Below are 68,774 nucleotides of genomic sequence, written 5' to 3' on the forward strand. Positions count from 1 at the left end.
GTACTTACACACAATGAAAGGCAAAAACAACTGCCCCCAAGGAGCTCATGGTGTAATGGGGCGCGCGCGCACACACACACGGTACAAACGAGAGAGGCAGTATATGACAGTAGGAAGGATGTGGGGTTGAGAGTCAGAGGACCTGGGCTTCGGGTGTTTGATAAGGACAGAAGGGAAGGGACGCCATGGCCCTGCGGAGTTGCAGGAAGGCGGCTTTAGGTCCAACAGCAAGGAAAACTTCCTGCCTGTATGAGGGCACCAGAATGACCCGCAAGGACGGAATGGACACGTGCATTCCCTTCTCATGCCCTCAGTTTCTCCCACATGCGGGTCAGCCCTTGTTACCCTTCACCCACTGGACTATGGCTTGCCAACCTTCCTTCTCTTCTTACTGGAACCCATTCCCCACACTGCTGCCAAACCAATATTCCAAAAATACAAATCTCCACCGTACTAAAAGCCATCTCCAATTGCATCTAATTTCCTTGGCTTGGCATTGAAGGCCCTCCACAATCTGGCCCACCTACCTTCCCAGGCTTATTTGGATTACTCTCCTTACCTACCCTCCAGTCCATTCAAGCCAGCCTGACAGAGGCCCCCTGAGTGTGGCCACCCACCTCCTGATTTCCTGTCTTTGCGCACATGGAGCTCCATGTCTGGCATGCATTTCCTTCTGACCTCTGTCTCATTCCCAGCTTCCTTCAAAATTCAGACTCAGGGGGGCCCTTCCTGTATGAGACCTTTCCTGATTCCCTCCATCATTAGCGCTCCCTCCCTCTTGGAATTTTTTGTGTTGTCTTTCTGTCATTTTTCAGTTCTGTCTGACTCTCATGACCCCATTTGGAGTTTTCTTGGTAGAGACACTGCAGTGGTTGCCATTTCCTTCTCCAGCTCATTTTACAGATGAGGAAACTGAGGCAAACAGGGTGAACTGACTTGCCCAGGGTCACACAGCTAGTGAGTGTCTGAATCAGGATTCAAATTCGGATTTTTCTGACCTCAAATCCAACATTCCACTTTTCTTGATCTTAGCCTGTGGGTTAGACTTGTTGCTACCAGAAATAATAGCTAAAATTTATTCAACACTTTGAGGTTGGCAGAATACTTTACCTATATCACCTCATAGGATCCTCACAGCAGCTATGTAAGATAAGTAAGATAAGATTAAGCAACTTGCCCAGGGTCACAGAACTAGAGACCCTGGTATCTGAGGCAAGATTTGAACTCAGGTCTTCCTTTCTCCAAGTCCAGCGCTCTATCAGTTGGGTAACCCTATAGGATAAACCCCTTGCTGCCCCAAAGTCAGCTGATGGTGGGCCAGTCTCCCACCTCCCCAGCCCAAGCCAGGCTCACCTTCCAAGGATACACCACATCCTTGGAGCAGCCGGTACGATTGCAGCCAAGCAGGCGGTGCAGGGCATGGGCCACAGTGTAGACGGCCGAGTAGACATTGTAGGCCACGCGATCCCCGGACAGGGTGAGGATGGTACTGTAGGACTTGGTGGTGTTCAGGCAGCTGTCACATTCCTGGTTGCAGGTGGGCTCTGAGGTGTTCTTGTTCACCAGGGGCCTCTGGATGTGAGTCCTGATCCTGAAGTCGCTGAAGCCAGGGATGGGGATGCTCTGGGTGGTGATGCCCAGAAAGGTGCCTGCTTGCTGGATACGGGAGATGCTGTGGATGACAGGGTCGATGGACCAGGACTCCGAGGCAATCCACACGGTGCCCGTGAGGTTCTGACAGATGACCTCCTCAAAGAAGTCGAAGAGGGCCAGGTCCAGGGACATCACAGCCACCACTTTGGCTGTACTTTTCTTGATCTTATCCACTATGACCTCTATTCTTTTCTTCTCCTGGGGCATTATGGTCCGGTTGCCTGTTGGGACAGGGAGGGATTCCTGAAAGGCAATACAGATATCCCGTCCCTCCAGCTTCTCGTTGAACAGTTGGCTGTTCTCCCGGCCGTAGTCATCGCTGCTCGCGATGACAATGACCCAGTTCCAGCTGAAGTAGTTTATGAGCTGAATCATGGCCTCGACCTGATGCTCTCCGCTGGAGATGGTGCGGAATAAAGCTGGGAACCGACTAGTGTCCCGAAAGTCATCACTGATGGCGCTGTAGCTGATCTGGTAGGGGTAGAGAAGAGCCGCTGTCATCATCACTGGTATTAGTAGTAAAAGCAACAGGGACACATGGGACTTAGGAGGAAACATGGCGGCTGCCCAGTCCAACCCTCCCATTTTACAGAGAAAGAAATAGAGACCAGGAGATGTTAAGTAACTGAGGAAGAAAACCTAGATGGTTCAACCCACTTCAACCCTCTGATTTGACAGAAAAGGAGACTGAGGCTCAGAAAGGTTAATCTAGAACCAACAAGGGTCTGAGGCTGGATTTGAAGTCAGGTCTTCCTGAGTCCAGGTCCAATGCACCAGGTAGGAAGAATGACTCACCTGTGGAAGGAGGAAGAGGGAAAGGAGGTTGCTGACAGTGGTGACAGATTCGGAGGTGTCAGGGCCAATGACAGCTACCACACGGGGCTCATAGCTGCTGTAGTCTTGCTGGATGGGTAGATTGAAGTTCTCCTTGGCCAGGAAGTAGAGGATCGGCTGGATATTGTTGGTGACATAACACACATCCACTATCTCGTAGCCCAGCAACAACCCTGGCAGCAGGCTGCTGTCATTGTTAATCTCCTCCACGGCAAAGCGCATAGCTTGCATCAGATTGTAGCCCAGCACCTTCACATCATAGCTGAGGGAAGGTGCACCAAGGAAGGGGCAGGGAGACAGAGAGACAGACACAGAGAGAGGGACAGAGAGAAACAGAAGGAGAGGGGGAAGAGAGGGAGACAGACAGAGGGACAAAGGGGGGAGGGAGGGATAGTAAGGGGAGATGGATCAACCCCACTCTTACTTTCTGTCGTAAAACTAATATCCCACCCACAGCACCAGCTGCTCTGGGGAATTCTGGCGTCTTTATCAAATCATACTCACCACTAAGATCCCCATCCTTATCTTCTTTATCCCCATCCCCATCCTCACCTCCACCATCCCCATCCTATCCCTTTCCCCACTTCCACATCGCACTGAATTCCACTTTTCCTTTCACCATCACCCCCATCCCCATCCTCACTTCCACCATCCCCATCCTATCCCTTTCCCCACTTCCACATCGCACTGAATTCCACTTTTCCTTTCACCATCACCCCCATCCCCATCCTCACTTCCACCATCCCCATCCTATCCCTTTCCCCACTTCCACATCTCACTGAATTCCACTTTTCCTTTCACCATCACCCCCATCCCCATCCTCACCTCCACCATCCCCATCCTATCCCTTTCCCCACTTCCACATCGCACTGAATTCCACTTTTCCTTTCACCATCACCCCCATCCCCATCCTCACCTCCACCATCCCCATCCTATCCCTTTCCCCACTTCCACATCACACTGAATTCCACTTTTCCTTTCACCATCATCCCCATCCCCATCCTCACTTCCACCATCCCCATCCTCACCTCCACCATCCCCATCCTATCCCTTTCCCCACTTCCGCATCGCACTGAATTCCACTTTTCCTTTCACCATCACCCCCATCCCCATCCTCACTTCCACCATCCCCATCCTCACCTCCACCATCCCCATCCTCACTTCCACCATTCCCATCCTATCCCTTTCCCCACTTCCGCATGGCACTGAATTCCACTTTTCCTTTCACCATCATCCCCATCCCCATCCTCACTTCCACCATTCCCATCCTATCCCTTTCCCCACTTCCACATCGCACTGAATTCCACTTTTCCTTTCACCATCATCCCCATCCCCATCCTCACTTCCACCATCCCCATCCTATCCCTTTCCCCACTTCCACATCGCACTGAATTCCACTTTTCCTTTCACCATCACCCCCATCCCCATCCTCACTTCCACCATCCCCATCCTCACCTCCACCAGCCCCATCCTCACTTCCACCATTCCCATCCTATCCCTTTCCCCACTTCCGCATGGCACTGAATTCCACTTTTCCTTTCACCATCATCCCCATCCCCATCCTCACTTCCACCATTCCCATCCTATCCCTTTCCCCACTTCCGCATCGCACTGAATTCCACTTTTCCTTTCACCATCACCCCCATCCCCATCCTCACTTCCACCATCCCCATCCTCACCTCCACCATCCCCATCCTCACTTCCACCATTCCCATCCTATCCCTTTCCCCACTTCCACATCGCACTGAATTCCACTTTTCCTTTCACCATCATCCCCATCCCCATCCTCACTTCCACCATCCCCATCCTCATCTCCACCATCCCCATCCTCACCTCCACCATCCCCATCCTCACCTCCACCATCCCCATCCTATCCCTTTCCCTACTTCCACATCGCACTGAATTCCACTTTTCCTTTCACCATCACCCCCATCCCCATCCTCACCTCCACCATCCCCATCCTATCCCTTTCCCCACTTCCGCATCGCACTGAATTCCACTTTTCCTTTCACCATCACCCCCATCCCCATCCTCTCTTTCACAATGCCCATTTTCACCATCCTCACTCTCCCCACTTCAGGCCCTACTTTTCCCCATTTCATCACCCTCAATGCTGTAATGATCCTCACTTTCACTACTCCCCATCACAATTCTACCACCACTATCCCTATTATTACCATCACCACCATTGCCACTTTCACCACAGTCACTCCCCATCACCAGGACTCCCCAAATGAATACTCTCCACCAGCCTCATTCCCATCACCCCTCTTCTGATGCTCCCAATGGCCATCCCCACCACTGTCATCTTCAATTCTATCTGTCTCCCCATTATGAACTTACTCTTTGCACTGGGGCACCTGCAGGTAATTGAGATGAGCTGTGCCCCTGACATTGGCATGGAGGGTGAACAATCCCCCCAGGAGGTAATCCCCAGCCAGATGGAAATCAGAATTCTGCTGGACCTCCACTGGCACCAACAGCAGGAGCAGGAGCATCCAGGAGAAAATGGTCCCCATGGTTCTGTCCTGTTGTTCCTTGCCACCTTCTGCACCTGAAGGAGTCCAGGTGCCTCTGACTGGGATCTGCCCCATCCTCTCTTTATTTGTACAGCCTCTAAGAAGCCCATTTACATAGAGTCATGGAGAAAAGAGAATAAGCGGGTGGGACCTGGATAAGAAATGGGAGCTAGTCTGAGATGGGGAATTGGGGAATCTCCCAAGACCTGGAGTCATGGATTTGATTGTGCTGAGGACTAGCTGTCAGTGCCAGAGAGAGAGGGGAAATATAGTCTTGGTTTTGCACGTGTGTGTGTGTGTGTGTGTGTGTGTGTGTGTGTGTGTATTTCTGGGAGAGGTGAAGGACACAATAGAATGAATTGTGACTGGGCTCTGTTTGAATGTCTGAGATAGGAGGGACCTTAGAATACAGATTGTCAGAGGTAGGAGGGTCCTTAGAATGGAGAATGTCAGAATTAGGACAGTCCTTGGCACACAGAATGTCAGAGCTTAGTGGGCCATTGGAGCACAGAATGTCAGAGCTGGCAGGGCCCTTAGAACAAAGAATTTCAGAAGTGAGAGGATTATAGAACTTAGAGTGTCAGGACTGGAAGGGCCCTTAGAACAGAAGCAGTAATAGCTAGCTAGGGTCTTAGCCCAACTTCCTCATTGACAGAAGAAGACACTAAAGCTTGGGGATGGCAGGTGATTTTCCCAAGGTTTCCAGACTCAGCCTACTTGTCTTGGGAAAGAATGTCCTCACTGAGAATGGAATTGTACACCTTCAGATTCTAAGTCTCCCCTGAATGAGCCCCAGTTACAAAAGAAAGCAGTTTGGAAATAGCCAAAGGGGAGATTTTAACTTCTCTTTTCCTCCTGCCTATTAAAGCATAAAGCTCCCTGAAAAGGGACACAGACACTGATCTAACCATTCTGGAGAGCAATTTGGAACTATGCCCAAAGAGCTATAAAACTGCATACCCTTTGATCCAGCAATACCCCTACAACGTCTATATCTCAAAGACCTCCAAAAAGGGGAAAGGACCTATTTGTATAAAAAAGTTCATAGGAGGGAAGTTCATTAGGAGGGAAGCAGAAAATTGGGAGAAAATCTTTGCAACTAGTATCTCTGATAAAGGCCTCATTTCTAAAATATACAGGGAACTGAGCCAAATATATAGGAATACAAGCCATTCCCCAATTGAGAAATGGTCAAAGGATATGAACAGGCAGTTTTCAGAGGAAGAAATTAAAGCTATCTATAGGCATATGAAAAAATGCTCTGGATCACTACTGATTAGAGAAATGCAAATCAAAACAACTCTTAGATACCACATCTCTCCTGTCAGATTGGCTAAAATGACAAAACAGGAAAATGATAAATGCTGGAAAGGATGTGGGGAAATTGGAACATTGTTGCATTGCTGGTGGAGTTGTGAGCTGATCCAGCCATTTTGGAGAGCAGTTTGGAACTATGTCCAAAGGGCTATAGATATGTTCATACCCTTCGACCCAGCAATACCACTTCTAGGGTTATATCCCAAAGAAATCACACAAGCGGGAGAAGGACCCATATGTACAAAAATATTTATAGCAGCTCTTTTTGTGGTAGCCAAGAATTGGAAATCAAAGGGGTGCCCATCAATTGAGGAATGGCTGAACAAGCTGTGGTATATGAAGGTGATGGAATACTATTGTGCCATAAGAAATGGGGATGATGCAGACTTCGTAACAACCTGGAAAAACCTACACAACATAATGCTGAGTGAGCGGAGCAGAGCCAGGAGAACGTTGTGCACAGCCACAGATATATGGATTCTGTAAGGACCAACCCTGACATACTGTGCTCTTCTCAGCAACCTAAGGGGCAAGGACAACTCCAGGGGACTCACGATGGAGAATGCTATCTTCATCCAGAGAAAGAACTGTGAAGTTTGAATACAGATCGAGGCGCACTACATGCTCGCCTTTTTTTGCTTCTCTTTTGTTTTTGTTTTTGGGTTGTTTTGGGTTTTTTTTTGGTTCTGTTTCTTCTTTCTCATGATTCATTCCATTGGTCAAAATTCTTCTCCACAACTTGACTAGTGCATAAATTAATTCAATGCGAAGTTATACATGACAGTTATATGAGATTCAATGCCGTCTTGGGGAGGGAGGGGAGAAAATCTGGAACTCAAAACTATGTAGAACCATGTGTGGTAAACTAAAAATAAATAAATAAATTTAAAAATTTAAAAAAAAAAAGTTCATAGCACCTCTTTGTGTGGTGGCCAAGAATTGGAAACTGAGGGGATGCCCATCAACTGGGGAGTGGCTGAACAAGTTGTGGTATATGAATGTAATGGAATGTTATTGTGCTATAAGAAATGATGAGCAGGATGCTCTCAGAAAAACCTGGAAAGACTTACATGAACTGATGCAGAGTGAAGTGAGCAGAACCAGGAGAATGTTGTACAAAGTCTCAGCAATATTGTTCAATGAAGAACTTATGAATGACTCAGCTACTCTCAGCAATACAATGATCCAAGACAATCCCAAAGGACTAATGATGAAACATACTATCTGCTTCCAGAGAAAGAAATGATATTGATTGAATATAGACTGAAGCATGCTATTTTTCACTTTCTTTCTTTCTTTTTTTCTTTTATTCGAGTCTTCTTATAAAAAAGGACTAATACAGAAATGTTTTATATAATTGCACATGTATAAACTTACCATCTGGGGGGAGGAGGAGGAAGGAATAGAATTTGGAACTCAAAACTTTAAATAAAAATGTTTTTAAAAGTTGGGGGAAAAAAGAAAGGAAGGAAGCAAGAAAGGAAGAAAGAAAGGAAGGAAGGAAGCAAGAAAGGAAGAAAGAAAGAAAGAAAGAAAGAAAGAAAGAAAGAAAGAAAGAAAGAAAGAAAGAAAGAAAGAAAGGAAGGAAGGAAGGAAGGAAGGAAGATACAAGGCCCATGTCCTAGCTGTCTGTACATCCCCAGCACCCAGAAGAAGTCCTGCTAGGAACCCAAGAAGTGTTTGTTCACTGGAATTGAGATCTCTGAGTTGGTCACCCTGTGATGTCAGCATTTCAAAATGCCTGCTTGATTGTCTTCAAACCCTGATTACCTTAATCCAGCCTCCCACAACTTCCTCTCCAACCTCAAAAACCCCCGAGGAAGAACGTGGGGCTGGTATGGGAGGGGGTGGGGTTCGAGGTGGGGCAGTGACTTTGCTAAGAGGTGATTGCAGCTCTCTGTCCCACTGATCATGTAACAGGAGGTGTCATGATTATCCTTTTGGGTGGGGCTGGGGTCTGCTGCCCCAGTTAGAATGAAAGTTTCTGGAGGTCAGGAACCACAGGATCACAGATATGAAGCTGGCTGAGACCTGAGAAGTCACTCTCTTCATATCACAGACTCAGGCAACATGACAATGTCACTTAGCTAGTAAGTGGCCTCCGAAGTCTGTTTCGACCCTGCATCTACGACCCTAAAGTGCAACGTAGGATTTCAAACCCAGCCCTTCAGGGAGCTACTGTCAATTCTAAAAGAAAATTTCTAAAAGAAAAACCTTAGAATTTAAAAAGCCTTGAAAGCCTTAGAGTTTAAAGCCTTAGAAAAACCCAGCTTCCTCCTTGTAATAAACAAGACTTGCCACAAGATGGCGCCCATAACGCCAGCCTGGGCACAATGGCCCAACACAGACTCATAGCCACGGCAGAGATGGAAGGGATCTTTAGAAATCTTTTGAGTCCAATGGCCTCATTTTACAGATGGGTAAACTGAGGCCCAGCAAGGAGAAGTGAATTGCCCAAGGCCACACAGGTGAACTGGGTCTCAAACCCTTCCAAGAAGGCAAAAGGCTTGTCAGTGCTGAACCTTAGAACATAGGGTGCTAAAATTTTAGAAATCAGCACAGTTTTCAGTTTTACAGATAATAAGTGTTAATTGGTTTAGGTGCTATGAGACTTTAGGGAAAGGGAGAGATTCCTGCATCCTGGGATGATCAGGGAAGGTTTCCTGTAGTAGGAAGGACCAAAGTTGCCTCTAGAGGAATGATAGGATTATTATTCCAACAGGTGATCACAGGACTGGAGGAGGGTACTAGGAAAACTCAGGTCAAAAAGGGTGGTGGGCTGTCCTGGCTAGGCATTAACCAGAGAGGGGCGGCTGGCATTTTGAAAAGAGTCAGGAGACCTGGGTTTGAATCCTGACTCTGCCACCTCTGAGCTGCAGGAGATTTAACCACTTTCCCTACCTTTTCTGAGGCTCACCTTTTCTTGAGACAGTTGGACCAAATGGTCTCCAAATGGTCCCTTCCGATCAATCAGTAAGTCAATTGACAAATATTTGCCCGGGAATACAAGTATCGTACAAAGAACGAAACAATCCCTACCCGAAATGAGACTGCATTCTTCCAGCTCTGAAATCCTGTGATTAATATACTATCTAGCCCATGATTAGAATAGATATACAAGGGTGGGGAACCTGCAGCCTTGAGGCCACATGTGGCCCTCCAGATCCTCAAGTGTGGCCCTTTGACTGAATCCAAACTTCACAGAACAAATCCCTTTAATAAAAGGATTGGTTCTGTAAACCAGTCAAAAGGCTGCACTTGAGGACCTAGAGGGTCACATTTGGCCTCAAGGCTGTAGGTTCCCCACCCCTGGTAGCAGCTCACAGAGGGATATCTAGGTTTTCTCACTTGTATTTAGTTTGACTTCGTTTTGTTTTTAATTTTAATGAAGGTGTTGTGGAAGAGGGCTACCCACAAGGCCTGCTTCAGAAATGCTCCTGAGAACTGCCTTTGAAAAGTTACCAAACACTTTCCTTCCCCAAACCCTCTGCCCCCTGTCCTGACCTGGATAGCCAATCCACCTCACTGGGCAGGCTGTCGCACCTGGAAGCCTCTGTTGTCAGGTTGCCAGGCAACAGAAAGGCAATTACCCTATGCAAAGTGATGGGGAGGGAGAAAGGGGGTGGGGTGCCGAGCCAGGGAAATTCGGGGGTTTGAAAAAGCCAAACCATTTGCCTGGAGATTTGTTTGCCAAGATGCTAACGGGAAAGACCTTTTTTTTTCCCCCTGTTTATTTTAAGCAAAAGGAAATTTGGGCTGAAGTAGGAAGATAGTAGCCATGGCCACATAAAAAGGAGATGGGAACCATTGGAAAAGACTCTGATGTTGGGAAAGATTGAAGGCAAATGGAGAAGGGAAGGGCAGAGGATGAGATGGATGGAGAGTGTGATGGAGACAATGAACATGAACTTGGACAGAATTTGGGAGACAGCAGGGGGACAGAATTGCCGTGGGGTCCAGAGGGGGTGGGGTCACAAAGAGTCAGACATGGCTAATCAACCCAACAACAACAAAAAAGCCACCTTCAAAGTCAAAGTCAGACTGGGGGACTGCAGAATGGGTAGAAGGGAGGAAGGGGGTCCCAGCTCCCGCCTCCTACCACCCCTAACATCATCTTCATTTTATGTAGAACTGGAAGGGACCCCTTCGAGATTATCTAGAACATCCACAGCTCCACAAAGCCTTGAAGGACAGGAGGAGCATAGACCTTCATTGGAGTCCTAGATCTCACCAGCTGGGAGTTGGGAGGGAGCCCAGAGGCCATATGGTCTAACTCAGACTTGAACAGGACTCCCCCTCTATAACACAGAAGAGAAGACTTCCAATGTTGGGCACAGAGCTCACTCCTAAAAACAGCCCATCCCCCTTTGAGGGAGTTCAAATCTTTGAGGCAGTTTTCCTCACCCTGATCCCAAATCTGTTCCTACCATTCGATCCATTGTGATTCTGGGACCAAGCAGAAAGAGTACAGAGGTGGGGGATGGGAGATGGGAGATGGAGGATGGAAGATGGGGGATGGGAGAAGGAGGATGGGGGATGGGAGATGGAGCATCTTGTACAAGAAACAGCAAGAAGGTCAGTGTCCCTACATTGTAGAGGGTTCAGAGGAAATTCAAACATAAGAATACTGCAAATATAGGAAATGGTCAGATTGTGGAGACTTTCAATGCAAATAGAACAATTCCTATTTTATCCTGGAGGTAACAGGGAGCCACTGGAGTTTACTAAGCAATGGAGGTGGCCTGATCAGACTTGAGCCTTAGGAAAATCACTTTGGCAGCAGCGGAGGATGAACTGGAGGGGGGAGAAACTTGAGGCTAGGACACCCGAGAGGAATTGTCTCCTTCCTCATCCTCATTTCTGCCTCCCAGCTTCCCTGGTTCCCTTCAAGTCCCAGTCTCACCTCCTATAGAAAGCCTTTCCCAATCCCCATTAATTCTAGCACCTTCCCTCTACTGATTATCTCCCATTTATCCCAGATATAGTTGTCTGTAGGTGGTCTCCCTCATTAGATTGTAAGCACCTTGAGGGTGCTTTGGCCTTTCTTTGTCTCCCCAGTGCTTAGCACAGGGCCTGGTATACAGTAGGCACTTAATAAATGCTCATTGATCCATTGATTTCCCACATCCCCAAAGATCTCTCCTGAGCCTTAAGTCTGCACAAAATCCATCTGATCCAAGGCCCCTCTGGTACCTTCTTTATTCATTCTCCTTTCATCTCTCCAGAGGCCACTCAGTGTGGTTAACCATTCACTAGTGATTGGCCCAGATCTCCCTTCCATGACTGATGCAAGAGTCCATTAGAATATAAGAATAAATTTTGGGGGGGCAGGGTTCTCTGTACAGGGGAAGATTTGAGTTTTATGGGGGGGAAACCATATCAATAAAAATCTCGCTTTTTAAGAACATAAGAATAAGCCCAAATGAGGGTAGGGACTTTCATTGCTGTCTTTTTATGCCCAGAATCTACTTGACAGCAATGTGGAGTTAATTGCATCAAGTTCACGTGAATCTTGTAACCTTTGCATCACAAATGATGGAAATCATATCGAAGATGTTATTTGTTAATATTCCAATTAAATAAAATGTTGTTGAAAATTTCATTCATTTCATTTCTCGAAAATATGCATTTTTGCCTATGTGTCCAGACTTTAGGAACACCCAGTAATGCAACGCCTTACACAATGTGGTTCTTAAGAAACATTTGTTAAATTAAATAGGATTGGATTCAAAAGAGAGGCCAGATTTAGGAAGTGAACAGCAGGTTGAGAACAGAGCTCTGAGATGAGGAAATGGGTTTCTAGACTGAGGCTTAAAATTCTAACAAGAAAAATTCCTGACCAGAGGCTAAGGGCACTTAACAAGGGCTGATAAGATAACATTTGCCTACAATGTTATAAATCTAATCAAGCAAATGTAAAATAGAAAGAAAAGAGGAAGGGAGAAATGAGCCCTTGTATGTCCAACAAAAGGCAGCTAGGTGGCGCAGTGGGTAGAGCACTGGGCCTGGAGTCAGGAAGACTCATATTCATGAGTTCAAATCCAGCCTCAGACATTTCCTAGCTGTATGACCCTGGGCAAGTCACTTCACCCTGTTTGCCTCAGTTTCCTCATCTGTAAAATGAGCTGGAGAAGGAAATGGTAAACCATTCCAGTATCTCCACCAAGAAAACCCCAGTCGACTAAACATATCCAACAAGAACAGCTGAAACATTCAGAGAAATTCATAAGAGGCAAAATCTAAGAAAGGATCCAGGATTCCCCATGGCCTTAACTGTCTATGCACAATTCACAAAGCATGATAACAAGTTAAATGAATCCTAGAATCAGAGCTACATTTTATAGATGAGGAAACTGAGACCCAGAGAGGGAAAGTGTCAGAGCTGACATTGGAACCCAGTTCCAGTGACTCCCTCTCCACTGTAACAAGCCACCATTTATGAACATCCTCTTCGCCGTATCATCTTCCTCTTCCTGATATTCCAGTGACAGTATTGTTTCTTTCTGTTGGACTCGCTCATGTGACACACCACGCGGGTACAGTAGGTCCAGTTTGCCTAGATGTCTCTTGAGCTCTTCTTGTGGAAAAGATGGAGGGACATGGGCTAGATGGGAAGGGAGTGCATTTAGTAGACACAGAAGCGGTTGAATGACCAGGCCTCAAGAGCAGCTGTTAATGGTTCCATGTCAACTTGGAAGATCTCCAATGGAATGTTTGGCCCTGGGCCACTTAACATTTTTATCAATGATTTGGGGGCTGGGGGGAAAGCATGGATGGCCTACTTATCGAATTTGCAGCATAGGAAAGAAATCTGGGACACAAAGCTGGAAAGAATAGCTAATGCATTAGACGACAGAATTAGTATTTAAAGATATCTTAACAGGCTAGAACAATGGTGTCACACTGAAATAGAAATGAGGGCCATTGAACCATACAGAAGGACCCATGCAGGCCACATGCTGACTTAGAAAACCACACATTTATGGATTTCTTTTTTTTAATTAATACATCAATATAAAATCTGATACGAACTACATTTTAATCTGGTGAGGGCCTCACTCAGGGGATATTGTGGGCTGCAGGCAGCCAGCCCTGGGCCAGATATTGGGTCAAATTGAATAAAATGAAAATCAATTAGAGACAAAAGGTTTTGCACAAGGGTTTTTAAAATGAATTTCATAAGTACAAAATGGAAAAGGAAAAGGTATGGTTAGGACACTTTTTTTCTCTGAAAAAATTAACTTTTAGTGAACTGTACCTTCAGTCTCAGTGTGATGTGACAATCTCAATCTGCATGAAAGCGGACACAATATTTAAAAATAAGCCATGATGGTTTCATGGTAGGGCAGCTACAGTGGGAGCGCCATAGCGGATAGAGAGCCAGGCCTGGAGTCAGGGAAACTCATCTTCCTGAGTCCAAATCTGGCCTCAGAAATTCCCTGTGTGACCCTAGGTAAGTCACTTCAGCCTGTTTGCCTCAGTTTCCCCATCTGTAAAATGAGCTGAAGAAGGAAATGGCAAACTGCTCCAGTATCTCTGCCAAGAAAACCCCACATGGGGTCATGAAGGGTCGGACACGACTGGAAAGACTGAACAATAATGGCAGCTCTACTTCAGTCGGACCACATCTGGAATGTTGTATTCAGGACTGGGCACCATATTGTGGAGCTCAGAGAGTGCCCCGGAAGGGCAAGCAGCGGGTGAAGGGCCTGGAGGAGGAGTGGATGTCTAGCCTGGAAAAGAAAAGGCTCAACAGGAACATGGAGCCTGGAAAGTTTGTTATGCCGAAGACATTAAACTTGTTCTACTTGGCCCCATCTTGGCTCAGATCTAGGAGTAATAGATGGAAGTTATACGGGGACAGATATAAGAAAGGCAGTGCCGTACAGGGGAAAGAGCATCTGATCTAGAGTCCAAAGGCCTGAGTGCAAATCCTCCCTCTGATGCTTGCTATCTGCATGACCTTAAGCAAGTCACTTAACCCTTCCCTTGACCTCAGTTTCCTCACCTGTAAAATGAAAGTCTTGGTGTTCTTCAAGATTCCCAAAATGGGAAAGGCTGGGGGATAGTGAGTTCCCTGTTACTCTTAATGTTCAAATAGAAGCTGGACCAACCTCTCCTCAGCGGTGCCACAAAAGGATTTTGTGTCTTGCTCATCTGTTATACTGGACCAGAGGTGTCAAACACAAAGCTGCCTGAACAAAATAAAAATGGAAATATTTAACAAAATAAATAATCAAGTAAAGATAATATTATTACAGTTTAAAACTAAGGCAATATGCTACCCCCAGGGATCCTTATGTATAGGTTAGCAGACTTTATTTCTGTTTTGAGTTTGACACTGGTACCAGATGATCTCTCTCTTTCTGCTCCAACATCCTGTGTTCTAAGGTTCCTCCCCAGCTCTGACATCCTGTGTTCCAAGGCTGACTCTAAAGTAGCCAGTCTGGGGAAGTAGAAGGATGCTCACACTCTCGACAAAAATAGAGAACTTAGCTTTGGAAGAAGGGTGGGTTTGGGGGGAAAGATGATGAGTTTGGTTTTGGACAGGTTGAGTTCAAGATGCCTATGGGATATCTGGTCTGAAATGTCTACTAGGCTGCTCATGTTGAGTGACTAGAGCTCAGAAGAGAGGCCAGGGCTGGAGACAGAGATCTAGGGAGTCATCCTCACAGCGCTGATGGTTGAACTCATGGCAGCTGATGAAATTGTTAAATGAGAAGATGGAGGGAAAAGGGGAGACTCAGAACAGAGATTTAGGGGAGTCCCAGAGTTAGGGGCAGGATCTGTATGAATCTAGCAAAGAAGAATGAGGAGAGGTCAGACAAGTAAGGGGAGACTCTGGAGAGACTAGTGCCATGAAAACCCAGAGAGGGAATGTTATCTAGGACATACCATATTGGTATCCAGATTCGGGGCGGGGGGGGGGGTGGCGGGATCACTTGTGTCAAATGATGCTAAAAGGTTGGGAAGGATGACATTGAGAAAAGATTATCAGATTTGGCAATTAAAAGATCATTGAAAACTTTGGAGAAAGTTGTTTCAGACAGGTGATGAGGACAGAAGCCAGAGTGCAAGGGTTTGAAGAGTAAATGGAAGGAGAGAAACTTGAATTGAGAAGCATAGACAGATTTTTCTAGGAGTTTGGCTGATAAAAGGAGGAGAGACATAAAGCATTAGCATGAAGAGATGGTAGGGTCAATTTAAGATAAGTTTTAAGCATGAGACCTGATTGCATTTGCAGGGAATTTGCTGAGGTTGATAATTAGAGGAAGACCTCATCAACTCCCACAGGTTTAATTGTCATCTCCATGCAGATCAATATATCCAGCCCTAACTTCTCTCCTGAGCCGCAGGACCACCATCACCAACTGCCTCTTAGACATATCAGATTGGGTGACCTTCTTGGCATCTCAAATTCAGCACATTCAAAACAGAACTCATCCTCTTCCCCACCTCGACCCTACCACCAACCCCTGCCTTTTTCAAACTTCCCTATTACTATCAAAGACACCACAATCTCATAGTCCCCCAGCTTCACCAAATCTCATTTCTATCTCTAGTCTACATCCTTTTCTCCATTCATACAGCCACTTAACCGGACAATTGCAGTGGTGCTCTCATTGGTCTCTATATCTTATCTCTTCCCTACTCCTTATACATCCTCCACATAGCTAAGATAAAGACCTCATCAGTTCCCATAAGTTTAATTATTGTCCAAAGTGATTTTGTCTAAAGCACAGATCTATCACCCATATTCACAAACACTACTAACCTCTAGAATAAAATATGAACTTTTTCATTCAGCCCCTAAAGCCTTTCACAATCTGATCCCTTCCTTTGTATTTATAGAATGAGTGTAAATAGCAATTATTTCTGTTCTGGCCAGGAACCCTGAGGGTCTTTCCCTCCTAGACTATTTTTTTTTTGAGTAGGCAAACTAGGCCATCTTTTTTCCCTCACCTAGCCTTAAATCACTGAATGGCTGTTGCCTCAGACAAACTAAGACCTAGGAAAGACCTTAGCTTAAAAAGGCCAAGATCTCCCACTGTATCGGGGGGGGGGGGGGGGGGTCATCTTCAGTCATCCTGACCTATGTCTTGCCACTGGACTCAGATGACTCTAGAGGAGAGCCTGAGGTTGGTGACTTCGCACAGCTCTGCCTCACTTAAATCCAATTCACTTACAGGTCAAGACATCACCCTCCTGATGTCATTGGTCCTCTTTGAAAATGAAGGATGAACAACAATCTGTGTCTCCATGTACACAACAATCTAGCTACCCTGGTCTACTAGCTGTTCCTCACAGGACACTCCCATCTTCTGCCTTCGAGCCTTGGGCCCCAGGTCTGAAATAAACATTCTCCTTGTGCGCCTCTGCTCCTTCCAATCTCTGGTTTTCCTTTAAAGATCAGATCAAGTGATCCCTTCTGTAGGAGGCCCTTCCTGATCCCCCAGTTGCAAATGTCTTCCCATCCAAGATCTGTCTGTGTCTGCTTTGCATGCGTTGTGTATATGCCTATATACAAACACATCATATACTCTGTTAGAATGCAAACTCCTTGAGGACAGGGATGCTTCTTTATTTTGTCTCCATTCCCCCACTGCTTAGCACAATGCCCAGTATATTTGTTGTTGCTGAGTTGTTTCAATTGTGTCCAACTCTTCATGACCCCATTGGGGGGTTTTCTTGGCAAAAATACCAGAGTAATTTGCCACTGCCTTCTCCAGCTCATTTGACAGATGAGGAAACTGAGGCAGATAAGATTAAGCAACTTGCCCAGGGTCACACAGCTAGTAAGTGTCTGAGACCAGAGTTGAACTCATGATAATATATTCCTGATTCTAAGCACAGTGCTCTAACCACTGTGCCACCTAGCTGCCTGCCTAGTGTATATTTAGGTGCTTAATAAATTCTTCTTGGTTGATGACTATGGAGTCAATTTGCTGGATTATAACTCAAAAGTTATATATGTGTGTGTGTATGCATGTATATATACATATGTGTATGTGTGTATATACGTGTGCGTGTGTGTATACATATTCTTTTTTTTTAACAATTGTGGCATCTAGGTGGTGTAATAGAAAGTCAGCCTTGGAGAAGAAAAACCTTCCTTTGACTCTGGGCAAATTATTTAACTTTTCTAAGACTCATTTGAAACATAACAATAGCGTTTATCTCTCAAGGTTGTTATGAGAATCAAATCTAATACATAGATTATTTAAAGTGCGGTATAAATGTGAGCTTTTTTCCTTTTGTAACAAAGTATAGTTAAGCAAAACAAATCAATGTATCAGCATGTCTGATGGTATGCTTGGGCAGTGGGGAGTCCCCTCCTACTGGGGGCCATTGGGCAGGGGCTGAATAGCCACTTTTTGAGTGTGTTAGAGAAGGGAATTCCTCTTCAGAACTAGATGGACGCCTGAAAATTCTGTGATTCTCCAACCCTCCCCCCTCCTGTTGGGGCCCAATTCCGCAGGATCTCTCTGGCCATACCTCCTGAAGGAAGCTGATGCAGGTGCCCCCTTCATTTCCTTACAAGAGCCCAGCCTGTCATGGTCATGAGGCGTGACAGTCACAGCGGAGACACCCATTTCTAGTCAAATGGTCCCTGCCCAGGCCCCCTCAGCTGAAGCAGGGAAATTAAGAGACTCCTTTGGTTTGAGACTCAGGGATTTACTTTATAGACCATGCAAAGCGCCTGTCACACCAGGACTGCTTTCAAGGAGGAGAGGCTGGGACCCAGAGGGTTTGGGCCCCCTCCCAAGAAATACTGCCTTCGGTGAGAAGGAAGACCAGGGTGGGAACTACAGTGAGGAGCAAGCATGCACCTGGAAAAGCCCAAATCCTTACTGGAGGTTAAAAGGGAACTTTTGAGAAAAATAGCAGCTGTGCTCACTGGGAAATGTTTTAGTCTCAGTTCTGCTGTGGGACAAACACAGTCACGTAACGGGGTTTTGAGTCCACCTAAATGAGAGATCAGACTGCTCTGTCTAAAGATCCCTCCCATCTCTGACATTCTCTCTTTTGTGACTGTGGATGAGTAAACTTAACACATCGGGATGTTTCTTCATCCCTACATAGAGGTTGAACTAGATTAAGGTCTTTCCTAGCTCTCCAATATTCCATTCCAAGCGTCTGCCCAGCTCTGACATTCTGTGTTCTAAGGGCCTTCTCAGCTCTGACATTCCGTGTTCTAAGGGCCCTCTCAGCCCCGACATTTTGTGTTTTAAGTTCCCTCCCAGCTCTGACATTCTGAGTTCTAAGTTCCCTCCCAGCTCAGGGCTCTAAGAGCCCTAAACTAAACCAATTGTTCTCAAAACTCACTGCTCACAGCTGAATAATTTTTGCCACTACACACTTCATTTTTAGATTGGTAAGAGTATGAGAAAGTTGGGAGAAACTACATGTATATTTTCCCTTCTTTAGGAGCAAATTTCTTTGAGTTTATTGGTAGTTCAGGAGCTGATGTGTTTTGAGGTTGATGCATACATGTAATAGACAATCTTATTTTTCAGATATTATTCTTAACATACTATCTATGATGAATATGCAAAATTTTTACAATAGTTTTTAAATATATAATTTTTAATTTTCAACATTCACTTCCATAAGATTTTGAGTTTTGAATTTTCTCCCCCATCCTCTCCTCCCCCATCCCCAAGATGGCATGCAATCTGATATAGGCTCCTCTTATACATTCATATTAAACATATTTTTCACATTAGTCATGATGTAAAGAACCAATGGGAGGAACCACGAGAAAGAAGAAACAAAACAAAACAACAAAAGAGAAGGAGAACAAATAGTATGCTTCCATCTGCATGCAGATTCCCAAGTTCTTTCTCTGGATGTGGTCAGCATTTTCCATCATGAGTCCTTTGGAGTTGTCTTAGATCATTTGCATTGCTGAGAAGAGCTAAGTTTATCAGTCAGTCATCACACAATATGGCTGTTACTGTGTACAGTGTTGTCCTGGTTCTGCTCCCCTCATTCAGCATCAGTTCATGTAAGTCTTTCCCAGGTTTTCTGAAATCTGCCTGCTCATCACTTCTTATAGCACAATAGTATTCCATTACATTCATATACCCCAACTTATTCAGCCATTCCCCCAATTGATGGACATCCCCTCAATTTCCAATTCTTTGCTACCACAGAAAAAGCTGCTATAAGTATTTTTTTATGTGTTGGTCCTTTTCCTGTTTTTTGTGATCTCTTTGGGATACAGACCTAGAAGTGGTACTGCTGAGTCAAAGAGTATCTACAATTTTATCTGTGGTACATTTCAGCAGGATGTAGTTTCCTTACTTATCTCTTTTAATTAGATCTATTTTTGCTTTTGTTTAGTCTAAGATCATCATTGCTACCCTTACTTTTTTTTTTCTAATTTCAGCTGAAGCCTAATATATTCTGCTCCAGCCTTTTACCTTTACTCTGTGTGTATCCCTCTGCTTCAAATGTGTTTCTTGTACACAACATAATGTGGGATTATGGTTCTTAATCCACTCTCCTATCTGTTTACGTTTTATGGGACAGTTCATCCCACTCACATTAACAGTTATGATTACTGTTTCTCTCTATCCTATTTTTCCCCATTTATGCTTTTCTCTCTCCTTTTTCTCTTTCCCTCCTCACTAGGTTGCTTTCAACCACTGACTTCCTCAGTCTGACCTCCCTTCTATCAGCCCCCTTCCTTTTCTTTCCCCTTTCCCCTCCTACTTCCTATACGATTAAGTTAGATTTCTATACCTGATTGTTATTCCCTCTTTGAGCTAAATCTGATGAAAGGTTCAAATAGTGGTTAACTTATGTCCCTCCTTTTTTTCCCTCTACTGTAATAGGTTTTTGTGTTTTTCATGTGATGTAATTTACCCAGGGCCTGCCTCCTCCTTTCCTCTTCTCCCACTACAATCCCTTTTCACCACTTACCTAGATTTTCTATCATCACATCAAAGTCAACTTATGTTGACACAACCTCTGTCTATGTATACCCCTTTTAAATGTCATAATAACAATACAGTTCTCAAGAGTTACAAGTGTCAACTTCCCTTGTAGGAATGAAAAGTTTGCCCTTATCAATATGTTGGTTTTTTTTTTCTCTTTACCTCTTGAGTCTTGTATTTGAAGATGAAATTTTCTGTTGAGCTCTGGTCTTTTCATTTGGAAGGTTTGGAAATCCCCTATTTCACTGACTATCCATCTCCTCCCCAGATAGATTATGCTGTTTCACTGGGTAGTTGATCCTTGGTTGTAATCCAAGCTCCTTTGCCTTATGGAATATCATATTCCATGCCCTCCAATCTTTTAAGGTAGAAGCTGCAAGGTCCCGCGTAATCCTGACTGTGGTTCCATGAACTGAATTGTTTCTTTCTGGCTGCTTGCAGTATTTTCTCTTTGACTTGATAAACATGGAATTTGGCTACATTTCTTGGCATTTCCAATTTGGGATCTCCTTCAGGAGGTGGTTGTGGATTTTTTCGATAACTATTTTACCTTCTGGTTCTAGGACCTCAGGGAAGTTTTCCATGATGATTTCCTGAGAGATGCTGTACAGGCTCTTTTTTCATCATAGTTTTCAGGTAGACCAATAATTTTTAAATTGTCTCTCTCGGATTTATTTTTCATGTCAATTTTTTTATCAATGAGGTATTTAACGTTTTCTTCTATTTTTTTCATTCTTTTGTTTCTGTTTGGCTGATTCTTGTTATCTCATAGAGTCATTAGCTTCCACTTGCCCAATTCTAATTCTTAATAAATTTTCTTCAACTAGATTTTGTACCTCCTCTTCCATTTGGACCATTTTACTTTATGAGTTCTTCTCTTCAGAGAGTTTTTGTGCCTCCTTTTCCATGTGTTCAATTCTTTTTTGAGGACTCGTTTTCTAGTCGATTTTTGTCCTTCCTTTTCCAAGCTATTGACTCTCTTTTGCACACCTCTCTTTTCCCCATTTTTTCCTACCTCTCTTATTTGATTTTTAAAATCCTTTTTGAGCCCTTCCAAGTAGGCTTTTTGGGCTTGAGACCAATTTATATTCCCCTTTGAGGTTTCAGATTTGGGTATATTGAAATGTTCTCTTCTGAATTTGTGCCTTGATCTTCCCTATCCCCATAATAAGAATCTATGGTCATTGTCCATTTCTGCTTTTTGCTCATGGTGGTTGCCTAATTCATGACTTTTAGAGTTGAGCTCTCCTGCTGGAGTGTAGGGGGGACTGACCCAAGCTTCTTGTGCTGGGAGCCCAGGATCTGGTCACTGGCTTTGTGTGCTGGGGCATTAGGTGCTGGCAGCTTATCTGATGCTTTGCGGGGTTCAGCAACACTAAATGCACTCTTATGGTGGGGATGGGGAGTCTGGCCCCTGGAAGATGCCTGCTCACTCGGGCCTTGCACTTGAATGTTTGGCTAATAGAGGATGTCTGCCAGCTTGGAGCTATGCTTCCTGGAGTTAGGCTGAAGCACCGAGACTTGGCTGCTAGAGAACGCCAGCACACATGGTGGCTTTCCTAGCTGGCGTCTACTGGTACCTCTGCCTGTACTGAGGCAGTCAAGGGTCCTGGTGTTGGTGCTTGCCTGCTCTACCACCCTGGGGCTCATCTCCCCCTGGTTCACTGAGGTAAGGCTTGCTGCTGACTTGCTGGGATACTTCCCATCCTGTACTGCTCCCGCTCCCCCAGAGCAAGAGGGGCCTTTCCTGTTAATCCCTCAAGCTTTCTGGGCTACAAGACTGCTACATCCCATTTTTCTATGGGCTCAGTTGGGTTTTCAGAGGTCAGTAAGGGAGGGTGAGAGCAACTTACTTTTTTACTTTGCCATCTTGGCTCCCGGAAGCAGAACCCTATAATTTTTTAAAGTCTGCAATAACAATATAACATTCTAAACTCTCATGGCCCACCCTTAGAAAACCATTCTTCTGGGTTCTGAGGTCCCACAAACATTGCCTGATTTCCAAAAAGTTCCTGCTCCATTGCATGACCCTACAGCAGAGCTAATGGCACAGAAAAGGCAAAGACTGGAGGGAAGAATGACATTGGAGATGACTATTAATGGTATTGGAGAGATCATTTCTCATGCGGCCTCCAGATCTTAATCCTAAAAACAAGGATGCTTGGAACAAGCACCTCAAGGGCAAGGGCTGTCTTCTACCTTTCTTTTTATCTCCAACACTTAAAACAGTGCCTGGAACACAGTAGGTGCTCTGACCAACTGACGCTGACTGAACGGCTGATCATCTACAAGCTAGAAATGCTATCCCTAAATAAGAGAGTGGGCAGCAATGTATCTGGATCTTACAGCTCCCAGTCTCCTCTGCCCCAAAGAAGACCACACCATTAGAAAGGCTTGCATAAATACCAAGAATTTTATTAGGCAGCAGGTAGTCTCCAGTACATACCCATGCTCCACATCACAGTTCAGAACAAGGGAAGCCTCTCTGAGTCGACCCCCTGCTCTCCTTACATTCCACCTCCACCACAGAAAAACCTAAATGTGCTTGAAGCAAAAACAACAGGAGCCCCCTCTCCCCCTCAAGGGCCAACGTAAATTGCAGGTTGACTTGTGCTAGTGATGTCTAAGTACAATCCCAGAGAAAGATGGCAAACATTAGGAGGAGCAGTTGTGTTCTCAGGCCCTTCAGTTGACTTTTCCATTGTGCCCCAAGACAGCCACTCCTCCCCTAGGATCAGTGTAGCCCAAATCCCCAGCTCAAGATCCACTCTGATCTACTGTGGGAACCCTTCAGGTAGGGGACCAATCATATGCCTCAAATGAATACAGGGATAATCGGTAATTATCTGGTGAGGAAACCAAGGCACAGAGAGATGAAGTGATTCCCCAGGGTCAGATGAGTGGTCTGCATTTGAAAGTCTAGAACATTCCAAGTGGATCTTGGGAGTTAGACAGGTTGGGAAGGTTATATTGGACCTACTCCCCACAGGCACATTCCAGGCTTCTCCATCCCCATGGGTGAACACATCTCAGGGTCTGAGATGGCTGGAACCTGGCATCTTTGGAAGTGCTGCCCCAGGAACCACAAGGATCATAAGTTAAACTCCAGCTAACAGGAGATCAGGCATAAGGCTGAAACTATATAGCCCCCCATTTCATCCCTCCTTCACCCCCAAATCATAGGAGAGAAAAGGAAGGAGCTAGCTGAACCCCTCAGGCTATTTCTTAGTATGCACCCAGAGTAAAGAGTTATATGGACCCAGCCACCAGAATGTCTGAGGGGGCAGATCCCTGGTCTTGGTCCCATCCGGGTGGGCTTAAGGCAGATTAGGAAAGCACCTACAGAGAGCAGGGAAGGACGCTCTACTTTCACCGACACACAAACATGTGCCCATACATGAGAGAAAAAGATCGAGAATGAGAGAGAAACAAGGCAGGCAAGGCAGCCTGCACTGAGAACCCATGGCTAAAGGTGATTTTCTGAGATGGACGGAAAAGGAACCCTTCCCCTTCAGTTCTTAAGGCTCTGGTGAAACTGAATGACTGTCCTTAAGGGACAGGAAGAGGCAAGTCTGTGTCTGCCCTGGAGGATAAAACCCTATGGGGGTGGGGGGGGGGGCGTATGTGCAAAGAGCTGACACAACCTCAGGAAGGGCAGAGAAGGACAATCCAACACCAGCTTCAGCCACCTTCCTGAGGCGCCTTCTCAGGCTCATACAAGATGGCAGCTTCCATGACCTGAGCTAGGAGAACTGGCAGGCAAGTGGGAGTAGGTGTGTGCGTGTGCACGATCTGACATCACTACCCAGAGTCTCGGCCCTGGGGCAGAGAAAGGTGAGAGGAGATCAGGAACTAACAGTGTAGGCAGACAACTGGTCAGTAGCTTGAACGGATGAGGAGCTAGCCCCCATGGCTCACTGCATGTAGGAATACTTCCAGTCCCCAAGGGGAGCATGAGTCTCCTTGATGACCTGGGGTGAGGTCCAGCGGAGGACATAATGGGGGCCACCTGGCTTGTCATTCGTGCCTGTTTGAAGAGAGAAGGTTTTATGAAGGAAAAATGGTGCCAAGAGGGATAAATGTGAGGAGCTAACTGAGGCCCAGCAGGTGTTCCAGGTACAGCCCAGCATCAAGCTTATCCTATAAAGTTGCCAAGTGATACCTGATACATCCATAATGAGTGGGCCAGGAGGGAACAAGATGCTTGACTTTGAACCTGCTGACAGAGGATGAAATAACCCCAGGGAACCCGCCCCACCTCCCACAGGGATGTACTGACTGCCCTCTGCTGATGGTGAAAAGAAGAACGACCCAAATAGGGGATGAGGGTGGAGGGGACACCAAGAGGAGAGAGAAAGGGAGGATCCTAGAAACAGGAGAGCAACATTTAGAATGTGGCTGGATTAGACTGGGGCAAGACAACGACAATGAATGTGGTGTGGCTTCTTGGAGGCACTGGCATGTACCAAAAACACAAGCTGTAAAGGTTCAAGGGTCTAGTCCTAGGCTCAACTCTGCTCTTACACATGGAGCCTTCGCCAAGCTACTTTCCCTCTTTGGAGCTCAGCTTCCTCAAATATAAAATTATGAGGCTGCACAACATGATTTCTGAGACTGACAGTGAGAAAGAACCTGTGTTCTAGGGGCCAGCTCTGACATTCCATGTTCTAAAGGCCCTTATATCATTTGTTCTAAGGTCCCTCCCATCCCTGACACCCTGTGTGCTCAGGTCCCTCCCATCCCTGACATCCTGTGTTCTAAGGCCCCTCCCATCCCGACATCCTGTGTTCTAAGGGCCCTCCCATCCCTGACATCCTGTGTTCTAAGGGCCCTCCCAGTTCTGATATCCTGTGTTCTAAGGCCCCTCCCAGCTCTGACATCCTGTGGTCTAAGGGCCCTCCCAGCTCTGACATCCTGTGTTCTAAGGGCCCTCCCAGTTCTGACAGTCTCTGTTCTACGGGCCCTCCCAGCTCTGACATTTTGTGTTCTAAGGGCCCTCCCAGTTCTGACAGTCTCTGTTCTAAGGGCCTTCCCAGCTCTGACATCCTGTGTTCTAAGGGCCCTCCCAGTTCCGACAATCTCAGTTCTAAGGGCCTTCCCAGCTCTGACATCCTGTGTTCTAAGGGCCCTCCCAGTTCTGACAATCTCAGTTCTAAGGGCCCTCCCAGCTCTGACATCCTGTGTTCTAAGGGCCCTCCCAGCTCTGACATCCTGTGTTCTAAGGCCCCTCCCAGTTCTGACATTCTCTGTTCTAAGGCCCCTCCCAGTTCTGACATTCTCAGTTCTAAGGGCCCTCCCAGCTCTGACATCCTGTGTTCTAAGGGCCCTCCCAGTTCCGACAATCTCAGTTCTAAGGGCCTTCCCAGCTCTGACATCCTGTGTTCTAAGGGCCCTCCCAGTTCCGACAATCTCAGTTCTAAGGGCCTTCCCAGCTCTGACATCCTGTGTTCTAAGGCCCCTCCCAGCTCCCACATTCTCTGTTCTAAGGGCCCTCCCAGTTCTGACATTCTCAGTTCTAAGGGCCCTCCCAGCTCTGACATCCTGTATTCTAAGGCCCCCCATCTCTGACATCTTATGTTCTAAAGCCCCTCCCCATTGTGATGTCCTTTGCCCCTTCTCCTTCCCCTGAGCTAACAGGGGCTCACCTGACACACGGGAGCCCCCAAAAGGCTGCTGACCCACCACTGCACCCGTGGACTTGTCATTAATGTAAAAGTTGCCAGCTGCGTTCCTCAGTATTTTCGTGGCCTCGTCAATGATGTTCCTTCCGGGAGCAGAAAGGAAGAAAGAAAGTGGAAAGTCAGCTGGGCCCATGCATCCCACACCTCAGTTCTCTGACCCCAGGGAGCCACTTCCAATCCTCCTTCCTTCAGCCAATGCAAGAGAGATCAGGGCAACAGGAATCAACAACAGCTCCATCAACCAGAGGCAGCTAGGCAGGAGCTTCCCAAAGAAGGGAGAGAGGAACAGTCACCTGCTCACTGCAGTAACTGGGGGCCAAGCCCACCCCCAGTGCTCGAGTCCCCTTTCTGCCTCCTGGCTGCCTCTCCCCACTCACCCGCATCCTCAATGAGAGAACACTCAAGAGCTGTTCCCATGGCTGTGGACCCAAATGTCTGGGGGGCCAGCTGGCCTCGAAGCTCCCTGGGTTCAGAACTCTCTGTTCTAATGCCCCCACCTTCCCTACCCTTAGCTCCCTCCTAGCTCTATCAGGGCTTCTCAGGACAGAGCGGGGAAGCGGGAGTATGCAGAAGCCAGAGCCCGAATCTCAGGAGAGGACAGATGGATGGAGCAGGAATTGAAGCTGTCTAGTAGGGACCGAGCAGATGCAGGGAGGAAGGCCCTGCCCCCGCAGCAATGCCCCAGCCCCACCGGCCTGTCCACTCACTTATCCTGAGCAAACACTGCCCCCGTGAGGCCGTAGGGGGAGGTGCTGTCCACCAGCCGAAGAGTCTCTTTGTACTGGCGTTCTGGGTACACGTAGACAGTCAGGATGGGGCCAAAGATCTCCTGCAAACAGAGGGCAGCCAGGGTCAGGGCAGAAAAGCCTCTAGGTGAGGGGGAGACAAGGTGTGAGCCCCCTGGCTCAGAAGGAACCAGGGACGGGCAAGGGCCTGCCTCACACCAGCTTCTCCAGAGCAGCAATGGCTCCAGATCTCTCCTTAATCCCTACTGAGCCATGCTCAGGTCACCCCAGCCTGCTTCCTCCCCCACCCAGCTGGCCAAAGCTCTACAGGTCATCAGGTATTCCTTCCTTAACCTCCCACAGCTGAAGGCCAAAGGTTAGCCCCAATACTACTTGGAGAGGTGCCAACAAAACTTTTTATCTCATCATGGTACAGACTGGGCATCAGGAGGCAAGTGTCCTTCCCTTCCACTATCAGAAAGAAGAGGCTGAACCAAAGGCCCTCCCAGCTCTGATGTTCTGTATTCTAAGGGCCCTCCCAGCTCTGATATCCTGTGTTCTAAGGCCCCTCCCAGCTCTGATATCCTGTGGTCTAAGGGCCTTCCCAGCTCTGATATCCTGTGGTCTAAGGGCCTTCCCAGCTCTGACATCCTGTGTTCTAAGGCCCTCCCAGCTCTGACATTCTGTGTTCTAAGGACCCTCCCAACTCTGACATCCTGTGGTCTAAGGCCCTCCCAGCTCTGACACTGTTCCAGCACTGGCATCTTTCAATTCTGGGAGTCCTGATTCCCAACTAGACTCCGGTGCCTAGGTAAGCACATGCCTGCTGTGTTTCTGTACTGGACAAAGATTGCCCTTTCCTCATTCTCTTCCTTTCCTGCCTCCACCTGAGAGGCAGTGTAGTCCTAAGAAATGACCACATAATCTAGACTCAGAGGAGCCAAGCAGCTATGTCCTTCCTCTGGGACTGTAGCCAGGTTACTCTGGTGCAGCAGAGACAGTGACAGACAGGAATTGTGACTCAGCCACCTCCTAGTGCTGTGGCCTTGGGTCACCTGAGTCACTGAACTCCTCCAGGCCCATCTCCCTACTTTAAAATGGGGGCATTGGCCCATATACCCCCTAAGTTTCCTTCTATCCTGTTAAAGCCACTCTAGGATCCTTCTCTGAGTGGCTGCTTCCCCATCAGTAATGAAAGGGTTAGTTGTGGAATTACAATGACCAATCTGGCCCATGACAAGAACAAGCACCTCCCCCGCTTCATTACAGAGGTGAGGGATGGGGGGTGGGGGAGTGCAGAGTCTCAGGCATCAGCTATCAACTACTTGGTTGTCTGATCTCACTGACCTACCAAGTAGGACATAAAAATGAAAAACAAATACATACATACACACACACACACACACATATACACAATTCTGGAGGCCTCAGTTTCTCCACGGTGGGCCAGCCTCAGGCCTGAGCTGCTGCCACCTGTCCACCCCCTGGTATTCCTAGGCCCATGCCCATCCCTACCCACCTCCTTCAGGATGGGGTCTTGTGGGTCCTTGCTCTCCACGATGCAGGGCTGGACAAAGTAGCCCACAGAGTCATCACACTGGCCCCCAGCCAGGATGCTGAGGTTGGGTGAGGACTGGACATGCTCCAGCCATTTCTTAATGCGTCCAAAAGACTGGGAAGACACAAACGGACAGAGATGATGGGGCTGGAGGCTGCCCTCCCAGGTCCCACTGTGGTGCTCAGACCAAATGACATTTCACACCCTCTGGGCCCAGCTACAGTGTCAGGGGAGGCCCACTGAGACCTTAAGCTCTTCCCCATGCTGGTCACAGTCAAGACTACCTCCCCTGCCTCCTGGAGAGAGTAGCACAAGACTGCTGTCTGGCTTGGGGTGAACCTGCCAGAGGCAAGCATACAATAAGTGCTTGTAGACCAAGTGGGTGACTAGCAATTCTGGAGGCTGGGCATTTGAAGGATGTTTCTAGTTTGTGCTTCTTCCACATTGAGGAGAGAGGTGAGGCCTAACTGCATTAGATCTGCCTCTTCACCCCTCCTTCTACCCTGGGCACCCAGACCTCACCCAAGGGCTGTCCACAGGAAACAATGAGTTGTCTGCTCTTACTGCACAGCCGCACCGGAGGTCACACTCAACAACCCTTCCAGGGAAAGGGAACCCCAAGGACCCCTCACTATCCACTTTGCTGCCACTGTACCACCCAGCCTCTTCAGACCCCCAGAACTGCCTGCCCCCCCGAGGCCCCTCAGCTCCAGTCAGTGATCAGCCTGGAAGCTGTGCTCTTGGACACACGGCATCTTTTCCAATGAAGACTGAGCTCTTTGAGGGCAGAGTGGTCTCCCGTTTTCTATCTGCACTCTCAGTACTACACACAGTCGTCCATTCAAGGAGTGTCCTAGAACCCCCTCAGATTAAGGGTTCTCCGAGGACAGGGGCCATCTCCCTCATCAGACTGAAAGCTGCCACAGGGAAGGCTCCCAGGACAGGATCCAGCTGGTAAGACTAAAAGCTGCCCTAAGGCAAGGATTCCTCTCCACAAAGCCCTGACCAGCGGCCCCTGTTCGGTCATGACATCCAGAGGAAACGAGGCTTCTTACCTTGGCATCAATGACAGCGGAGAAGAATGTTCCAAAATCCTCCACAGGCTAGAGGGGGGCCAAGGGAAAACAGAGGATATAAGGCCAAGTCATTGGTGGGCCCGAGGTCAAGAGAAGCTCTCTCAGCCTTGGCCCTGCCTGGTATCCCAGCCCACAGTACTTGGGAAACTTCCCACAGCCACACTGGAACCTCAGGAAAAAACAGCCCCAGGTAACAAGCAGGCAAAAAACAGCCTGGACCTGGGGGAAAGGCTAGCATTGCTCCTACTCTTCTCAAGTCAGGAGCCTCAGTTTTATCTTACGAAAAAACGATTAAACTCACTGTATTTCCTCCCTTGGGGTTGTGATAAGTAAAGCAAAGGCCAGCATTTCAAAGAGCTATGCTTTCTGTAGTATGGCTGGTCCCTCCACAGACCTAGGGTGCAACACTGCTAGTGTTTGGGGAAGTCCCTGATGGATGCTGTGGCCACTTGGCCTGGGGTCGAGACTCTGCAAATTGAGCTGGGCTGGCCCTTGGAAAACAAGTACCCAGCCCAAGCCTGGGCCTGCCCTCCAAGCCTTGTGCTCCCCGAGAGCCCATGGGCTTGGAGCTGGCAGGGACCTTTCTGGCCAAGTCCAACTGGCTCATTTTCTAGGTAAGGAAACAGGAGCCACTGAGGTACAGAAAGGACTGGCCCAAGGTCACCCCAGGAGGAAGCAGCAGAACCAAGGTCTGAACATGATCCTCTGGCCCAGACCCCAGGGGCCCACGGGCCGCTCACATCTCCCACTCGCATCTTGCTGTGCTCCTGCAGAAGTTGCTCTTTGACCTTGGGCCACATTGAGTCTGGGACATAGAGGCGCGAGCAGGCCGAACACTTCTGACCGCCATACTCGAAGGCGGAGCGCAGTGTCCCGTTCACCACACTGGCCACATCCGCTGAGCTGTGGATGAAATGGAAGTTCTTCCCGCCGCACTCTGGGGGAAAGGAAGGAGGAAGAAAAGATGAGGGGAGTGTCCAGGGGCTCCCGGCACTCAAGCCTGAGGAAGGGGGCCCTGCCCCCATGGTGGGATCTCAAAGTCCTGACAGGGATGGGAAGGTTAAGGAAGGACCAGAGGATCTCAGGGTGGGAAGGGACATTAGAATAGGCAATGCCAAGTGAGGTGAGGAAACTGAGGCTCCACACAGTGAATGAGAAAGCTGGAATCTGAATCAGGTCTTGACTCGAAATCCACTGTCTCATGGTCTCTGGGTCCTGTGTCTGTGAAATCCTCTCCTCCATGCCTGTCACCAGCAAACAGATAGGAGTACACGCAACAGAGGTTCTCTCATGAGTAGGGTCTCACACCCAAAAGAGAACTCAGAGAACAGACTGTCAGAGCAAAAAGGGTGCACATGGATAGAGCACTGGACAGAGAGGCAGCGGGAAGACCTGACACTCACAAGCTGTGCAACCCTGGCCAAGTCACTTACCCTCTGGGCTCAACTATTCCTCAACTATGAAATGAAGATATGACTACTTATGCTTCCCCACATGTATGGGTAATGTGGAAAGTATTTTGGAAAGCTTACAGTGTTAAAAACATATACACAGTTATCATTACTGAAGAGAGATGAAAGAGACCTTAGAACAGAGGATGGCAGAGCTGGGAGGGCCTTAGAACACAAGATGTCAGAGCTGGGAGGGGCCTTAGAAAAACAGTTATGTCAGGGCTGGGATGGCCCTTAGAACACAGGATGGCAAAGCTGGGAAGGATTACAAGCTGGGGACAGCCTTACCTCCTGACATACGTGGGAAGGTACGGTAACGATCCAAGTTGTCTGCCACCTGCTTCCATAGGCGTTTAAAGGTGCTGAAACAGACACATGTGGGCATGAAGGGGAAGGTCAGGAAAGGAGGATCCTGCCACTTTAGGGATAAACTAGCAGTCAGTTATCTCAGCTAACCTAGCCCCTTGCTAACGGTGGCTCCAGAGACTCCTTAGGGAGGAAGGCTCAGGGCCCCAACTGGGGAAGAAGTTAGAGTTTAGATGAGAGGTGTTCAGCAGCATGGGTCTCCAGGGACCTGGAGCAGAGTCCTAGGTCTCCAGCACTCCATCCATAAGGTCTCCAGCTCCTCCTCCCCTGGGCTTGCAGTGTGACCAACCCTAGTGGCACCAAACAATCAAAATGCTAATTGCCTCCTCACAGGCGACACAGTGCTTAATACTAATTTATGGCTTTCCTACCTTGGAGCCCCGACACTGATCAAAGCATGGCAGAAGCCAGCCTTGCCCGTTCCCCTCTTTAATAGGCTGGTGCCTGTGGGGACAGAAGCTCTGCTCAGGGGGAAGCAGGGACGTTTGGAAAACAACCCTTTTCAGCAATTCTGCCTGTGGGAGCACGGCGCATTCTCCCCCAAGGGAGGGGACCAGCAGGGTATGGGGTGTGCCAGGGACTAAGAGGTTTCTGAAGCAGAGATTCCCAGAATGTCAAAGCTACAAGGGAGTCTTAGAACAAAGAATGTCAAAACCAGAAGGGATCTGAGAATGTGGAATGTCAGAATAGAAAGGGACCTTAGAATACACAAAGTCAGAGCTGGGAGGGGTCTTGAAGATCATTTAATCTAAACTTTCATCTTACAGACAAGTCATCGGAGGCTGAGGATACAGCTTGCCTGTGGCCACATAGGTACTTAGTGGCACAGTTGATCCTCAAACTCAGGTCCCCTAATTTCTAGTCTCAGGCTCTTCTCCCTGTATATCCACTGTCTCCAGAAAAAAGAACAAGGAGAAGGAAGGCTCCCCACTTCTGGGCATAGGCTCTGGCTGCCTAAAAAGGGGCAGAGCCAGGGTGGAAACGGGGTGGGGGCCCTTAAAGGGGAAGCTAAGTGGCTCAGTGAGTAGAGCACTGGGCTTGGGATCAGGACGACCTGAGTTCAAATCCAGCCTCAGAAACTTCCTAGCTGCGTTACCTGGGGCAAGTCACTTAACCTCTGTTTGCCCTGATGAAGGACATGGCAAACCACTCCAGTATCTTTGCCAAGCAAACCCCATGGACAGAGGTCCACAGGGTCAGGAAGACTCAGAGATGACTGAAATAACTAAACAACAAGAAAAAAGAAAGACTGGGAGTTGGGGCCCTGGGATTCAAAGCCCTGAACTGGGGGTCACTTGTTATGGGGCTCCAAGAGGTTCAGGTAACATCTCTGAGCTTTGTTTTCCTTATCTGCAAAATGGGGGAACAATCATGCTCCCTCCCTCCCAGGGAAGAAACCTGAAAGGCCAGAGATGGGAGCTCCTCTCCGAACAAGGTCAGAGCCCCAGGCAGACTTTCCAGCACTGTCAATATTGGCTGTTCTCTGGCCAGGCGGGGGCAGAGAGCTACTGCAGGGCAGCGCCCCTTGTGCTCCAGAGCAGGGTTCCCAGGAGTCCCAGCATCCCAAGGGGTGTGGGCCCCGAGAGGGCAGAGCCAAGCCGATCTGAGCGAAACCAAAGGGAGAAAGCCCTAACGACTACAGTCCTCAAGCAGAAGGAGTGACCCTTTCCTGATCAAAGGAGCATGGAGAACTACAGATCAGAGTCCTTGAACAGAAATCACCTCTACCATAGCCCAGACACTGGCCATCCCGCCTATGCTGGCATACCCCCATTGCCCTTTTAGAAAGCTCTAATTCAGGCATTTTTCCTAACATTAGACCTAAATCTGTATCTCATTAGCTCTGACAGGTGACGTCTGGTCCTGCCCTCTGGGGCCTAGCAGGACAAGTCTGATCCCCCTCCCACACGACAGCTCTCCGGTTGTTCCCCCACCCCAAGAAGAAGTCTCTTAACTTAGACCAAACACCCCAATGCCCACTACTGTCCCTCGTTTGGTGAATTCTGACTGCCCTACTCTGGACACTCTCTGAAGGCCGACATTGCTCCTGTGGCACCGAGATCTGGACACAGGTGCTCTAGACACCGCCTGGCCAGGGCAGAGGACCGTGGACTGCTACCTCCCCACCAACCCCCACCCCAACTTCCAGGGTCCAATCTTTCAGATCTTGCTGGTCAGACACACCTGGAAGGCTCCCCCGCCAGGGCCCACTCTTCCCTGGCCGCACATCCCCAGACCCCTTCAGACTTACGGCACGCTGCCAGTGAAATTGAGCCCGCAGAAGTGTTCTGAGCTGGTGACAGTATCCCCGAAGACGGGCCCGTCAGCCGGGACAAACTGGATAATGTTTGGGGGGAGACCGGCCTCTCGGAGGACTCTGTACACAGCGTGGCTGGCCAGAATAGCCGTGTCGCTGGGCTTCCACAACACTACGTTGCCCTAGGACAGGAGGGAGCATGTGGGAGGCTGGGTAGCTATACCTTCCATGTTCTATACATATGCCAGCTAGGTGATGCCACACTGGACAGAGTGCTAGGAATAGAGTCAGGAAGACCAGAGTTCAAATCCAGCTTCAAATACCTTCTAGCTGTGTGACCCTTAAACTGCTGCCTGCCTCAATTTCCTCATGTGTAAAACGGGGATAACAACAGCCCCTATCGCCCAGGATTGCTGTAAAGATCCAATGAGGTAATGCTTGTACAGTGCTCAGATCAGTGCCCAGCACACAGTAGGTGCTACATAAACGATGGCTGGTGGTGTTGCTGTTGTGATGATGATGCCGCCACACTTCCCAGAATGTACAGACACGCCCCTTCACTGTCCTTTCCTGCCTTCACACATTCACAAGGTCCTTGAACCCCACTATGCCTCCCGCCCAAGGGCCTAGCTCCAAGTCTCCTGCAGGAAGTGCTCAAACCTCTGGTAAACACCTGTGACCTCTCAGGGACTCAGTTTCCCCCTCTGTAAAATGAGGGGACTGGCCCGGGCAACCTCGAAGGTCCCTTCCAGTGCCGTGTCTGAGACCCTTTGACCCTTCCCAGAAGTCCCTTCCCATCCATTTGACGCTTACTTCTCTCTGTACATGTGGTTTCCCTCATTAGAATGTAAGCTCTTTGAGGACAAGGGCCATTTCCTGTCTTTGTATCGCCAAGACCTAGCACACAGAGCCTAATGTGGCGCTCAATACATTCTACCAAATGACTGATTCTAATCACCATTAAAAACCCCGGGGAATCTTGGATTAAGCCAGCTCCTGTGGACTCTGTCTCCACCTGAGGGTGTGGGGGAGGGGGAGGGGGAAGGAAACAGCACTTCTACAGCACCTAGCAGTGCCCGGCACCGTGATGAGGGGTTTACAGAAATCTCAGCGGATCCTCACAACGACCTTCTGAGGTGGGTGCTATTATCTCCACTCCACTGGACGAGGAAGCTGAGGAACGCAGTTAGGTGACTCGCCCAGGGTCACACAGCTAAGAGGGGTCTGAAGCAGGATCCGCTGTGCCACCTAGCTGCCCCAAGCCAGGGAGCCCCCCAGGGCAGGGCTTGGTTTCTGCCTTTCTTTGCATCCCCAGCCCTTAGTCCGATGCCTCGCACATAACCATAGGTCAAAAAATGCTTCCTGAAAACCATCAGAACTGACTGTTGTGAAATGATGCTGACCAAACGAGGATGTGAGGAGGCACCTCCGCCCCCTCCCTCCCAGCCTGGGCCCTTTTCTGCAAAGGTGACAGGAGCACAGAGACCCAGGCCTCCCGGCCCTGACCAGCACTGTACTCACCATCAAAGCTGGAGTCCCAGCGAGGTTGCCTCCAATCGCTGTGAAGTTAAAGGGAGAGACGGCTGCCACGAAGCCCTGTGGGAGAGGAGGTGGGGAGGTCAAGCCACTGGAGGCCAAGGGCGGGGAGCCCCCTCCCCAATCATCACCCTCTGAGCTACCTCCAGGCCTCGGTAGACCACTCTGTTGGTGCTGGGAGGGACACTGACAAGCTGCTCACCCTCCAGCTCCATGGCAAACTTGGCATTGAATCGGAAAAAGTCGATGAGCTCAGCAGCGGCGTCAAACTCGGCCTGGATCACAGTCTTGCCCTGGAAGGATTGACAACAATACAAGGTGACAAATATTTACTAAGCACAGGCTGTCTGTATACCAACATGTCCAGTACTGAGGGTGTTATTCGATTTAGATGGCAGTCCCTACCTAAGTGGAACTTGAGAGTCTAGATGTTAGGAGATAAGAGTTATTAGCCACACACAATACTCTGAAGTTGCAAAGTAAGTCTCCTTCATTGCCCAGAGGCCCAAACCCCACCACCTCCAGGCAGAGGGAGCTTGGCCCCAGAGAAGCGGCTTTCTCACCGCTCGTTCCCTACTTTGTGGAGGCGGAGGCCGACAGGCGTGCCACACTGCACGTGCTCTCAGACTCTGCTTCCTTGACCAGCTTTGTCTCCTTCTTTTTAAATCTTTGCTCATTAGACAGAAGAGGGGAGAGGGACACATTCAGAAATGAAAGTGAGGTAAAAAACAAGAGACCAACAGAAATTTTTAAAAAAGAAGAAAAAGCATTTTTTTTTCTTTCCTTGAGCCAGAGTTACCTATTCTTGTGGCCTAGGATCAGGGGGCACACACAACCACTATGCTCCATAGCCCACCCCATTTCTCACCTGCCCAATCATGGTCTTGGCAAGGATCTCTGCCCTTCGGGGACCACTCAGCATGTCTGCAGCTTTCAGAAAGATCTGTGCCCGATCTGAGATGGGCCTCAGGTCCCACTCCTTTCGAGCAGCCAGGGCAGCTTCAATGGCTTTGTTGAGTAGGGCCTGGAAAAGGCGAAGGAGATTAGACAGCACTCCCTCCTGGGTTTGGGGATGAGAGTCCTGATGCCCTCACCAGGAACCAAAAGCTCTTTGGGGATATAGGTGGGGTAGTGAAAAGGGCTACCACCTCTGGTTGGCAGCATCCACCCCCCCCCACACACACCATTGGGGCTATCTCTGCCCTCAGGGATCCCATGGGATGAGGAAGTAGAAAAGGATGTTCCCTGTTCCAGCTCCAACATTCCCCCCAAAGTAAACACCAAAAATTTTCAGAGCTTGGGGGGAGTAAGGGAGACAGAAGGGAGGAAAACAGAAAGAATCATGGGGAGGTACCCACCTTGTCGGCATAGCAGTATTTGGCCACCTTGTGCCCATGGTTAAATGGCTGGAGAGAAAGAGAACATGCCAAGTCACTGAGGACTCTCTGGGTCACCACTGTTATGAGGATCTCACTTATTTAATCCCTCTAGCTTCATTACCACCCCCACTGATGTGCCCATCCTTCCTGATGGCTTTCCTAACTTCATTTGGGGACAATGACCAACACTGGAGTGGAAAGACCCCAGAAAGACATTCCCTGGGCAAAGACAAATTAGAATCCGTGACAGAGCCACAGAATGTGGAGCTGGAGGGTCCCAAAGACCTAAAGTCACCTTTCTCCTACACCCAGCTTTAACTGATGAGAGATCGGCTGAGGAGGGCTTGCTCAAGAGACATAGACTACAATGCTTCCCTCCTTGTCCTCATCCTCCCCTGTCAATGGCCACCCTGCCAGGCCTCCCTTTTTCTCTGACCTCCACCAGACTCAGTCCTTGGTCCTCCCGTGGCCCATGCGGATAGTATGGGTACAAAATGATTCCCAGTCCTCCTCCCCAGTCCCACATTCACAAGGACCTCCCTAGGATCTCATTCACTTTCCCAAAGAGTCAGCCCCCCCACCCCCCGCCAACCCACATGTGCAAACAATCCAGAAACCAAGAGATTCTAGGAGAAAAAGAAAGCGTTTCTAGAATCAGGAGGGAAGGCCAACAACAGCCACAGGATCCTGGTCTGGAGCAGCCATTTGGCTCTGAATCTGTGTGCTGACATCTCAACAATAATCCTCACGTGCCCACTTGTATGTAAGGCACTATCGCTGTGTAAGGATGTGATGTGGGAAGTGACACGATCCCTGCCCTCTGGGAGCTCACACTCTAACACAGCTCTTGCAGGGGGATTTGAGGCTACACAGCGCCTCAGAGTTCAGCTAGTCCATCTCCCTTCATTCTATGGGTGAGGAAACTGAGAGCTACACGTGGATGACTTCCCCAAGGTCACAAAGCGGGACACGGAAGACCTGGCCTTCACACTTAGGCCAACTCTATTAAGACACATATTAGGGAAGTGCACAGCCCACACCCAATGGACAGAGAGCTGTTCGGGGAAGTCAAGAAGACCAAGGTTCGAGTACCCCTCTGACCCACCCTGAGCCGATCACTAAAGCTCTGTTCCAGGCAATCAGGCCTCCAAGACCAGGAGCAGAGCCAGGGGCGGAGTGATGCTGCCAGAGGAAGAGTCCTCCACGCCGGGAGGCCAGGCCCCCAAAATGTACGACTCTCAATCCATCATGCCCCCTCCCCACTGCATGCTGGCAGAACTCCCAGACCCCACCAATGCCCAGAAAGCAGTTAGTCAAGGCCAATGAGAAGAAGAATCTGCTTTATGAGATTTGTACTATAAGGTTTACCGAGGGCCTTCCTTAGAACAACCCTGGGACACAGTGCAAGTATGACCCCCCCCCCCACTTTACAGATGAAAACACTGAGGCTCCAGCTTAACCCAGGTCAGCAGAGATAACGAGGGCATGGCCTCCGGGACTCTCAAGTCCCGCCCTGCTTTTCACTCCTCTCTACCTGGTGAAGGAAGGGCATCCAGCAGCCCCAAGAAACCAAAGCCTAGATTCTCTCACCCTTTCCACCTGTTTATGCTGCCCTCCTGCCCAGATTCGGGTGGGGAGGGGGGAGGCTAGCTTCATGGTGGGAAGAGAGGGAGAGGGAAGAAGGAAGGGTGAGGGGAAAAGGAGGAGTGGGGAATAAGAGGGGAAGGGGGGGTGTGTGCTCCTACACAAGGTAATGTCTGAGTGGAGGCTTAAAGGAAGCAGGGATTCCAAGAGGGAAACATGAAAAAGAAGACTGTTTCAGACCCAGGAGGTGGGGCACAATCAGTGCAAAGACGCAGAGTTGGGACATGAGGTGTCAAGGAACAGCAAGGCCACCATGGCTGGACCCTAGAGTTTATGAAGGGGAAGAAAGTGTACGAAGCCTGGAAAGGGAAGGAGGGTGGAGGTAAGAGGGAGCCACTAGGGTTGGTGGAGTAGTAGAGTGACAAATCCATGCCCACACTTCAGGAAAATCACTTGGGCAGCTGAGCGTAGGGCGAGGCAGGGGGACAATGAGGAGGCAGGGGAGAGAGAGAGATGATGAGATGGAGGAGACAAAATGGGAGAGAGGGAAGAGCTGAGGATGACACCCAGGTTTGTAACCTGGGAGGATAACTGGTGGTGCCCTTGAAGTGCCAGGGAAATTCAGAAGGAAGAGTTTGCAATGAATGGGATCTATGGGATGTTCAGGTCACAACCCTGGGCATCCACTAGGAGGAAGGACCAGGAAGATGCCAGTGGGACCCCTAAGCTCTGGCCAGAGGGCACAGGCAGTTATCTAGGGGTCTGGCTAGTGAGGCTGGTGCTATTCCCCATATTTGCCCAATTCTGACTCAGCCTGTGCCCTGCACCCAGTGGATTCTCTTTTCTATCTCTGGGCCTGTTCAGTTCTTACTCATCCTTCAAAGTCCAGCTTAACTGCCACTTTCTATATTTTGGGGGGCTGAGGATTTGAGGCCGGGTCTCCCCATCTCACCCCAGAAGTGCAGAAGCCACTCAGTGGCCTGATTTCACTGCTGATCAGCACAAAAACTTTGCCCTACTGTTCCCAAACTGGGCTCCTTAAGGCAGCCTGAGCTTCCTTGCTCCACCATATTGGTGCTAGACCCTAGGATGGTCACCCAATTGGCTCAGGACTCCCAAGCTCAAATAATTCCCCAGCCTCAGACTCCTGGCCAGCAGGTTTGGGCCACCCCGCCCCACCCCCGCCCTCAGCTGAAAGGCCACCTTTCCCAGGAAGCTTTCTTGGATTCCCCCTTGATACTTCTACCTTCTCCCTTTTAAACCTATAGCAATCAACTGTGCACCTGCGTAACACACTTCTCTGGTAATACTGTAGTGCTGATGTCCCAGTCCCCTCCCTACCAGGCTGGGAGTTCCAGGACAGCAAGAGCCTTGTCTACCTAAACTGATTACTGCCTCCAACAGCAAGCACATTGGAGAGATGCTAACAAATAACTGCGGCTTATTAGAAGGTAAGCTGTTTGAGGCAAAGAACTCACTCTCCTTTGTATTTGTCTTCAAAGGACTTGGCACATAGCCAACACTCAAGGCTTTTTCCACTCATTCACTGCTGACTGCTTACCTGGTAGGGGGCATCTGTGCCAGGGATTCCCTGGAAGGACCCAGTGACTAGGGCCACCCGCCCCCATCCTGTCCAGGGCTTTCTCTTCCACATTCCTATTGCTGAGGATAACCCACCATCAAAGAGGATCCTGGAGTCTGGCTGGGCTAGGACTCAAAGCCAGGGCTTTCTACTACCCCACAATGCTCCCTTCAGGATAATGGCTTACTTTCTTAGAGTGATTCAAGGCTTGAAAAGTGAAGATTAGAGCCAAAATGAGCATTACAAGACCAGCATCCTCTATCCCACCAAAAGTCACCAATCCCAGGCAAAGGCCAGGGTAATGTCTCTCCAGAGACAGAGAGACGCAGCTCAGAGAAAGACCTCAGGGCCAAAGCTCTAAGGGAGGAGGACAGCTCCAGCTACCATGCCAGGCCCAGCCCCTTCCCAGGAGCACTCACCGACACTTGGTATTGCACATCTGAGGTCCACACTTCTTCATCCCCAATGATACATGGAATGGCTTCTGTCTTATCCTTCAGGTCCTTCAAGGCCTAGGGAGAGAAGAATGAGTGTTAATAAATGAAACCTGTCCCTTCCTAGGTTGGGGGCAAGGTCTCCCTACCTGCTTCCAACAAATACAGAAAGCTCCCAACTACAGAATCCCACAGTGGGACCAAAAGCAGCTTTGCTCAGGGGCAAACAAAGCTTACTGAGAAAGAGACAGTCTTGGACTGCACCACACAATAACAGAAGGTTGACAGAATATTGGCAGGGGAAGGGCCCTTAGAATGCAGGATGCCAAGGCTAAATTGGCCCTTAGAACACAGAACATAGGTCAGAGTTGTAAGAGAACTTCGACACCACCTACTTCATTTTACAAATGAGGAAACTGAACCCAAGAGAAGGAGAATGATGAGCCCAAGGCCATCTGGACAGCTAGTGGCTAGGCCAGGACCAGAACCTCAGGTCCCCAAACTTTCCATACAATGGGCCTAAGCTGGCCAGGGGTAAAGGGCCAGAAGAGTCAGAATAATATAGACTAGATAAAACAGAGTAAAGCAAGCTCCCAAAAACACTGAGTGGCCTAACTGTGAACAACTCAGGGGAAGACTCACAGGCTGAACTGGCAAAGGGGGGCGTGGGGAAGGGGTATGCTGCAATCAGCATCACTGAAGGGAACACCTAAATGGATGAGATCATAGATCCACTCAAATATAAGAAAGAGCTTCTCACCAAAAAAAGTGATTTGCTACAAGAGGAAAACTACCAATCCTGAGATCCGAGGGAAGGCTGGCAGCCTCCAAGCTTGGACAGGATCGGGCCTATCCTCCACAAATGGTGGGAGCCCACACCCAAAAATGGAATTACCAGAAAGGAAGGATGGGGCCTACTTTTGTAAGGGCCAACAATAACAGATGGCATTTATGTAGCATTCTTAACATTTATAATGCTTTCAGTTCAGAGTCACCCCCAACTTACATATGGAATGGCCTCCAAAAGTTTGGAAATCAACCAACAAGCATTTATCAGAAGCCTACTCTGTGCCAGGCCCTGAGCCAGATCTCAGAGACACAAAGACAAAATGGAACCTCCCGCCCTCCAAGTGCTTTCACTGTGAGACCATTTGGTAACAGGGCCAGATTCCTCCATATTAATGATGGCAGCTTGGGCCTTCAGGTTCCAGGGCCAGCCCATAATTAATCAGAAAGGATCTATCATGTCTCCACTATGTACCAAGCACCATGCTAGGACATCAAAGACACAAAACTTGTATAAATTCTAACATGTCTAAATTTTAAAGCTAATAGCCCAAAAACTTGGCCCCATGGAAAAGAAGAGAAAATGCACCTCCTTTCCTTGACTGGCAGGGGTTCAAAAAAATCACAGGACTTAGAGCTAAAGGGAAATCATCTAAAGCCTTCCCCATTTTACAGAAGAGAAAATAGAGGCCCTTAAAGGGCAAATGATCTGTCCAAGGTCACATAGGTTCTAAGTAGCAAAGGCAGGATAGGAACCCAGGTCCTGACTCCAGATCCAGCCTTCTCTCCACCAAAGGCCTGGAGTGCATTAAGGCTGTGTTCACTTTGCAAATACTCATTCGGATGTTCTGTTGTTTTCCCGGAGAGAATGTAAGCCCATGAGGGCAGGAAGGAGAGGCTGGATCTCTTTGGCTTTGACTCCTGTTCAGTCTTGTGTCCTGAGTTCCCATGGAAGAAATTACCTCTCCCACTAAAAATCCAGGCCTACTTTGTAACTTATAATCTTAGAGAATCACCTAGGACAGTGACACATAGCAGGTGCCTAATAAAATGCTTGTGGATTCCTTTTTTTAATGCAAAGTACCATTTTATTTTATTTATAAGTTTTTAATTGATATTTTGTTTCTTATATCACCATAGTATCCAATGTATCCCTCACCCTGTCCCTCCCAGAGAATCATCCCATATGACATAGAACATTTTTTTAAAAGGGGAGGAAGTCAGCACAATTATTTGATACACTGAAAATGCCCGAAAAACATGTGCAAAGTTGACACCTGTGACTTCCTACCTCAATGGAGGGAAGGGGGAAACCTCATCTCTTTACATTCAAATCCTGCGTGAATTCCTAATTGCTATATTCACTTTTGGGTTTTTTGGTTGTTCTTTCCATTTATGTTGCTGTAGTCACTGTGTATACTGTTTTTCTTGGCTCTGCTTCCTTCCCTCTGTATCAGTTCATATAGTTCTTCCCACCCAGGCTTCTCTATATTCCTCACAAACGTAATTTCTATAGCATAGTAACGTCCATTACATTCATATGCCACAATCTGTTTAGCCATTCCCCAACTGATGGACATCTACTTTATTTCCAACTCTTAGCTATCACAAAAAGTGCTGATATAAATATCTTGCAATATGAGGACTTTCTTCTTATCAACAGCTTCCTTGGGGTATAAACCTAATAACAGGAAGACTCTAATTCAAAGGGGCATTTTAGTCACTTTATTTGCATAATTCCAAATTGCTTTCCAAAATGGTTGTTCCATTTCACAGCTCCACCAACAACGTATTAGCATGCCTATGTTCCCACAACCCTTTCACCGTTGGCCATTTTTCATCATATGTGCCAATTTACAGAGTGTGAGGTAAGACCTTAAAGTTGTTTTTATTCATATTTCTCTTATGAGTAATTTGAAGCATTCTTTATGTGGTCATAAACACTTTGTAGCTGTTCTTTTGAGAATTTTACAAAAGCTTTGGCCACTTATCTATTAGGGAATGGCTAGTAGTCTTATGCATATTTATTAACTGTTCACATATCTTAGATATCAAACTCTGACCAGAGAAATCTGATGCAAAAAATTTTTTCCCATCCAACTGTTTCCCTTCTACACCTAGACACATTAATGTTATCTATGCAGAAGCTTTTGAGGTTTATGTAATCCAAGCTATCTATTTTATCTTTTGTAACTGCCTCTATCCTTTGTTTGAGTAAGAACACATCTCCTCCCCATAGCCGCCAGGAATAAATGACTTGCTTCTCTTCTTTTTTTTTCCTTGTCTGATTATTAAAGTCACATAACCATGGTATTGTGGAGTATGGTATGAGGTGTTAGTCTAACTCTTAAGCCTCATTTCTGCTAGACTGATTTCCATTGTTCCAAGCAGTTTTTATCAAATAAGGAATTTCTCCTTAGGTAATTTATGCTTTGTATTTTATCAACCACTGGGCTACTGAGTCCCACCGTTTCTGATTCTTTCATGTTTAGTCTGTCCCACTGATCTCTTAGTCTTCTAACCAATATCAGATGTTTTGATGACTGCTGCTTTATAATCTAGTCTGAGGTCTGTAAGTGCTCCCTTTTTGTCCTTTTTTTCATAATTTCCCTTAATATCCTAGATCTTTCATTTTTCCAAATTAATTTTATCACTTTATCAAGTTCCATAAAGTATCCTCTTGGTATTTTGACTGGTATAGTATTAAACGTGTAAATTAATTTTGGAATGTTCTAAGATTAGACCTGGTGGTTTTGAGACTACCACGACAGCTTCCCCTATTAAGGGAGGCTATAATTTATAAGATGGATGGAAACCATTTTAATAAGATTAAGCCTGATGGTTCTAAGGCCCTCATAACATTTTCCCCTTAACAACTTCTCCTTAAGGAAAGCTGTAAACTTACAGAACATACTCATGGAAAAACACTGATTTTTTTTTGAAGGTTGGTATAGCTGTATCAACCTAAGTAATATTTTGTCTACCACCAGATCATTTTTCTCCCTGAGATACAAACCCCCAATATTATTCTGTCTATAGCCAGCTTGTTTTTCTCCCTGACAATAAACTCTCCAAAATAATACTTTGCCCTGACCCAATACGCAATTTGGCCAGCTCCAAGAAGGAAATCCCAAGTCCTCTCAGAACCTCAGTTCTGAGCACTAAAGCAAAGCTTTATTCCAAGCAGCGTGGAACAGGGGGAAGGAGAAAGGGGAAAAGAGAACCCAACACACAACTCAGGCATATACACTAACAGAGTGTAACTCATGTGAGGGCAGCACTGTATTGGGGAGCACAGTGACCTATAGTTTTCCTTCTGTGTTTCATCTTTCCCCAGTTTAGATTATTAGGACAATATTTGTCTCATAAAGATTCTCGGGAGGTACTTTCATTCTCAAATTTTGAGAACAATTTGCAAAGTGCTGGTACTAATTGCTCTTCCAAAATGTGACAGAATTCTCCTGTGAATCCATCAAGACCAGGACTTTTTTCTTTGTAGTTCCTTTATAGTTAGATCCATTTCCTTTCCTAAGATTGGGCAGTTTGCATATTTTACATTTTTGAAGGCAATCCTCTATTTTTTGTGTTCTTAGTTTGGTCAGCATGTAACTGTACATAACACGTTCTGATCTTTATTTTTATTTCTTCTGGCTTTGCTGTGATTTCACTTTGTTCAGTTATTTTATTGATTTGACTTTTCTGTCTTCTTTTTAATCATCTTAGCTACAGGCTTATCTATTATATCAGTCTTTTCAAAGAACTAATTTTTAGTTTTATCATTTCTATCGGGTTTTTTTGTTTCTCTTTTATCTGTTTTTCCTCTATTTTTACTATCTCCCTTTTGTGCTTATTTTAGGTTTATTTTTAGCTCTCTAATTTTTAAAAATGCATATTCAGTTAATTAATCCTCTTTTTCCATTTTGTTACTATATGTTTGTAGAGATGTGGTTTTTCTCTTGATAAGTTCTTTAGTTGTATCCCAGAAATTTTCATACACTATTTCATCCTAATTTCTTTTCATATAATTATCATTTCTATGATTTGCTCTTTGGCTCACTTTAGGACAGGGGTGGGGAGTCTGTGGCCTCGAGACCACATGTGGCCCTCTAGGTCCTCAAGGCGGCCCTTTGACGGAATCCAAACATAAGTTTTGTGAAGTTTGGATTCCGTCAAAGGGCCACATGTGGATCCCACTTCTGCTTCAATGTTAATTCTCCATTTGGATCTGTGTTTTTGGTTTGTGGTCCCTGAAGTAGTAACTATTTTTATTGCATTACAATCTATTAAGGATACAGTAACTATTTCTGCCTTTTTACACTTGCTTGCAATTCCTCTGTGCCCTAATACTCGATCAATTTTGGTAAAAGTTCCATGTGGTACTGAGAAACATGTATAGTCTTTTTGTTCTATTTAAGAGATGCCATCAGTTTCTCCAGCAATTTGTTCAAGTACTGTATTTTCTCTGTGGTTCATCTTTCTGTTAGACTTATCCAAGACAGAGAGGGATACTGAAGTCTCTATGTGTTCTTGTAGCTTAATGTTTCCCTTATAAATCTGGATGATAAGGCATTTGGAACATAAACATTTATTACTGATATTGGTTTGTTTTCTATGGTTCAGCATAATGTAGTTCCTTTGCTTATCCCTTTTTATTTTTTGGATGTTTGTTTTTGCTCTGTCAGATAATGTGACTGCAACTCCTGCTTTTTCAGACCTACTTGATACATAGTAAATTTTTTTCCATCCCTTCAGCTTTATTTTGTGTTTGTCTTTGTTTTAAAAATGTGTTTCTTTTAAGCAACAGATAGATTGTAGGGTTTTGTTTTCTTATTCACTCTGTCACTTTTTTCATTTCATAGGATTGATTAATCCATTCACATTTGGAGCTATGAGAGTTAGGTTTATATTTTTCTCTATGATTATTTATTCTGTAAGGAAAAGGTTTTGTCAATCAATGACCTTGCAAAGCAGTAGGTTGTAAAGGAAGGAGTATTTGGTTTGAAGTCAGAAGGTCTGGGTCCAAATTCCATCTCTGCTACTTACTACCTGTGTGACCTTGGACAAGTCATTTAACCACTGTGGGCTTAAATGTTCTTCCATCTGTAAAAAAGTGTGGGGGGGGGCAGGGGGGTATTGGATTACAAGATCCTAGTTTCCTTCCAGCTTTCAATCTATGATCCTATGAGGTAGGAAATGAACAGAGTATTAGTCCCCTTTTGCAAATACAGAAAAAGACTCAGAAAGGAAGTGACTTGAGCTGGGTCACTCAGCTAGTCAATGTCTGAAATGCTATCAGGCTCAGTCCGGGTCTTCTGGCTCTAGAATCAGACTGCTTTTAACTACCCTCTGCTGCCTGTCTGTAATGCAGGGAGAGCTGTGACTTAGGGAGTACCTGTACTTCTCTTCCTCTACTCTATTTTTATATCTGGCCCCTACTACATACCTGCTGCAAGGCTTTTCGCTCAGGGCTGCCTGGGTTGAATGCCAAGACAGGCTCATTGGTCACCTTCACTGAGGCAGCATGCTGCCATCGAAGCCTAAGACAAAAGGAGAGAAGACAGATCAATAGGACTGCTTTGGGTCAGTCCAGGATCCTGTCAGACAGGGATACTGAGGGCCCATTTAAGGAAGCTAAGGTAATACACCACCAACAACCTCTTAAGGGCCTCATCACCCAGTAATGATTGGTCTGGATCCATCACCCAGGCACTTATCCAAATCCTTTGTTAAATGACTTATAACTGCAGTATAGCTGAAGGAGACCTGAGTTCTGATTCTCATTCTCCTAACAGCTTGCTGCCCAACATTATACAGGTCACTTCACCACCATGGGCCTCAATTTCCTTATTTGTAAAGTAAAAGAAGATGTTTAAGGATTGCCCCAGCTCTGACAGTCTCTACCCAAAGGCGTCCATCCCCTTCCAACTCTGCAAAGGTCCCTTCTGGCTTTGATATTCAATTTTCTGTGGCATTTTCCATCTCTGATATTCTCTGTTCTAAAGTCCCTCTCTGCTTCTGTCTCAGCTGAGAGCACAGTATGATCTAGGTAATAAGGGAGAAGAGTAGCTCAGGAGTCATGACATGTTGTAGACTTAAAGAATTCACCTTTCCTCCTGAAATCCTGTCCCCTGACCACCTCCCTAGCTCAATAGAAGGTAGAGACAGTACGGACCTTGTTACAGATACGGAACCAAGAGTGGAGACTACAGGCCTGGGAGTACAGTATTAAATGGTGGAGAGTCAAAGCTTTGTTTGGAATCAGGAATGTCTGACCCTGAAGCTTTATAATCATAGAATGCTGATAATTCTTGAGGAATAGAATAAAAAAGAGAACACCAGAGTGCCAAGGGACCTTAGAACATACAATGTCTGAACTTTGCAAGAAAACAACTCAAGAGCATCAAGGGAAGACTCGTGACACAGAAGACACAATCATATGCCCATCTAAGAGCTAAGGAAATTCTGAGGGGGCCTAAAAAGCAGGGCACAGGTGAGAAGTACAAGGGAGGGGGGGGGGGGTGATAAATCCTGGAAGACTTAGTAGAGAAGAAGGCTTTGACTCAAGTGTTTGTAATGACTATGGCTTTAAGAGCAGGACGGGATCTCAGAGGTCTTGGCTGACAGGGAAGAAATGGGTAGAACTGAAGGGATCTGTGTTACAGGGACCCAGGGAGAGCAAGCAGACAGAGGGTACTGTGTGAGTCCAGACCCTTGCAGACAGTGCTGTACTAGTTACTCCAGACACAGATCTAAGTGATTCCAACCACAGGAGCCAACACTACGCCCTGCCTCACGGCCAGTGTTACCAGGCAATCAGAAGAGGAAAGAGTAGAACTGGTTTCCCAAGAAATTAGGAAAGGGTTGGGGAGGTGATTCTTCCCTCAGCAGCCGGCTCCTTCTACTCAACAAACACCTCTGAGCTGGGAGGAAGGGCCTTTAAAATACAGTCCTTAGAACACAGAAAGAAAAGGGCCCATCAGGTCTGGCTCCTTTGTTCTATGGTTAATGCCTATGAGACTCAGAGAGCCCCAAAACACACAGGGGTGGGTGGCAGAGTCCAGCCCTGGGGATCACCAGCACCCAGCCCAGTGCTCCTTCTATCATACCCTAAGGCTCAGGACACAAGGTTGTTGTGTTTGTCCTTCATTTTCAAAGAGGACCATGACATCAGGGAAATGATGACATGACTTGCAGTTGACTTTGATTTGAGTGAGGGAGGGCTGTGCAAGGTCACCAGCCTCACTTTCTCCTCCAGAGCCATCTGAGTCCAGTGACCAGACATTCATCAGGATCACAAATGACCCAGGATGATATGGGAGACCCTGGCCCTTTCAGGCTAAGGCCTTTTCATGTACTCACTCAATTCCACCCATTCAGTGAATAGAAGTGAGTTAAGGGATGACCCCTTTAATTAGAAAAGAAAAAAAAATCTAGCTGGGAAGGGAAGACCCTCAGGGTTGCTGTTCCAAAGAGAACCAGTTGCCAATAACATTCATTCTAAGCCAGGAGGGCCCAAAATACATTAAGTGGAGCTTGGTCAGGGACCTATCAGGATCCAATCTAAGAGGTTCAGCGTGAACTGGGTTTAACATTTAAAGGGTAAGAGATCTCAGCACTCACTTAGACCAATATCGTGGTCTGAGGGATGAGGAAAACTGAAGCCCAGGGGGGAGAAGCAGTTTGCTCCGGAGTACCTACCCATAACAATAATCTTAATGGCTCACATTTTTATGGTCCTTAAAGGTTTGCAAAGTGCTTTACAATCATTTGTCTCTTGTGACCCTTCCAAAAACCCTGGGGGGGGGGGGGAGGTACTAGAATCATCTGCATTTTACCGAGGAGGAACCAGGAGAGGGAAGGCGCCAGTCCCACAAATGCAGAGATTTACAGAGTACAGGATAAGGCCTAGGCTAAGTCTGGGCTGCAGTGGGTGCCTGGCCATGCCCAAAAGTCAAGGAGAGCAAGTTTACTTATTAACTCAAAAGGCCCACCTCAGCACTGTGGCAGATAAGATGAGAGAGAGGGTCTTAACATCCTAGGAAACAGGCCAGCTGGAGAGATCAAAGAGTAAAGGAAGCAAGAGGAGCCTGTTCAGAGGGGCCAGTGGGGAGAAAGGGTGGCCCTTCCAGGCCCCCTGCAATGACCTTAGCCCAGACTTTGAGAACCCTAAGACTGGGACCAGGAGGAGGCTATGCACAATTCCCAAAGGAGATGATTCCCCCCATAGGGTACACTGAGAGAAAAGCACCCAATATTGAGAGTCCCCAACATAGGCCAATCCCCATGCAGTCCCTATACTGTTCCCTAAAGATGATGGCTACTCGGTCTCCCCCTTGGGTGGAGATGCAAGAGTCTGAACCAGCCCATGATCTCAAAGCACTCACCCTATCAGCTATGAGCCTGGGGCCTAAAATCCCCTTGGCTACCTCCACTGGGGAGAGGTGCCCCCGCCACGGAGGCAGTATGGAACCATACATAGATTCAGGAGATCTGGGTTTGAACATGTTTGGCCACTTCCTGGACAGGTCATCACCCTTCTCAAGCCTATTTCTTCTCTGTAAACAGAGGGCATACTGGCTTTGGAGTCCAAGGATCTGGGTGTGAACGCAGACTCTGCCACTTTTTACCTGGGGAACCAAGGGCAAGTCTCTAGGCTGCAGTCTTTTCCATAAAAAGAGGGGGTTGGACAAAATTCTAAGCGCTCTTCTTAATCTATGATTCACAACTCTTTGGATTGTTTTACAGCCTACACTCCTAAAAACCATAAAATGCTACAGAAATGTAGGCAAATCTTATTAATTAGACCTTTCTTCCAGGACTCCCTTAGTTCATGAATTGGAGGATACACATAAAACTGTGCATCTGCTGGGGGAGCACTGAAGAACAGATTGTAGCAAATTTCTGCTGGGCAAAAAGAATTTTTTGTGATTTAGCTTTTTTAAAATCCCTGTCTTCCAGTTGCCCAGATGACGGACTTCTGCCTAATAGAGATGCACAGGAGCAGAGAGGAAATGTATCTGTCTGAGACCTCCCAGCAAGGAGAGGAGGTAGGAGAATCTGAATCATGGAGTTCCCACTCTCCAGCAGATGACTGCCCCAAATAATGGAGCAGAAGCTCTAGAATCAGAAGGGACCTCTGAGATTATCCCCATCAGCCACCTCGATTTACAAAGCAGAAAATTGGGACTTCCTCAAGGTCATGAAGGAGCAAGAGCTGGTATCCAAATTCAAGCCCCACCCCCATTCTCTGTCCAAAGGTCAGACTGGATGCTCTGGCCACTACACCACATGACCTGTCAGTGATTCACATACACTGTACCTGCCAACTTTCCCCACTAACCAGAGAGCAAGAAAGATGCCAATGGTAGCTGCTAACCTCCAGAAGAATCACCTTGCAGTGTCTACCAGAAACTAAGAGCCAACATGGCATATGGATAGCATCAGAGCTAGGAGACCAGAGTCAATCTCACATTCTTTCTTCTATGGTTCCTTCTAGATCCAATCCAACTGGCCAAATATAGTCTGGACTAGATGCAGTATGAAGTACTTTTCAATTCTGAGACGACTTTGGGTCCCTCTCAACCCTTTAACATTTCATGCTCTAAGCCTTGACAGTCCGTTCTAAGATCCTGCCCAGCTTGGATGTCCTGAGATCTAAGATCCCTTCCAGCCCTAAGATATTCAGGAACAATTACTGTCCCTGTAAATAGCTCAGTCCCTTCCCCTAAGACAGGCTGTTAGGTGCTCACAGTGAATGTGACTGGCTCAGGGGGGAAATCAAAAAGAGAAACCACAGTAACATCTCCTCTCCTCCATCATCCAAGCTGAGGTGAGCAGGGTGGGGGCAGCCGAGCCCTGGGAGCCACAGACTCGGAAGCTTTCAGAGCAAAGGTCATTTAATCCTACCCATGACTGAACAAGAATGCCCACTTACAGTTCAACTGCTCACCCCACCTCTTTGGGAAGACTTCCAGGGAGAAAAGCTCCAAGGCAGCCCATTACACTGGAGGTAGCTTGGCTGGCAACTTTTTTTTCGAAGGGGGAAGGCAAGGCAATTGGGGTTAAGTGACTTACCCAAGATCACACAGCTAGTAAACGTCAAGTGTCTAAGGGCAGATTTGAACTCAGGTCCTCCAGACTCCAGAGTTGGTGCTCTATTCACTAAGCCACCTAGCTACCCCTCTGGCAACTTTTACCTGGCTTCAATCCTACCCACCTATCACTGCCAGAGGCTTCCAAGCTGTTATCTATAGCTCTGGATAAGGCAAAGCTGCCCTTATCAAAGAGATAACAGAAAGAAGATAGGAGTCTCGGGGGAGGTAAAGAAGGGGAAAAGTGCACAGTGGATGACCTCCCAGGCTTAGTTGAGAGGCCTTAAATCTCAGTTAACAAACACAGACAGGTGTGGCTCCCTCTTAACTTTCACAGGTATCATCTTTCAGCTCAGTTCAATAAAAATGAGGTACTAGTATCCCTGAAGGAACTCAAACCTCACCCCGTTTGGTGTTTCTTCTACTACCCCAAAATCCTTAGAACAGTTTCTCTCACCTTCAGGTTCCTCATCTATAAAGTGGGAAGAAGACAGCGCCTACCTCCAGGGTTATTTCGAGGATCAAATGAGATAACATGTATGTTATGCATATCACATGAGAGAACAGGGTTTGGCCAAACTCAAAGGGCAATATAAATAGAGCTATCACATGTGGTATGTTATGTATGTATGTAAGTTATGCATATCACATGAGAGAACATGGCTTGGCCAACCTCAAAGAGCAATATAAACGGAGCTATGTTCTTAGGGGTGAGGAACCTGTGGCCTCAAGGCTACCGGTGAACTTCCAGGTCTTTGGGTGCAGCCTTTTGACTGAGTCCCAAGTTTTACAGAACAAATCCTTTTCTTAACGGGATTTGTTCTGGAAAGTTTGGATTCAGTCAAAGGGCCACACTTGAGGACCTAGAGGGTAATGACGAGAGCACAAGATTTGCTGGGAGTTTTGTTCATTTGTTCAAAGCCCAGCTCTGCTCCCTACTTCCTATGGAACAGCAGATAATTCACTTAATTTCACTGGACCTGACATCTGTAAAATGAGGCTTCATAGGATTTAGAGCTGAAGGGATAGCTTGTGGAATCCCAGCTGCCTCATTTTACACATTCAGAAAACTGAGGCCTGCTGCCTAGAAGCAGCTGCTCCGGTTCACGTGAGAGGCAGAGACACCGATTAACTCTGCGGGCACAGCTCAGCACTGTGGCATTCGGGATAGGAAAGCTGATGGGGCACATTCCAGCATTCTAGAGAACGGACCTGCAAGAGAAGAGAGTCTAAGGGGGAAGGAAGATGAGAGGGACAGATGAGCAGAGGGTGGGGGAAGGGGATGGCTCCAGTATTTGAAAGAAATAGAAATAAATGGTGTGGAAAATATTATACTATTTTATATCATTTTTGTAATTTCAATAAGACTCAGGGCCTGAACTACTTAACCAGAAGAAAAGCCTGATCCTAACAGTCTCTTTGTTCTCTTGTATCAACAAATCCAGATGGAGCATTTCTTGCTCTGTCCATGGTCATTAAGGGTGAAAACCTTGAGCCCAGACACTATCTTGAATTATGTGACTTTTCCTTATCTTAATATTTTATGGGCATATACTATGTGGTGGAATGTTAATGGCCAATTAAACACAGAGATCCTGGGGCTACAAATCCAATTGACACTTTGACAACTATCTAATTTGTTGTATTTACAATCTATTTCATTAAGGAAAATCCTCTTCTTGTATCATGGTTAAACATACATGGGGGTCATAAAAATGAGGTCATACAGGCTTGCCAGCTCTGCTAAAATAACGTATATAAGTTTTCTCATTGCTTTGTTCAGGCAGCCAGAGCCTATGCTCTGACTCCTTGTACGTACAAGTAAGCTAGCTCCGCTATGCTTTAAGGGAAAATAATAAACAACATGGATTTTTCTATCACCTAGCTCTGTTGTTTCCTTCAACCAAATTTTCAGGTTTAACAGTTATGGTGCCGTGACTTTCGGATGGAAATGATGGAAACAGGACAACGCAGCCCAACCTTGCCAACGCTTTTGGGCGCCATAGGATTAATTTTTCCTGGAATTTTGGCCTTGACAAGGTGGGGTAAGTTGTCTCTCTTCCCAGCTTCCAAAAAGAACTCCCACAAAATTGGTTGAAGTCTGGAAATTCCCTTTAAGCTAGCTCTGGGGGCAGGGATCAAATCTGTGGTAAAACACAGATCTGCGGTCAAACGCACATAGATCCCCTGGAAACACTGATTGATCTAGAAAATTAACTATGGATCAGTCAAAAACTAGAATTAGAAGTCCAACTGTTCCTCCACTCCCTATCTTCCTTCCCTTGGAGGCTCTGGTCCTGGGGAGAAAAACTGCACTTTGCTTTTTCCCTCCCCTTCTGCCTCCCAGGAAGGGCTCTGATCCTGAGAGAGGTAACTCTGTTCTGCTACCGTTGCCTTCTCTCTCTCTCTTCCCTCCCCACTCCCTTTCCCCCTTCCCTTAAGGGCTCTGTTTTTGCCTTCTGCCCTATTCCTGCTTCCTTACCTTGAAGGCTCTGATTATGGGGAGGATAAATGCATTTTATCCTTACTCCTCGCCTTCCTTTACCTGTCCTAGTCCTCCTCCATCTCCCTTTTCCCCCTTCCTAAGGGATAGGATATGGAGAGTCAGAAAAATCAGGAACGCCAAGGCTTCCCCAAAGACCATAGGGGTGTTAATAGCTAACTCATGAAAGCTTCTAATTCTCTGTTGTTTAAACTCTGAGCTCAGTCTGTATTTGTTCTGTATTTGTTTTGTTAATTGTCTGTTAACTGTCTGTGTGAGAGCGTGTGCTGTGAAATGTCTATACCGTGTAAAATCTGAAACGCAGGTAGCCAGAGAATTCTAAGGCTGCAGTTAGGGAAACAGAGACTCTATTTCCTTTTTTCAATGTTTGGCCTGGCCAGCCGAACTTGAAGAAAAAAATAGAGCTGAAACATTTTAGCATATTCTGGGATTGATTATTCATTAAAAGTTTGGAAATTGGTTAGTTGGATTTTGGGACGGAACTCCTGAGACTGTAAAATCCCTCCAGGAGCTCACTCTTGCTGATCACTTTGGTGAAGTTACTTGAGTTACAATCATTGGGATCTTTCACCATTGTCCTGTCTCTGACCGAGCCAGAGCTGCAGTAAAAGTTAGAGCAGCTAAACAAACTCCTTTCCTCCCAAATCAGATTAGGAGAAGAGAATGCAGGAGAACTGTAGGGAAAACTTAAATCACCTTTCCCCACCTGGCAAAAGGAGGAGAAGGACAGAAATTCACAGACTGACAGTATTCTGACAGTCCTGTGCCCTGGGTACCTTTGTAGCCCATTCTTTTTGGCAAAGTTTGGAATTGTCACCCAGGTCCTATGCATTCTGCCCACTCTGTCCCCAGCAGCTGCAAACCGCCCTAGGCTCAGTAACTTCTGCAGTTGTGGGGGAAGGGTGAGGTAGATGGATTTGGACTTTCTGCCTCCCAGAATTGTCACCACTGGGATACTAGCTTCTGCTCTAGGTAACTTCTCTAGGTAACTTTACACTCCTTGTTCCAATTGCAAAACTGTATTTTAATCTCTGTTTGACCTGTTTCCTGAGTTTTAAAGGGAAAGTAATAATGATGGTTGTTACGGGATCAAAATGATAATGATTATAAAATGCTTAACATAAAGTCCGGTATATGATAGATACAACATTATTATTATCTCTCTCTGATTTAATGTAATTGTTAACTTTTGAAGTGGTTTTTAAATACCAAAAGTAATAAGCTGAATAATTTCTATATGTGGTAATCTGGAAATGCAATAGACGTCATTTGAAAATATTGTTTCTGTATTTCTAAACTTGCATTGTGTTCCCAAAATTCTCTTAGATTGTGGAATTTGAGAAGACCATTGTGTGGTAAGAAATAATATTATAGCGATTTTAATCAGATTTTGATATATGTGAATTGGGTTTCCAAAGGGATGTGATAAAATTTGGAACTGTTATATGTGGTTATAACGAGTAAATAATTAATAATACTAATATTTAACCATGAGAACAGACTTTCTGTGTGAAAAATTTTCTATTATGAGAATATATCTGGTGATTTAAAGTTATAGTTTCAAATGATGAGATGAAAGATTCTCTGTGCAAGGAGATTTAGGAATATGTTCACCTAACTGATAAATGGGTTGTTTCAAGTTTTAAAATGCATAATTATGTTTAGGGCACTGTTACATTTCTAAATTGTGTAATTTGACAAACAGATGTAACAGCAATATTGAAAAATGTGTTAGTCTTTTACAGTGCTAAGAGTATTGGGCCTTAGAAATTAAAATGTTACCACCAGTGGTTAGGAATCAGATTTGATTTGCTTATCCAACTCAGTTATGATCACTAGATTGGTAATTAATTGGAATCTGTTTCAAGTCTTAGATACATGATAATTGCTTGTGGTATACTTATCTCTAAGTTAGTTATTATATACAAATTGGTTAACATCGCATTACCTGTGCTGTTAGAGAATAATTTCTCTTATAATCTGGATGTTGTTAGATTAAGAATCGTAGTTAATTAAGAAATTGAGGTTTTTAACTGAAACAAGAACTTTTGAAACCATCTAGTCATGAATTCTTATCAATCTTGTGTGGTTTTCTGTGTAGAGGAATTCTTATGGAAAAGCTTTTTTTTAAAGTCCTGGTAAAAGTTATTATTGTGATAAGGTAAATTTAATTGGGTATGTAATTTATAGAAATTAAGTGTCCTCACATTATAACACTTTTTGACTAAGGAATTTGTAATATCTAGGAATTCTGGGCAATATTTGAGAATGAGGACATTTGGTACCAACTTAGTTAATGAATTCCAGCATTTAAGGATTAATTTGCTTTAAGGATAGTACTTTTGGAAAATGTTCTGTAAAATCTTTTTGTATAATTTTGGAAGGCCCGCTGAATTTCCACCTGTACGCCAATTGGTTGCAGTTCAAACCTATTGTGAGTTCTCGGAGTTTCTGGGTGAGAACCTTATTAGAATTATTAGAATTAATGCTTATCTATAGAAGGGCCCATTCAATGTCTTATTCAAGGTTCTTTTTTGAGTAAGGAGGTTGGAAACGACAGTCTGAATTCCTTACTCCTCCCCGCCCTTAGTTAGATAAGAAGATTCACCTTAGCCCACCTGTCAGAAGGGAAGGAAAGGGGAGGGGCAACAATTACTGGGATTTGAGTTTTTACTGAAAGAAAGAACAGTAGGGGTCAGAAGCCTAAAAAAAAAAAAAAAAAACCAAAAAAAACCTGGCTTTTTAAAGTCAGCAAAAGTGATGCGTTTTTAGGATAAGACTGGGTTTCGAGGAGAATGTGGGTCTTAAGGATACAGTTCTTATTAGTGAAGCTTGCCATCTGATGGGAAAGAACCCACCCTCAGGGGGAGATGATGTGGCAGATCTCTTTAATCAGAAATAAGCAGGTAGTGACAAAAGGGAAGTTATCTGCCAGAATCTGTTACCATTGTGAAAGAAGTTGTTTTTTTGAAAAAAATGGGAAATTGGATAAATGCAAATATGTAAAATCTTGTTATAATCAAATGACTGGTTATATTGGTACTCTTGTATAGTCAAATGAAAGAAAATATGGTTTCTACAGTGTTAATGAGAATAATTAGAAAGGGAAGAGAAGTTTTATGATGTAGGGTTGAATCATTATCCCGTGGACTAAGACTGGGATTTTAAAGTTATACTGTATTTATGTGAAATAGAGTTCTTAGGTGTTGTGAAGTGATATAAGAGCAATTGGGTATTGACACAAATAGTGTAATTAATTACTGCGACTAAATCAGAGACATCTTCAGTTTAGAACAATTCTAGAAGTATCTTGGAAAATGTTTTTGTGATTTTAAGCGAGAGTTAGAGCTTAACAATGTGTATAAGACTCAATTCCTGAAGTGTTCCTTTTTCCCTCCAGAATGAGTTAACAGGGACAAATCCATTGACTTGTGAGGTCAGTCATTAACCTCTTTTGTTTGTTTAAGCAAGCTGGAATGGGATTCCAGTATACACAGTTATGTCAGTAAAAGGTACTAACTTATGAGTTGTTTTGTGTTATGGTTGAAATGTAAAGTGACACTGAGTAATAGGTTGGAAAGGTAAATAAAAACTTGAGGGGATACGAAAGGCAGATGAGAAAGTTAGGGGACAAATGGGAGTTAGCTAAGCCTCCCCTGTCCTGAGAATGATAGTTTCAGATGATTTAGCAAGTTGGAAAAGAGTGTGAGGAAGTATTTAGAAGCTGGAAATGTTATGTAGCTTGACTTGTTAATTATTAGCTCAATGAAATTTGGGACAGTCCTATCTGAAGGATATTTATTTGCTATTTAAGATTTTATGGGACTACAATTTAATATTGTTTTAAGCTCTGATTACAGGTATAGGTCACATGAAGCCAGTAGTGGAATGGCAGGCATTACAGACTGAGAATTCTTAAAGGTGGATGTCTATGCCTGGGAGAAAGTCTTGAAGACGACCTTGGACACAACCTAGGTAGGATCTTCCTGACTCTATTTCCCAGTTCTGCTATTTCCTTTCTGAAAAGGAAAATCCCCACCTGATTACTCCTAAGCCCTGCTTTCAGCATCTAATGGCTATATGATTGGCTAACAGATATGACTCATGCCTGGAATCAAACAGCTAAGGAAGTTCTTTCCTTCTGTTAAGATATATGACATAGTCCCTCGTTTCTTTCATAGCAGACTTATATTATCAGGAAGTTTTGTAAGCACAATGTTAAATCTATTAGGTAATAGATGGACATTGGAATATCTCTGAGTTATTATAATAGGATACAGGAATGAATAGCTTACAATTTTAACCTATGTTCATGGCCAGATAAAGATCAGAAGGATATAGAGATAACATCCTCCAAAAGGAGGAAATGATTAGACACAGTAATAAGACAAAGATGTAATGTGATAAATGTCTAATTAAATAGGATAGCAAATTTTGAGAGGAAAAGGCAATAGGACCAAATTGATTCCTCTAAGAATTATATACAGATGTGTATGATTGGCTCCAAAATTCATCAGTCATGGAAATTCAAGCTAGTAAGTGTGTTTAAGTAGTAAGATCTTAAATGTGGATTTTTGTACAAGAAAATTGTATGAGATAGTACAAGTGAAATTATATCTCCTTTATTAAGGTATCTGTCTGATGATTTTAAAAGGAAGATGAATTCAATTTATGGTTGGACCTTTATATTTTAAAGGACTCTTATACCAGGTACAAAATTTAGGTAAGGTTAGAAACAGTAGATGATATATGAACTGAAATACTCTGAAGCTAAAAAGAAAAAAAAGGAGAGCCAAATTTAAGTGATTGTACTAAGTTATATTAAGTAAGTCAGAATTGTTTGAGAATTTCTAGATCTGAACCAGAGAAGCAGAACTCTCTTTTACTATCTAGGAACCAGATAACCACAATCAGGCATCTGAAAAAAAAATTTTTTTTTGCTTTAAATGGACATTGGAAATATGTAACTGGGATTTAAAGCTACTTTGTATTTGTACTGTTTGAACTTAGCCCTGAGTGGCTGGGACCTATGGTGTGCTGTTTTTCTCTCAATTATCAAATTACATGTGTTCTGAGAGCTCCTGTCAGATCTGACTACTTCTATAGCTGCCAACTTGTGGATATGGACTCCTTGATCCTTCTATCACATCTGATGATTGCCCGTGCTCCTGAGTGGACATCTGAGCCCATAGGACACCTTGCCCTCCGGTTTCAAAGAGCCTGAAGGGGACAGCATCAGACGCAGGCAACCTTCCCAAGAGCCTGGACCAGAACCTGAACGAAGAACTGCTCTTTCCCTTTCTGAGTCCCTTGCATTCCCAAGACTGTTTACTTGTACCTTTGATATCTTTAGCTTATTTTACTTAGGTGTTCTAGTTTCCCCATTATGCTCCCTACTGATACCCCTTGCAACTTGCTCCCCCTGCTTGTTTACAAGTAGTTTATAATTACTGTGCATCTCTGGGGATGTCCAAACACAGAAAGAGAAAAAAAAACCTGAATCCACCTAGATAAGGATTTTTACAACTTTACCCCTGAGGAAGATAGAGGTTTTTCCATACCTTAATTGGTCTTCAGGTGAAGCTTTCAGCTTACCTTTGACCAAAAGGAGGAAATGTGGAAAATATTATACTATTTTATATCATTTTTGTAATTTCAATAAGACTCAGGGCCTGAACTACTTAACCAGAAGAAAAGCCTGATCCTAACAGTCTCTTTGTTCTCTTGTATCAACAAATCCAGATGGAGCATTTCTTGCTCTGTCCATGGTCATTAAGGGTGAAAACCTTGAGCCCAGACACTATCTTGAATTATGTGACTTTTCCTTATCTTAATATTTTATGGGCATATACTATGTGGTGGAATGTTAATGGCCAATTAAACACAGAGATCCTGGGGCTACAAATCCAATTGACACTTTGACAACTATCTAATTTGTTGTATTTACAATCTATTTCATTAAGGAAAATCCTCTTCTTGTATCATGGTTAAACATACATGGGGGTCATAAAAATGAGGTCATACAGGCTTGCCAGCTCTGCTAAAATAACGTATATAAGTTTTCTCATTGCTTTGTTCAGGCAGCCAGAGCCTATGCTCTGACTCCTTGTACGTACAAGTAAGCTAGCTCCGCTATGCTTTAAGGGAAAATAATAAACAACATGGATTTTTCTATCACCTAGCTCTGTTGTTTCCTTCAACCAAATTTTCAGGTTTAACAATGGTAACTGAGGTAAGATCCCTCAGCTGGGGAAATCCTAGAGCCCTCAGGGAGGTTCCAATGAAGGCTAGTTGGATCAGACTCGATAATAATCTCATACAGGTTTAGAGCTGTGGGGAGAAGTGTTAGTAAAGTTTTGGAAGGGGAGAGCTTTTGGAATAAATCAGAGAATTCTAATCCTAAACTGAGAGTCGAGTGACTGGGTTCCAGGCCCTTCTCTGCCCCCACCCCCATTTTACGATCCTAAGGTCACTTCCCCTCTCCTGGGCCTGTAGCCCCCTCTTTAAAATAGAGGAGGGGGTAGGTCCATGGCTTATATGATCAATGGTCCCTTCCGGTTCTAAGATTCTAGGCTTCAGGAGCCAGGGTGAAGGAGCAGGAGATTACCAAGTTCTGAGAAATAACTCAGAGAGACAGATGTACCAAGAGACTACACGCCATGATACAGCAAAGACTCAGAACACAGGTTCCACTGAGGGGAGAGGGTTCAATCTCGGGGCTTGGGTAGGAGTGGGGAGCTGGCCTCCATCCCCAGAAGGGAAAACTCCAGACCTGGAAGACTTTCTGGAGGAATCTCTTGAGGGGAGAAGAGTGGGGGAAACTGAGGGATCTGATAAGTGGGGGTGACCCTGAAGGAACCATTGGGTGGAGAGAAATATATATATATATATATACATATATATAGAGAGACAGAGAGAGAGAGAGAGGGAGAGAGGGAGAGAGGGAGAGAGGGGGAGAGAGAGAGAGAGAGAGAGAGAGAGAGAGAGAGAGAGAGAGAGAGAGAGATAGTGTGTGTAAAGGGAAGGGGGGAAGGTCGCTGGGGAAGTCTCTTCTTAGAGGAAAAGATCTAACTGAGAAGACCCTGAGTTCCAAGGGAGGTCCTGAGGATGCAGAGAGGGATGGGATCCTGAGGCTGCGGAGGGGGGGGGGGGGTCTTGAAGATCCAGTGAGGGAGGGGATATTGAAGCGCCGGTAGGGGAAGGGGTCGTGAGGCTCCAAGGGGGTCTTTGGAGGGAGGGGAACTGCCCCCGGGCCGGACACTCACCCCGCCCGCCAGGGGCCGGAGAGCAGGGCGCGGCGGAGCTGGGGCAGCAGCGGCAACATCTCGAGCTCACGGTGAAGGCCGCGCAGCGGAAGCGGCACGAGCAGGAGTTGAGACGGCCTCTTAAGCCCCTGCGCCGCGAGCCACGAGAGGCCCCGCCCGGACGACACCACCGAAGACAGGGGAGAGGGGAACCCGGCCACTCCGGGAATTCCTTCCAGTCTGCCAGCACCCGAGCCTACCTCACTCTCTGGCCCGGGAGGAAAGAAGAACATGTAAAAAGCAGTATCGAGCACCGCGTGGTTCCCGGGGACTGCTGCTGATGCGCTCCACCCAAAAGAACCCCGACCCCGACGCCAAGCCCCTTGTGCTACATCCCCCCCCACTGCCTTCCTCTTGGTTCAGCCCGACCTCGAGGCTGAGAGAGGAGCAAGGAGAAGGCGTGAACGCTGCCGGCCAATCAGAACGACACCTGAAGCCTTCGGACCAATAAGAAGCTCCGTTTATATAGCGGCCTTCTCGGGTTGGGGGCAAGGGGAAAGTGGAAGCCAATGGGAAGGCGGAGGATTCCCACGTGCGAGAGAGGAAGCGAGTCTGAAGCCTGGACTCTGGACGGGTCCGGTAGGTACGGGGTAATGGTGGTGGGGAAGATGCTCCCCATTACTCATCTCTACCTGGCTTTTGGCCTGCCAGGAGATCCAGCCTTTGGAAAGCCCTGAGATTTGTAGGGTCTTTGACCCTCCCCAAAAGGTCATTTTGACCATCCCCCTGCCTCTGGGCGGGTTGCCGCGTCCGACCACTTCCTCCCACTTCTTTTGCCGTTCGGTCATTTCAGTCGTGTCCGACTCTTCGTGGCAGAGATACTGGTGTGGTTTGCCCTTTCGCTCTCCAGCTCATCTTAACGGAGGCAAACAGGATTAAGTGACTTGCCCAGGGTCGCGCAGCTTCTGAGTGTCTGAGGCAGGATTCGAACTCAAGATGAGGTTTCCTGACTCCAGGCCCAGCGCTATCCATTTTGCTGCACCCCATTTCCCTTGGGTAGGAACCTCTAGTCCCTCCTGCCGTTAAGCCTGAGGCTTTGCTTGCAAGGCCAAGTTAAGAGACTTAAGAGCCTTGGGGACTTTAGTATCTATCCCTAGGGAAAACTGGGTATTTTAATCTGTTAGTTATAGGAAACCTCTGTAGACTTCAGATCAAGGAAATGACCCCATCAGCATGCAGAAGGTATATTTTGGCCGATGGATTGGAAAAAACGAGAGAAACTGAAGGCATGGAGACCAGATTGGGGGGGGGGGGAGGTATTAGAAATACTCCAGGTAGGTGGGATGAGGGCTGAGAGAGAGAAGAGGAAAGGTATAAAAGATGCCGTGGACTGAGAACTGACAAATCTTGACAATTAGATGTGGGATTTGAGAGAAAAGCGTCAAATTCAATGACCCTAGAGTTTTTGAGCCTGGGGGGTATGGGAGGGTGGTGGCGCCATGGACAGAAGGGGATGGCAGATTTTGCTGTTCCTTTGTACATAACATTTCATTTCCTGCCTCTTATCTCTATTTGTCTTGCCTATCTCTTGTTTGTATTGTAAAGGGATTTATGATTCTCGTATTAATCGGTATGATATGTGTAATGACTATACTATCTAGATATTCTAGAACTCTCATTTTCCAAGGAGATGATGGCTTGGGAGTCAGAGCTACAGCCCACAGGCTGCAGCTGCAGGTGATAAATCAAGGACTCTTGGACACTCTCAACAATTCCTGCATTCCAGGGCTTGTCACTAAAAAAAAATGAACCAAACCAGAGGCTACTACACTCCTGTTCCCATCAAGCTTACTCTGGTTCTGTACCCCGATGAACAGTCACAAGGCTCAACAACCCTTAAGACATGAGACAATCAACTCAAGAATTGTTCCCACAAGACCCAAGAACGCCTGTATTGTACAGGAGTGAGACTACCATGAAAACCACTTCAAGACTTGAGAATGATTTCCCTGTGATCCATCCCTACCCCCCTCCTTGTGCTTTATACGTATATAAACTCTGCCTTTGCCCCAGCAAGATAAGCCCTCTCCAGGATGTCTTTGTTTGCAAAGTTGGCTTCCTCGTTCTGAAGTTAATTAATCGGATACTTGATTCCTGACGCACCTGTTTTCTGGCCTGCTCTGTTCTGCTCCGGCCATTTCGAGGTTAGAGATTGGCATAGTCAGGACTACATTTAAAAATCTTTTGACAGTACATAGCCGTTATCTCCCTTATTAGACTATGGGCTTTCAAAGCAGGAACTGTCTTTTGCTTTTCTTTTTATTCCTCAGTCCTTAGCGCAGAGCCTTGCACATAGTTGGTGTTTAATAAATGTCGATTGACTGACTCCGTGCCTTTGCACAGACTGTCTTCCGCACCCAGAACAGATGCTTTTCCTCTTTGCTTCTGGAATCACCTAGATCTCTCCAAGGCCTCCTTCAAGAGGCCTCTTCTGATTCCTGACTGGTCAGCACTCCCCTTCCTCCTCTACTGTATCATTTTTTTTGGTAAATGTCCTGTATTTGTTGTTTATTTCTGAAACCATATTATATTGTTATGAACTATATCATATTACCTCTAGCAAATATAAGCTAGATGATACAGTAGATAGAGCACTAGGCCCGAAGTCAGGAAGAATCATCAAATCTGGCCTCGGACACTTACTAGTTGTGTGACCCTGGGCAAGTCATTTAACCCTGTTTGCCTCAGTTTCCTCATCTGTCAAATAAGCTGGAGAAGGAAACAGCAAACCACTCCAGTATCTCTGCCAAGAAAACACCAATTGGGGTCACAAAGAATTGGACTGAAAAAAAAAGACTGAACAAGCAGTATATGACAATATACATACCTTGAGAGCAGAAGGTGGGAAACCATGGGTGAGAGTAGCGAGGCAGGCAGGCTGGGTTCTACATCTTTGGAGAGACTCCCCACATGAATGATATCACAACTTTAGTGAATTGCCTGAATAGTGAAGAGGAGTAAGGGGTGGGGATGAGTGCAGAGAGCAAACAAACATCCTTTCTAGGAGCGTCAGAGGAAAAATACTGGATGTTAAGGAGAAAATAGAATCAATAGGATTTAGGGGTTTGTGTTTAAGCCTAGAAGAGATTTGAGCATGTTTGGATATGGTAAAGAAAGGAGGGGGAGTGGGGAAAGGAAGAGAGAGGAGACAAGGAGAAAGAAAAGAAGGAAGAAGAGAGGGCTGAGGGAGGAAGAGGAGAGGTGGGAAAGAGAAGGAATCACTAACAAGGCAACTTGCTGAAAGAGACAAGAAGAGAGACTAAGGGTGCAATTAGCAGTTAGCCTGACCCAGAGAAGGGCCACCCCTTTCTCAGAAACTGGACCCGGGGAAGAGGGGAGGTGGAAAGATTTGGATTATGGGAGGAGGAAAGATGAGGTCAAGATGAATGGCCTTGATCTTCTCAACAAAGTAGGGAATGAGGTCATAGAGAGGAGGTTGGAGTGGAAATGTGGGCTAGAGAGAGGAGAGGTTTAGAAGAGCTGCCTCCGGTGGTTTAATCAGGAATCAAACATAAATAAAAGGTTTGCCGGGCAGCAGGGAGGGCCCGATTGAGGTGAGAAGACACGGTGTGTTTGGGACCAAGCCAGCAGGGCTGTAGGCTGTGAGTGACTTCCTGAAGCAGCACTCTTTGGCTCAGAATGGAGAAGGTAGATGGAAGGAAGTTGGGGGAGACCAGGAGGAAGCAGAAGAAAGATCCAGGGCTAAGGCTTAGCCGGGTGAGTGTGATGTACAGAAAGATGAAGGGGCAAGGCGCTGGAGAGCAAGACAGTGACTTCCTGAGCTGTTCAAGTCTGTGAAGGGAAGAAAGTGAGGCCAGAGCCAGGGGATAGACTGGGAAAGCAGTAACTGAAGGACTGGAGTCATAGGGGTAAGGGGGAGTCGTATTAAGGACAAAGTATTAAGGCAGCATTGTGGGACTTGGAGGCAGGAGGGTCTGGGTTCAAGTTCTGCCTCAGATTCTTGCTGTTTGGTCCTGGGAAAGTCACTTGGCCTCTCTGGGGCTCAGTTTCCTTAGCTGTAAAATGAGGAAGTCAGACTCTAAGGTCCCTTCCAGATCTAGATCTCTGATCCTTTGAAGGGATCAGGGTAAGGAACTTCTGGATCTCAAAGGCGGCATCATTTGGGAGGGGTAGCAGGGCCTAAGGGTTGGAAGGACCACAGAGGCCAAGCCCCTTATAGTCTTTATTTTCCAAGTCTTTCCCCTTTCCATCTTTTTAAATGAACAAAATACATGTAAATAAAAGTTTTATTTTTCAAAAAATAAACCCACATTTTATAGATGAGGAAACTGAGGCCCGGCAAGGCTAAGTGACTTGCTCAAGTTCTCAGAGGCAGCCAGCAGCAACAGCAGGATCTGACTCCAGGCCCTGGCTCCACATTCAGGGATAGAAAGGTAGGAGACAAGGGCATGGAGGGGAAGGGGGAGGGGAGACAGGAGAAAGAGGGAAGGAGAGAGGGAGAAAGAGGAAGGAAGAGGGAGGGAGGATGGAGAGAAAGGGAGACAGATAGAAGGAAAGAAGAAGGGAGAACGAGGGAGGGAGATAGGCCAAAATGAAACACGATTTATATGTATATAGGTATAGACTGTGCAAAATTCAGGAAAGACAGTTGTGCCCCTTGAGAAGCCTACCTTCTAACAGAGGAAGACGTCATATAAGTGAGGTGTGGGAGGAGGGGAGAAGAAAGGAGAGTGGTCCAGGAGACTGCAGGGTGACCCCCTTCCCTACTTAATAGTCAGAAGCTCATACTTTGGGGGGAGGGGCAATCATCGTCATTTCTGGCCTGGTCGAGATGATCTGAGAGGGAGATCTTGGGGTGGGAGGCTGCAGTGAGTAACCTGAGGCACCAAACACTTAAGTGGCCGGCCCTGGGGGGCACACAGCCAGTTGATGCCAGGGAGGGCATTTGAATCTGGGTTCTGCCTACAAGAGACCTTGATGAAGGCTCCCAGCATGCCAGGCTGGTCCCTGTGGCACACTTCTGGGAGTGGTGCCGTGGGAGAATACAGGTTCACTGGATTATTGGAAGCCTGGCATCTTTCTTGACTCAACTATAACTCTCTATCTACTATGACAAGCAGCCTCTAGCTCCAGATAGAAGCAGGTATTATTTCATGTGTCTTTGTATGCCCGGGGCTAGCAAAGCACGAGTGGCACATCCAGTTGGTCCTATCTACAGCTTGTTGGTACCAAGCCATTTACCTGCTTTCTTCCCTATCAGACCGTGAGCTCCTTGAAAATGGGGATCGTCCTTGGCCTCTCTTTGGAGCACAGTGCCTGGCACATAGTAGGTACTTAATAAATGCTTGTTCTCCCCTCACCCCCTTCTTCCTTTTATGTAGCTTGTTATATGCTGTCCCCACATTGGACTGTGACATCCTTGAGAGCAGAGACTGTCTTTGCCTTTTCTTTGCGTCCCCAGGGCTTCACCCAGTACCTGGCACATAGTGGGCGGTTAATAAATGTTTATTGACTGATTATTGGATTTATTGGATTGAATTGAATAGCATGTTGGTTGTGGCCAGCCCTTCCCAGCAGGCCTCTGGGCCAAAACAAACACACACTAGCAGTTCTAAGACATCTCACTTTATTTAAAAGAAGCTAATATACAGAATATAAAGGGCACAATTATTTACAACAATACAGTAAACAGGCTGGTTTTTAATGGGGTCAGTAGTCTGTTTGGATGAATAGAAAATAAAATAAAAACAAACCAGGACACTCTGGGACCCCATGGTGGGAGGACAGCTGGGGGCAGGGGGAGTTGGAGGGAAACCCCAAGCCCCACCCAACGATGTCTCTTTAAATAAATATTCCTTTAGGGCTAAGGTTTCGAGCTATATTTAAACACCATTGAGTTCCAACACTAGAGACCATATAGGGATAGGGGCAGGGGGTTTTGATGCTATTTTTTCTCTTTTTGAGAGGTCAGGAGGAGCAGGAATCTACTGACCTGTCCAGGCTCTCATCTCTTCCATGAGAAAAAAGAACACCCAGACCCTGGCCCTAGGCAAGCTGGATCCTAACTCTCCCTTCGTAGGCTGTCCCACTATGGAAAACTCCTTGCTTGGATTTCATCCTGTTCACACTTGACTTTAATAACCCGGGCCCCTCCCATGCCCTGCCTTTCACCTCCCACAGCTACCCCTCTCCCACCCCTGCCAATCTACCGTTTCTCTGCTAAGACCAGAGCCCTTCTTCTTCCTCAGCCTAAAGGTGAGGAGCTGTTCCAAAACATACCTTCCCACTCCCCCTCAACCCCACCCAAATCTGGAGTCTGGAAAACCTTCCCCCTACCTCCAGAGACAGAATTCTCCTAAAATGGAGACAAGCCAACTTACAGGCCCAACCCAGAGGCAGGCTAGGAAGGGGAATGACTTCTTAAGGGATGCTAGGGAATAAGACATTGCCACTGACTTTGTCTTTTACCTAGCCAGGAATTCTGAAGAAGTAAAATGTTTAGGATAGGATTGATCCCTAAGGCTTTCTTGGGTTGGAGACCCAATGACCCTCGGGTCAACATCTGGGGGTAGGAGGGATCAATGGGGACTCTGGAGACAAAGCTAATCTTTCTTTAAAAGAAACTGATTTGGAAATGGATCCTGGTAGCCCCCAAGATGGGACAACTCTTTTAGGAGGGGCTTGTCCTTGGCATCCTTATCCCTATGAGACTAAATGGGCCTAGGGAGGGGCAGGGGGACTTCAAGATATCTGGCCCTGTTCATTATACAGAGGTAAAAACTGAAGCCTGGACTGCCTTGAACAAGGTCACCCGGCTAGCTAGCGGCAGGGTGGGGATTCTTGGCTCCTGGTCCAGTGTTTCTTGGGCTGAACCCCAGTGCTGCCCTCACCGGCCCGTGGGCAGGTGAGAAGAGCTGGGTGGCACCAGAGAGACAGGGCAGATAAGCTACAAGCAGGCACACACCATTCTCCCTTCAGAAGGCCCTGTACAACCCAGAGCTAGATGCCAACCCACATGCTCAAAACCTTCCCATTTGTAAAAATAAATGAGCAGGTCTCCTGTTTCATAAATAGATTACATGTAGCTGAAGTTACACACACACTTTTCTCTTCACCTTCCATCCACTCACCTCAATTTACTACTTTCCATTCGCTGAGCTATCACTGTTGGCTTGCCATGGGAGAATACACACAGACACGGACACAGACATAGACACACACACACACACACACACACACACGCGCGCGCGCGCGCGCGCGCGCGCACACACACACAGTCCTCTGCCTATTTATCTGAACACTTTGGGTGAAAAATTTGCCAATGGAAAACACAAGGATTTTCTCAAGAATTCTGCCCAGTCTTCCCTTCTCTATACCAGCCCCCTCCAACTCTCAGTGTGTATGTATAATGTGTCTGGCTTCATGGCCATTAAGCAAAAAAAAAAAAAAAAAAAATCAAAAACCCTGCTTTCTCTCTTCTCACCACCCCTGCCACCAAAACCCCAAAAAAGTGATGGAGGGAAAGAAGTGTGTATAGGAACCCTTCTAAAATACCGGCATCAATATGACGCCGTAGCTAGACATAGAAAAACAAGAAAGTATTTACAACTGTACAAAGGAAGGACTGGGTAGTCCCAGTGTTGGCCCTAACAGTGGTGGCTTGGTGGGAGGGGGAGGGGCAATTCTGGGAAAACTATGGGGCTCAGGGAAAGGTGGCCTGCAACAATTTGGAACTGAACTTAAACTAGGCTAAGATCCAGAAACCAGATCTACTAGGAGCTCCCAGAAGGAGGCCAGCCCCAGCCCCTCCCCACTCCACACATTCACCCAGAGGGACTCCTGCAAGTGAGGGGCATCCACAGTCCTCTGGCCTGCCCTCCAACCGGAAGCCAGCCTGGGGGATCGGCTACTGGCAAAGATGACCTGGCCAGAAGGCAGCCTCATTGGCTCCTCTTAACCCAATTATTCACCACCCCACAGGACCCACAGAAAGAAACCACCCAGGGCTAGAAAAACTGAAATAATACAACTAGACATCAGTCACCGTGGCAACTGCAGCAGCTGCCCTCAAATACTTATACTATGGGTCTTAACTCTAAAGATATGTCACCTTCCCATCACCTGGAATATAATGCCCAGAAAGGAGGTTATTGGTGCCTCTGGGACACAGCATGCCATGCAGAGGGATGGTGGCCTCCCTGAAGGGAATCTGCTGCCACCACTCTGCCTGACTC

The 68,774-nt window shown here is 46.5% G+C and overlaps 2 protein-coding genes across 2 annotated transcripts in view; both read right to left on the bottom strand.

Annotated features, from left to right (window-relative positions):
- TAS1R2 (taste 1 receptor member 2) overlaps positions 1–5,006 on the bottom strand; it is an 8,889-nt gene extending 3,883 nt beyond the window's left edge. Inside the window, exons 1-3 of the mRNA XM_036743731.1 lie at positions 4,831–5,006; positions 2,449–2,749; positions 1,354–2,124 (exon numbers count right to left, since the gene is read on the bottom strand). Of these exons, the coding sequence (XP_036599626.1) occupies positions 1,354–2,124; positions 2,449–2,749; positions 4,831–5,006 (1,248 nt within the window). The remainder of the gene's footprint in view (positions 1–1,353; positions 2,125–2,448; positions 2,750–4,830) is intronic.
- A 17,654-nt stretch (positions 5,007–22,660) lies between these two features.
- Positions 22,661–60,678, bottom strand: ALDH4A1 (aldehyde dehydrogenase 4 family member A1). Its single transcript, XM_036746945.1, has 15 exons — positions 60,541–60,678; positions 46,125–46,218; positions 39,881–39,973; positions 36,275–36,322; positions 35,785–35,940; positions 35,060–35,209; positions 34,902–34,976; positions 33,375–33,562; positions 31,046–31,119; positions 30,047–30,243; positions 29,286–29,333; positions 28,192–28,344; positions 26,655–26,776; positions 25,912–26,030; positions 22,661–24,293 (listed from the first exon to the last, which is right to left on the bottom strand). Exons 1-15 carry the CDS (start codon positions 60,597–60,599, stop codon positions 24,181–24,183), a joined length of 1,689 nt encoding a protein of 562 aa, XP_036602840.1. The 5' UTR covers positions 60,600–60,678; the 3' UTR covers positions 22,661–24,180.
- Positions 60,679–68,774: the final 8,096 nt, after the last annotated feature.

This window comes from Trichosurus vulpecula, chromosome 2 (genome assembly GCF_011100635.1).
Source record: "Trichosurus vulpecula isolate mTriVul1 chromosome 2, mTriVul1.pri, whole genome shotgun sequence".
NCBI lineage: Eukaryota > Metazoa > Chordata > Mammalia > Diprotodontia > Phalangeridae > Trichosurus > Trichosurus vulpecula.

What these genes read in the sequence shown, in the direction of transcription:
- ALDH4A1 (XM_036746945.1), bottom strand. Translation starts at nt 60,599, where the DNA reads ATGTTGCCGCTGCTGCCCCAGCTCCGCCGCGCCCTGCTCTCCGGCCCC. An exon ending in GCAAGATGCGAGTGGGAGAT is followed by an intron (nt 29,334 to 30,046) that starts GTGAGCGGCCCG and finishes GCCCCCCTCTAG; the next exon opens with CCTGTGGAGGATTTTGGAAC. An exon ending in AAGACCCCATCCTGAAGGAG is followed by an intron (nt 26,777 to 28,191) that starts GTGGGTAGGGAT and finishes CTCTGTTTGCAG; the next exon opens with GAGATCTTTGGCCCCATCCT.